Source organism: Zeus faber (assembly GCF_960531495.2).
Source record: "Zeus faber genome assembly, chromosome: 7".
Classification (NCBI taxonomy): Eukaryota; Metazoa; Chordata; class Actinopteri; order Zeiformes; family Zeidae; genus Zeus; species Zeus faber.
In genome coordinates, this window is record NC_137203.1 from 3203825 (window position 1) to 3275913 (window position 72089).

At 48.6% G+C, this 72089-nt stretch overlaps 2 protein-coding genes across 2 annotated transcripts; both read right to left on the reverse strand.

The window, feature by feature from the left end:
* Window positions 1–3041: 3041 nt before the first annotated feature.
* rasgef1ba (RasGEF domain family, member 1Ba) lies at window positions 3042–30555 on the reverse strand. Its single transcript, XM_080003861.1, has 14 exons — window positions 30273–30555; window positions 22570–22752; window positions 21983–22105; window positions 21750–21887; window positions 15664–15879; window positions 15409–15483; window positions 14153–14248; window positions 12835–12937; window positions 11102–11181; window positions 9751–9846; window positions 7951–8046; window positions 7252–7375; window positions 5682–5754; window positions 3042–4400 (listed from the first exon to the last, which is right to left on the reverse strand). Exons 1-14 carry the CDS (start codon window positions 30369–30371, stop codon window positions 4376–4378), a joined length of 1527 nt encoding a protein of 508 aa, XP_079859987.1. The 5' UTR covers window positions 30372–30555; the 3' UTR covers window positions 3042–4375.
* Window positions 30556–34376: 3821 nt separating this feature from the next.
* On the reverse strand, window positions 34377–36864 carry LOC307232661 (uncharacterized protein; the record flags this gene model as incomplete). Its single annotated transcript, XM_080003762.1, has 3 exons — window positions 36754–36864; window positions 35429–36049; window positions 34377–34930 (listed from the first exon to the last, which is right to left on the reverse strand). Exons 1-3 carry the CDS (start codon window positions 36800–36802, stop codon window positions 34377–34379), a joined length of 1224 nt encoding a protein of 407 aa, XP_079859888.1. The 5' UTR covers window positions 36803–36864.
* Window positions 36865–72089: the final 35225 nt, after the last annotated feature.

A 72089-nucleotide genomic window follows, 5' to 3' on the forward strand; every position in this document is an offset into this window, starting at 1 on the left:
CTCCCATAAAACCCTACTTTTAACCTACAAATCCCTCCACGCCCTCGCCCCGCAGTCCCTAGCTGACCTCCTCCACCCCTATGCCCCGCAGTACCAAACTGACCTCCTCCACTCCTACGCCCCGCAGTCCCTAGCTGGCCTCCTCCACTCCTACGCCCCGCAGTACCCAGCTGACCTCCTCCACTCCTACGCCCCGCAGTACCCAGCTGACCTCCTCCACTCCTACGCCCCGCAGTCCCTAGCTGACCTCCTCCACTCCTACGCCCCGCAGTACCCAGCTGACCTCCTCCACTCCTACGCCCCGCAGTACCCAGCTGACCTCCTCCACTCCTACGCCCCGCAGTCCCTAGCTGACCTCCTCCACTCCTACGCCCCGCAGTACCCAGCTGACCTCCTCCACTCCTACGCCCCGCAGTACCTAGCTGACCTCCTCCACCCCTACGGCCCGTCCCGGAAGCTGTGGTCCTCGGACGTGGGTCTGCTCTCCACCCCCCCGCATGAGGCTTTGAACCTTCAGGGATGGGGCCTTCAGTGTGGCGGCCCCCACCCTCTGGAACTCTCTCCCCACTGACATTGGGAATGCTCCGTCCCTGGCCACCTTCAAAACCTGCTCAAAACCTCCCTCTTCAACGAGGCCGACTGCCCCCGACCCTTTTTTGTTTTATTTTCTTTTTTTTATATTATTTATCTTTCTTTTTTGGATTTTCTACCCTGTCTTGTTTGATCATCTACCCTGCCTTGTTTGTTTTTTGATTTTCCATCGTAAAGTGTCCTTGGGTTCCTGAAAGGCGATATATAAATACCAGTTATTATTATTACTATTATTATTATTATTATTATTAATAAAAACATCACCTTTAAAGGAACACAGATTGGAGAGATCACTGGCGTGTGCATTTTCTCAGATCAGATCACAGATTCCCCGCGAAGCAAGGAGGACCAGACGTGGATTCTGTGGTGGACAGCAGGATCATATCATCACACGTGATCATTTTGCCCACATGTGGTTGTGAGGGGGAAGCACCTCGAATGTTTTTTCCTGCCCAGTTCCTTCCCGTGGTGGGAGTCAGGTCTTCTGTGGCATTTTTAATAACAGCCGCATCAGGGTCAGGAAGGTGAAGGACTTTGTTTTGGCTCTTTCGGGTTCTGAGTAAAACTCTTCCTGATTCTTCCACTCGGACTGATCTCTCGCCCGACGGCCGTTAAATCCGCAGCTTGCACATACTTCATTTCTTTTAAAATCCCTCCCTCGTCCTCCACCCGGGCTCGAGTAATCCCCTCTGCAGTTTCCACCTCTTGGTCTCCCCATTCCTCCTTCTCTCTCTATTTCTGCATCGACGCCATAAAGCCTCTCTCCTCACCTGGGGGACGGCGCCTGCCGCCTCCTTTCCTCTGATCCACGTTCTCAGCTCGAACCGAAGATCACACGGCATCCTCACGATTATGGAATTTCTCGGCAGCATTTTCTGCAAACACATTGTCAACAGCCGTGCCTCTGCCCGCCGGGCACTCCGTTCCTGCGTTATCGCGGCAAGTGTGGAAGCAGACCTGCCTTCTCCTGGTTCTTGTTTACGAATTGACACGTGACAGATCCCTCGCATGCGGGCCGGCCCTTCTCAAGTCCTTCAGCAGGTTTTCAAAAAAGCGGGCGACGAGGGTCAGGACCTGCCCGTGCTTCAGTGCCACTGGTGGGCGGAGTGTCGTTGTCTGCGTTTAGCTCGGGGACGAAGGCCTCCGCTTCCTCACGAGGAACGTGCGGCGCGCTGCGCGATGAAACGCAGCGAAGATCTGCGGCAGTCGGTTGCATGTATTTTGTCATTTGTTTTAAATGCACGACATACCTCGCAGGATGGCTCCGGGGGATCAGGAGCTTACCCTCAGCCGCCGCCGCCGCCGGGCCACCGCCAAGTCACGTGTCTCCTTCCATGTCTCGTTCACATCAACTTAACAACGCCAAATTACAAAGTATCACACACAATCACATTCAACAAGATTCGGCCACACCAGAGAAAGGCAAAACCATGCACTATGTGTGTCTGTGTGAGTGGAGCATGTTACCCTGGGGCTGAAGGCTGCTTCCTGTGGAGGGACCTGGGGAGTGGTGCCGGTGGGAGGCGGAGGCAGGAGGCGCAGGCGGGAGGTGTTGCACGGAAATGTGTGAACAATACAATCACACTTTAGTTCTTATCTTACATCATCTCATCCCTCCGTCCTTCCTGTCAGAAAGGAGCTCCCAGAGGCAATGATGATGGTAGAAAATAACTCACCGCTTAATAATAAGTAATGCTGTAGGAATAATAACACTTTAATATTAAAATCAACCACTTTCTGAGACCCTGTTTACACCTGGCATTAACATGCGTCTTGGATGAGACGACAGCTCTAAAGAGAGACGTAAACGCACACAAGACCCATTCAGATCCGATGGCTCAGAGCACACTGGGAGGTGGACTCATATGGCCGACTTCTTTTAACAAACGTCTTTATTGGCAAACGGTGGAGACACATCCCTACGTCAGGTGTGAACAGACGTACTTAGAGCTGTCCACTTGTGATCGGATCACCTCAGACTCGTGTTAACGCCGGGTTTAAGCAGGGCCAGAGGCAGAGGCGTCACAAACTGTTGCGATTTTAAACTGCGCTTACGTCGCTCGGCCGCTAGATGGAGCCAAGCTCTGCTTTAAGTTTCTTAAACTCAGGGCACAGACGTCACTCTGCTGAGGTCAATTAAATATTGCCTCGAAGAACAGAAACTTTCACAAACTTAATAAAAGAAAATTCTATGAGTGTTGTATGTGTGCTGTTCAAATATTTACTTTTTTTTTTTTTTTCTCCCCCTTGAATGTACTGTAAATGGTTCATTATACCACCGGTTATAAATGGTTAATTTTACAACTGGTTATTTTATACCACTGTTTAAAACCGGTTAATTTATTAATTGGAAACTTTTTTTTTCTTCTAACAGTGTGAAAGAAACGTCACACTCATTTTGACGCCAAACGAACCCACAGAGGCAGTCGATACCAGAATCATTCATTTATTTCTATTTTAAAACACAACTAATGCTCTTATAAATGGTTCCTCAATTCCATCGTAACAGTCCAAATACAAACGTTTAAACAGGAGAAATGTGGAAAAGAAACAGTGAGGACCACAGCGTCACTCTGTGGGGGTCAGGGGCCAGGGGTCAGGGGTCAGGGCCAAACATCAGTCGAAAAGCTCGACTTCATGGTGTGCGCTCAGACCCCGAAAATAAACCGTCACATACAAACGTGTATTTAAAAATATATCTGGGTCTGTTCTGTACCTAGTACACCATTAAATAACAAAATAACACAAGCATAATGGAATAACACAATTACACAGATAAAAGATTCATAAATTAAACAAAACAAGAAATAATGTGTGGATTTATAATATGAAAAAATAAAAATACAAAAACACAGGAGGAGCTCATTCGGAGAGGACACGGGGAAAGGATTTAACACAGAAGTCAAACTCAATCCAAACGCATCCAAATTCAGTTGCTTGTGCGGGTTTTCACCACCAGGTGGCAGCACAATCAAATGGTTTCTTCTCTAGTGGAGAACACAGGAGCTGGTTTTGGGATTTCAACACTGATTATCAGGGACTTTGACACCGAATCCTGCGTCCAGGCTCCAGGACGACGACTCCTTTTCCCGTGTTTTACAGAATCACAAGGCTGCACATGACACGGACCAAAAACAATACATGTGCTCTTCAAAATGCAGCCAGTGCATCAACAAAAATAACATTGATCTTTAAAAAACAACAAAAAAAAAAACAACAACACAGGATAGGCAACCACATGGGGGCAGCAGATGCACAGGTATCAAACACGTACAAAACTGAGATGTTCATGAAAGGAAAAACCAAAATATACAAAAAGGTTTTGCTCGGGCGCCCGGAGGAGTCCCCCGGGGCGGGGCTTTGCTGGTTCTGCAGAGACAGAAAGGGGCTGCGACGCCGCCGACAGGGAGGAGTCAGCCGACCGGCAGCTGACGTCGTTCCGTCTCGGCGTTCAGTAGGAAATGCGCGCACGCGCCGGCAGCTGCACGAGTTCATGGAAGCTCGCAGCGCCCGACGTCCTCAGACACCGCCGCCGTGGCCGCGGAGTGTGTTCGTAAGAAAAAACTACAAATTCGTACAAATCCGCCCGAAAAGCCAGAGCGTCTGGTCTGTCAATGTGCAGCGTAAAAGAGCAGGAAAACCACGGCAACAAACTTCAGAGCTTCCGTAGAAATGGGACGCCGGAGGCGGCGAAGAGGTCGTCTCCAGCCCGCCGGGGGGGTGTAGAGGATTGTCGGTTCCCTCGCGGAACGGGGGGTGGTGCTGGGGTGGGGCGCGGCGGGGCTCAGACCCTGCTCAGCAGAGTGGACCTGCGGAGAGAAGACGGAGGCGCGGCGGCGGTCAGAGCACGCAATTTCAGTTTTCCGAGTTGCCGTGAACGCAGCATCACTTCCTGCCTCCGAGCGCTTTCAACAGCAGAGCAGCGTCAGCGTCACGTAACAACAGAAAACCAGTTAATTGACTGGGACGTCGTTGTTCCCTTGGACGGATAAACAAAATAAAAATCAAAGAATGTAATAAAAATAAATATATATATATTATATATAAATAAAAAATATGTATTATATATAATTTAATTAATTAATTATAAATAAATACACATGTATGATATATGAACATATTATATATAAATACATATATTTTATATATAAATTAAAAAATATATTTTATATATTTAAAAAAATATTATATAAAAAAAAAATCCCGACATGACATTCAGTGTGATATTTCACGATTCATGTAAACGTCCAATTTGACATCAACGGTAAATAGTTTAGTCATAATCATTTGCTATTTGTTTGGTACAATCAAACAAGTTAAAATGAATTCCGTCTCAACGTATTGATTGATTTATCGGTGTAATCGGGTCCTGATCACCCTCTCGGGTTTTTTTTGGTCTGGCCCCGGGGATCTGACATGATAAAGAATGTTTTTTAGGAGACCAAAACCTTCCTTTATTTTGAACTTCTCTCTCTCGCTCTCCCTCTCTTTCCACCGAAAAGCGGTGACGGAGGAGACGGAGAAGCTCCATCCCAGCGGAGGAGGAAAACGCCTCGTGTCAGTTGAAGTGGGCGCTGCTCGCGTAAAAAAAAACCCACAAAAAAAACAAACACAAGACACAGGCCACGCCGGTCCACTGTCATCCATCATCTGACACACACACACACACACACACACACACACACACACACACACACACACACACACACACACACACACACACACACACACACACACACACACACACACACACACACACACACACAGAGACAGACAGAACAAAGGTGTGTGTTTGGATAGAAGCCAGTGTGTCTGGAGGATGTAATTGTGTGAACATGACGGATGGGGGGTCCTGTGTGTGTGTGTGTGTGTGTGTGTGTGTGTGTGTGTGTGTGTGTGTGTTTATTGACTTGTGGGCAGGCCGACGTGTGACCTACATCCCACTGAGACGTGCGTGGTCAACAGATCTGGAGGACGGGGACTTTGATTGAAAGACTCTGAGGGTCTGTGTCTGTGTGTGTCTGTGTCTGTGTCTGTGTGTGTGTGTGTGTGTGTGTGTGTGTGTGTGTGTGTGTGAGCGTGCCACACACCTCAGGGACTTCCATCTGTCCTTCTCCATGTTGTTCTCAGGCCCCTCGCTCTCGTACGACGCCAGATACAGAGCTGTGGTGGAGAGACGCAAATATTAATAAACACATTTTTTTTATAAAGAATATCTTTAGTAGGCACTAAATACTCATATTTATAATGGAAACCCTAGAGTATATACCCTAACAATCATTTATCCCCTGTACAGCATTGCATATATTGTTGTATATATGATTATTTCTGTTTGGTATTTTCTTTGAATTTTTGTATGTTTGACAATTTTTCTTTTATTTATATTTTTCTTAACTTTTTTTATTCTATTTTTTTTTGCTTGATTTTTTTACGAACTGATTCTGATTCTGATATGACACAAGGTGAATTAATCATAGAAGTTATTATAAAGTGAGTTCTAGTTCTACTTTCAACATGGAGGTTGAAACACATATTTTTCACTTGGGACAAAACAAAGAGGAAAGTTTTACACTGATTTGTGGGTTATTGTCCCAGCGGGGATCAGTTAAGTCTTTTATTTCCTGATCTTTTCTTTCCTTATCTTTTTATCTTTTCTCTTCTTTCTTTGTCTCTTTCCTCCCCCGCAGGGAGAGACCTTCAGCAGCAGAGAGCAGCTGAGTGGAGGGACGTCCCGCGTTCAAACCTCTGTTTGTTTGCACTTTAGGAGCTGATTCTGGTTGTTCTATTTCTGTTCTGATGGATCCATTTAGTGACTGATAAGTGATTAGTGATTGGTGATAAGTGATTGGTGATAAGTGATAGTTAAGGTCGGACTCGACGTCAGTGAAGAAAATTGACATTTTTACCAGTTTTCCGGCGGCACGTGTTGTATCAGCGGTGGGAAGATGAACAAAATCCACGTCAAATGGAGATTTTTCATGAATGGAAAAAAGTTGAAATGGGCCAAAAAGCCACATTCATCTCCCTAGTTTGCATAAATGCATTCATTAAAAAAAAAGTTTTGTATAATATTTCTCCCTCTATGGTGGCAGCTAATGGTGTCCTACAGCCAAGTGCTTTTGATTTCGATGGTGATCAACCTTAAAGGTCTTTATTAAACTGCATTATTACATTACGTGTATATAACATTATATTATGTCTTTTTGCACAGATTTAGACATTTTCGTCCAAAGCGAGTTCTTATAACTCATTTATTTCGGTATTATCAAACCACAGTCCCAGCTAAACCTCCTAGAGGGACACGCAGAACTAGAGAGAACTGAATATATTGTTGAGGCGAAAGCTTCGGCTAAATGACGTTCATAAAACAGGGCGGATAAAGGGACGTTCCGCCTTTCGGCTGCAGTGCAAACGATTCCTGGGCTGAGATCGGCGTTGGGATCGGTTGCTGGTTGGATCCCAGGCTCCTCCTGCTAGCATGCTGTGGTGTCCTTGAGCAAGACACTTAACCCCTAATTGCTCCTGATGGCTGCATCCATCGGTGTTTGAATAATTGTAAGTCGCTTTGGATAAAAGCGTCTGATAAATGACTAAATGAAAATGTATAAATGTAATCGCGTCGCTCCGTTTCCTAAATGTGAAGCCGCGGCGGCGTCGTACCGTCCTCGTTGAACACCGGCGCCGTCAGCAGGTACTGCAGGATCCTGCGGTCCTTCTCAAACGGACACTCCACCTTCTTCCACGTCATGAACTCACTGACCTGCTTCGCCAGCTCCCAGAATTTCTGAAAAGCACCAGATATCACATTGAATTAATATCATATGGAAAATACATAGAATATATTGGAATAGTGCCCTCCTCCACATGATGACCAAGAGAATTATTATTTATTCTGTATTATCATTATATATTCTTCTTCTTATATTATTATTATTATTATTATTATTATATATACTTATTACTATTATTATTATTTATTTATGTGATTTGATTCCATTATTATTCTGACTTCAAAAAGACAGTTGACTAGTTATTATTAATAACTAAGAACATCTATGATCTCCCCTAGTGGCGGACGGGGGTTGTACAGGTTATTATCGTTGTCGTTGCCTAGCAAAGGAACTACTGCAGCCAAACGTCACTGGAAACAGTTCACTTCGTTTGGTTTTTGTGTGTTTGTTTGTCCGTCGCTGCCTCGGTTCTGACGACACAAGGTTAAAATTAACTCCGGCAGAGTCCAACATCCTCATTCTCGAGGGGTTTTGGGGAAGTTGAGTTTCAAAATAGCGCCCGGCCCAGCGTGTGACGGGGCGATCCCTCCCCGAGGCCCGGCGGCAGCAGGAGGGAGCGCGGTCGTACCATGAAGTTGACGTGTCCGTTCTGCAGCCGGTTGGCGCAGCCCTCGTTCAGGAAGTAGATGTCCTTGATCAGGAGGCTGAAGAAGGGGACGACGATCTGAAAAAACAGACCCAAAGCTTCAGTTTCACCACGGCGTCACAGGGAGCTTCCAGGAGTTTCCCCAGACCCCTGGAAATTCCATCGATAGCGCTTAAAATACATTAAAAACAAATAAAATCACTTTATTTTATTTTATTTTATTTTTTAAATCGCTGTTATTTACAATCCCAACGCTTCAAAGCTTCATCTGAGACCCGCTTTTTAAAAGAGGTTTCCGTGTATTTAGAAGAGAACAGAACCCTGTGACACATAGTATTTTATCAAAACTATTATAAGACATTCCCGTTTGACCATTGACTCTTTATTATCTTAGAGGAGACGACCACAGCGTACCAGCACATCTCCAACAACAATAACAAAGAGCACTGTTGTGGAAATCTGAACCAATATCTGAGGATTGGGGGAACGTATCCCTCAAGCCTCGGGCCCCTCTGCCGTCCCCTGCGGCCCCCTGTAGGGGTCTGGCACCCCAGGTTGGGAACCGCTGCCCTAGCCGAACATGGACGTCGGGACAGAATGGGAATGCGCCCCCGTCCCCCTCCCAACCCGACCAGTCAACAGCTTCCTGCTGGGGGTCCGTCAACACACTGGAGGAGGTCAGGGAGCGGGAACATTCCACAACGCCTGGGAACATTCTGCTTCTCCACCACCACCACCACCACCACCACCACCGACCTTCTACAGCAGGAGAAGTACAAATACCCTGACTCAAAGGGTCTCTCGTACAAGTGAAGGTACCACCTTGACATTTCTACTTAAGTATAAAAGCACTTGATCCTAAATATACCCAACGTATTAATATACCTAAAGTATTAATAGTAAAAGTACTTGTCACTTCCAGCTCCCTGAATCTATAATACTTCTAAGAGTGCGACTGGACCTTTTTCCAGCCAATGATGCTGATGAGACTCTGAGGAACTATACGGTCCGACCGCTTCCTCTTCCTTCGATGTATATATAGAAATATTTTCCGTAAATACAGATCCCAATTCCTTCAGAGGCTCGAGTGACGTCGTGGAAATAGAGAGGAGTAAAAGTCCCCAGAAACTGAACGTACTTTGCAATCTAGTGCAAAAGTAGGAGCCGCGGCCTCAGCCCCGACCCCGCGCCGAACTCTGCGTTCCCTGTTACGCAACCCTGGGTTCCCGGCGTTCCCAGGCCGGCAGCACAGAAGCCCGTCCAGAAGCTCCCGGAACGCCTTTGAGGGATCTCATCGTCAACACGAGGGTGGAGCAGGATAAACATCTCCACTTCTTACATAATTAACGACCGCCCTCTTATCCCGTGCACTGAGAGGTCACTGCAAACACTTCAAGGTTCAGGACGTCCAGAGGGACTCGCGGAGGACGTGCTCCTGAGGCGCTCCCCACGTCGCTGACCTACTTCATCCCGAAACCATCAGCAGGTCCTCCGGGTCTTCCGGTGGAGGGTTTGGGGACCATCCCTCCTTCTAGACCCAAAGCCAAAAAGACCGGAGTTTCTGGAACCTCCGTCCCTCCGGCCTTCGCCGTTCGCCGGACCTGGTTCGACACCTCCCCAAAAAGCAGCTAAAGATCCTTCCGTTCCAACCGGCCTTTGCTCCACTTCAGTCTTTGCGTCTGGATGAGCGTCGCTCGCATGGAATGCGGACGCCGAAAGGGTCAAAAAGTACAAAACGCGAGCCTCCCTGTGAATGTGGGGGCACGGTGCGGGGGGCTTCACCTTCTCTCTGCTGCTGTTGGCGGTGACGGACCTCTGCGTGGCTCCCCTCAGCGCCGTCCTGTAGTTGTAGAAGTTGCTGGAAGGATCCATCTGGTGCTGAAAAAAAAGAAGAACAAACAAACAGGGCTCAGTTCTGAACGTCGCGGCGACAGGAGTCGAACAAGCTCCCGGACGGGGTGGTGACCGGACGCCTGTGGCCGCCGCCTCCGGACCAGAGCGCGTTTCCTGCACAGCTCTAAGCGTCCGAGTCAGAGTCTCGACCGCCTCGCATCCGCCGTCCGGGTTGGCGAGAAGGGTCACGCGACGGAAGCTGATGGAGTCTAGACGACGGAGGAACCAATTAGCCGCGCGGCCGCCACTGCGGAGGTACAGCTGGTGGAGGGAGCACCTGAGCGTTCCTCAGAGACCGCCCCGCTCAACCTGACTTTGAGCTGCTTAGCTAAGGCTGATTAGTGTCTGCATTCGCATTTCACAACATCTGATTTTTTTTTGATGATTCGGTGGATTCGTTTTCTCTGTGTTACCTTCCAAACTGGCAAAGCTCTGGATCCTGAACTCGCCTCAGATCCCAGCCCACAAGGCCTTCATCTGCTGCCCGGAGCCTCTGGGGAAGCCCAGCGAGATCTGAGCCCCAGCGAGAGCATCGAGATCATCTGGAGCTCAGCAGCCTGCGAACGCCCCCCCCCCCCCCCGCTGCATCACCTCTCCAACCGAGGAGGTGGCGCAGGAAGTGCCGTGTTCCTGCTCCACCGGTGCACTGGGCCCGCGTGTTTCACCCGTGGGCCGGAGGATCCGGAGGATCACTTCGAAAAGTTAGGGTCGTCTTCCTCCTGCGTGGGTTCAGTGTGCGCCACGTCTCGCCCAACACCGACCCCTGACCCCTGACTCCGCCCGCCCCCGCCCACCCGCTCCACCGGTCTCCTCCGCTGTCCCTCGTCCTCCTCCGTCATTGGCACTTCAGCCGATATTCATGGTCGGTGATTTAGGAAAACAAACCCCCTCCCTCCCACCCACAGCCCAATGAGTCACCCGCGTCCAGGAACCACAAGATCAACATGAGTTCAGCGGCGAGAAACAGCGGGAGGCCGCAGGCGCACGTCCGCGGCTTAAACGGCAAATGTCATCCTGGTCCTCGGAGGAGCCTTGATTTTAACACCTGTAAGCCGGTGGTCTCTGGAGCATCCAGCCCACGATAAACAGGTGAAGATGCCTGGCTTTTTGTTTTTCAAAACTGAAATATCAGCAAAAATCAAACATCAGCTTGGACAAGTGTCCAGCCTGTCCACGCCCGGGAGCGTGGACAGGCTGGACACGTGGACAGGCTGGACACGTAGACAGCGACTTCACTCACTTCCAGGATGTCAAACTTTGCCGTCTTGACTTTGGCCCAAGTCTTCTTTAGTCGAGACACGGGACTCATGTTCATCCCAGCTGGAGGAGAGAGAGACAGGGACAGAGAGAGAGAGAGAGAGAGAGACAGGAACAGACAGAGAGAGAGAGAGAAAGGGACAGAGAGAGAGAGAGACAGGAACAGACAGAGAGAGAGAGAGAGAGATGATTAGAATGAGAAAGCTCATATATCACACCCAAACACGCTCGTTTTAACACATGGCACCCCCCCCCCCCCCTTTGTTTCCTCTGAACAATGGGGTTTAACACTCTGCTTCCATATGGTGCTCCTCTGTGTGTGTGTGTGTGTGTGTGTGTGTGTGTGTGTGTGTGTGTGTGTGTGTGTGCTCTGAGGTTTACCCTTGCTGGTATTAGCAGAGTAATGTGTATTATCTGTTTGTGTCTTATCCTGAGTGTGTCCTGTCTGTCTGTCTGTCTGTCTGTCTGTCTGTCTGGTGTGTGTGTGTGTGTGTGTGTGTGTGTGTGTGTGTGTGTGTGTGTGTGTGTGTGTGTGTGTGTGTGTGTGTGTGTGTGTGTGTGTGTGTGTGTGTGTGTGTGTGTGTGTGTGTGTGTGTGTTTGTGTGTGTGTGCAGGTGGTTTCCCATGGTGGAAGTCACCCTCGTGGGACAGTCTCTCTTTGTGGTTTTAACTCACCCTGTGTGTGTGTGTGTGTGTGTGGGGGGGGGGTGACAGTAACAGCAGTCAGACTGGGATTTGGGGGGGGGGGGGGGGGGGGGGGGGGGGGGTTAGGAGGGAGGAAAGGAGGAGGGGGTGGGGGGCAAAACATTTGCTCGCTGTGTTCTATGAGTCTCTCTCTCTCTCTCTCTCTCTCTGAATTCAATTGAATTTCAAAGCTTTATCAACGTGGGAAACACACGTTGACGTAGAGAAAGTAAAGAACAGAAAAGATCAAATGAAAAGAGCAAAACGCTGCAGTCGTCTGGACCTTCACACGTTGCTCGATCTGAGTCTCTCTCTTGACAGATGGCATCCAATACAGTCATCAACCCCCCCCCCCTTCCCTCCTTATCCCTGCTAAACAATTCAGACCCCCCCCCCCTCACCCCCCGCCCGCCCCCCCTCGCTCTCCCTCCTCTCATCCTCTCTCTGGTCAGCGCTGACCATCTGCCCCCATCCCGGGCCCTGTAAGCCTGACCAGATGCCGTCTTCCCTGGACACTTGGACATGGACCCGGGCCCCGGACCCGGCAGCGGGGCCCCCGGGCTGCCCCGCCGCGGGGCCCAGGGGCCCCGCCGTCAATATTTGATGAACCGGCAGAGGATCTACAAAGCATGTGTCTGTTTTCCACCAAAAGCCCAAATTGGAAGCTTGGTATCGATCCAGTTCAGCAGCTGGGAGCTTCCCAGCGCAGGGGACTGGGAGGACGACGTTCTACTTTCAGACCCCCGAGGGGTTAACTGCTTGTTTACAAGTAATATATGACGTTAAGATCATATGCTGCAGATGAGACCATATATATTATTCTATATCCTCCAGCCGCGCGGACGTCTTGGAAATGGAGAAACAACGTCGAGTTGAATTATGAATCATTTTCGCGGGGACCCCCTGGAACCCCCTGAATCCCCCTGGAACCCCCTGGAACCCCTTGGAGGACCCCTGGGGATCCCCGGAGCCCAAGTTGAGGACCACAGGCGTAGAGGACGAGGTGGAGGAAAGTGGGAGACACGGACTTACAGATGATGGCCATGAGGGAGTTGAAGTTGCCGATGTTGAAGCATTCCCGCGCCACGTCGATGAAGAACTCGATGACTCTGCCGCGGTGCTTCTTCTTCACCGGCTGAAAAGAACAAGCGGACACAGCATGAGCACAGCCGCTGCCTGAAACCGCTTTACACGTCCATACCCATCATTTCTACCAACACCAGCGTCAGGTGTGGTGCCGTCGTCACTCTGCATCCCAGGTCTTAAACCCTGTGACAGTTCCACCGTTGTGTTTCAACCAAAAAAAAAGGGTATTCTGGTCTATTTTGGGAGCGGCAGCCGTTTCCCACAGCAGTTGCCTGGAGAACAGGTCAAGTTTGTCTTTATCTTTTCTGTCCCAGCTGCAGAGATTTCGACTTCCCCACAAGGGCAACTACCACCCCCTGCTAACCGCGAAAATCTCAAAAAAAAAATCCCAAACTGGAGATTGTCGAAAGTGTAACAGGAACCGCGAACTCTGGGGGGGTTAGGGGTAGTTTTCAAACATCCCAGTGAAAGGGGATGTTTGGCGACCATGGCCTCCACACTCCGAGCGCTCGTTCCCTTTTTCGATCTGGGTCAGTGCTACGGCAGACGGTGACCGCCCCCCCCCCCGGAAAATGTATTTATTTTTTAAACATTTGAGAAGATTGTTGAAGGTGGTTCAGCGACTTGCGGCCGAGTAGGATGTGTTACATAACGACTTGGAGCAGGTCACTGCTGTGGCTGGCGGAGCGGACCAGGGTGGATTACTGGGGGGGACGTGGGTGTAATGTTCCTTTAATCTGGCTGGATATTCCGCTCACACTGCACGAGCACCGTGGAGGCACCAGCAAACCCAAAGGAATGAGGCCAAAAAATATATTTAAAAAAATTGAATCTTATGGAAATTACAGGAAGTATTTGTTTTATTATCTGACTTTTGGTTTCTGGAAAACATGAATGTTTCGGTGAAATTTTCCAGGTGTCTGCAGAGTTGAATTTAATACTATTTAAGACCTTTTGAAGACAAACTGAGGAAATTGAACCCATATTTTTTGACAAGATCTGTTGAGTTCTATAAATTAGGTATTAGGTGAGAACGTGACTCAGTTGGACAAAATAAAACACATGGATAAATAAAATCAGACTAAATATTTATGTTGCAGTGGAGACAATATCAATTAAAAATTACGACTTTTTAATGACTTTTAAGGCCTGGTATTTATATAACTCAATTCAAGGCATGTTAGGACCACTGAAGGATCTTGTTTGTTAAGGGTAGTATCGATAAAGGTTAAATAAACTGAACTGTAGTAAAGTCGGGGCTCACCATGCAGATTTCAGTGGCCACCAGGTAGCTCAGCCTGTTGAACCACTCCACGTACGCCTCCAGGTTGCTCGCCTTCTTGTAGTCACTGAAGCGGCTCTGCAGCAAAAACACACACATCCAATTAGCACTTAAGCTTAATTACTTAATAACCAGGATCCAGGCCCCAGATCCCAGGCTCTTGGCCCCAGACCCCAGGATCCCGGCCCCAGACCCTCGGCCCCAGGCTCCAGACCCCAGATCCCAGGCTCCAGACCCCAGGCTCCAGACCCCAGGCTCCAGACCCCAGGCTCCAGACCCCAGGCTCAGTAGCGCTGGGTGGGTCTGGTCCTGGCTTTAGGGGTTGGTATTCTGATTGTGCAGCTCGGCCCTTTGTGTCCGTTTCCCTGGATCGAATTCCACACATTCCTCTGGCATTACTCCTATAGACCCCCCTCAAAAGAAAACACACACACACACACACACACTCCTACACCCTCCCCCCAAAAAAACCACACATACTGCTATACACTCGAAAAACATACACTCCTATACCCCCAAAAACAGACACAACTATACCATCCCACACACACACACACACACACACACACACACACACACACACACACACACACACACACACACACACACACACACACACACACACACACACACACACACACACACACACACACACACACCCTCTCTTTTCCAAGTGGATTGTTGGGGAGATGTTGGGAGGGAGGAGGGAGGCATGAGACACAAAGGGGAACCTGAACCCCTCACAGGCCTGCGTCCAAAAAAAGCTTGTTGCCTAGCAGCAGAATGCCATAGACACACACACATACACACATACGCACATAGACACATACACACATACACACACACACGCCCTTTCCAAAACAAACTCCTGGCAGCTCTGGTTGCTAGGAGATAAGGCGCAAGCATGTCCATCCGATCCAGACTGCGCCATATTTTTGGAGGAAATTGTAGATTAAGAGGTGTGTGTGTGTGTGTGTGTGTGTGTGTGTGTGCGTGTGTGCATGTGTGTACGTGCGTGTGTGCATGTGCATGTGTGCGTGTGTGCGTGCGTGCGCGTGCTTGGTGGCAGATATTTGCTATGTCTGGGATTCACCGTCCCCCTGCCCCAAAATGCTGTCCCTCCCCGCTCTGACCCGGGGGATGTGTTTGCGTCGTACCAGCTCCATCCGCCGCGTGATGCCGGTCACATCCTGGCATTCACGTCTTTATTGATAATTAGATATAAAATCAGACGTTACCTTATCGTTGTCCAGCGGGTCTTTGTGAATGAAGGCCTGAACAAATTCCTCCGGCCCGATGTAGCTGAGTCTCTCCTGGAGGGAGGGGAAGCAGAGGGTCCAGACTCGTAAGAGAACTCAAACTGGCTTCGAGGAAAACTACTTTTTCAAACCCTAAACCTCGCGTACGGTCGGACGGAACACAATCCGTGGGAGCACAGAGACTTCTTCAAGAAAACTGTCAACAAACAAATTCCCCGGGTCGGCGGCGCTCACCAGCTCTATGTGCGTGAGCTGCTGGGCCACGGTGAAGGGGTCGTTGCAGATGGACAGCAGGTCCCTCTGCATGGCCGCCTGGGGCTTGGCTTTCAGCGCCGAGAGCCTCTCCGCCGCCGTGGCGTTGATCTTCACCAGAGCCTCCTCGTACTGACTCTGAACCGTGAGCCTCCGGATCAGACCCTGACTCATCTGGCTCAGCGCCTTCCTGTAGACCTGCAGGGCGGACAACGCGGGGGGGGGACAGGGTGTTAAATGCGTGAAGTAGAGAATTAACCTTTTCCGCGTGAAACACATCCAAGTACAGAGGGCTGCAGGGGCCAAACAACACGGGGCTCGGGGGTTCGTGGGCTCTGCTCTCGGTAAAAAGATCCTTTACTCAAAACCACGAAACCTCAAGAGGGTGATGCCCGGAGGGTTTTCGTGTCCCTCAGCCTCCCAGACAGAACTTTTGTTTTCTTTTGTTGTTCGAGGATTCGTGCGGTCGTACTCGGGTGGAGTGCTCACTGGAGACGGAGCGGTGCCGACCGAGGGGTGAGACAGGTTGTTGGACCGTGAGGACGGGGAGCGCGGGCGCGGCGCTCCGGCTGCGCGGCCCTCCGGCTGCGCCGCCCGGCGGAGGGCGCCGGACTCGCTTCGCGCAGCTCGGCCGCTGATATTCTCACTTAATCCCTGACCGCGGCAATGTGGCTGAGGGTGATAACCACCTCTGTGGAATTTACAACGCACTCACTCGCCGTCAGCAGAAGTATCTGCCAACTGATGTCGACTCCCAACCCAAAACCGCAGAACGCCCTCAAAAACCTGACGCCTCTGTTCCGCTCCTCCTTGTTTGGGAACACCGTGTCCCCTGGATACGCCGCAACAGCCCAGCTGAACTCCGGGAGGGTCGGGCTGTTATGCAAGCTCCTTCCTGCGAGGCCGATTAGAAAGACATCTCCGCCATGCGGACGGAGGGGGCCCCTGCCCCGGGCCCCCTCGGAGTCCGGGGGTCGGTCTTTTTTTAAGGCAACACCAACGGGGACGCTCGGTCAACGCGGGCACTATCGGGTTACACATCGACACACTTTCAACAGTAGTTGCATAAGAGTATCAAGGAGGCCATGATGTGTTTGAATTAGTCTCTGCAGAGGGCTGTGTGTGTGTGTGTGTGTGTGTGTGTGTGTGTGTGTGTGTGTGTGTGTGTGTGTGTGTGTGTGTGTGTGTGTGTGTGTGTGTGTGTGTGTGTGTTGCCAAGTCATGTTCTCTTTCCCATACCCCTGGTATAACATGAAATAAATACATTCCAAAATCTGTTGGGGTAAGCAGGCCTTCCCTTCCACAACCACATCCCTTCCCTCCGCTGCCAGAACCGCCTCGGAACAACTGGCTTCTACAGATCTCAAGTTCAACTGGGCGGAGATGAAAACCCAGATCCATGGGAACCAGCGACTCGCCCGGCACCGGACCCGGACCCCGCCCCGGCACCGAGAAGCAGTTAAACGTCTGTTCTCCGCTCTCGGGAGGCCAAGGCGGCGCTCCGGCACTTTGGAAAATTAACGGACCCTCGTCAATCTGTCAGAACCGGCGAGTGGGCGGCCAGCGGGTCGGTTTCCTTTTAGGGCCCTTCTGAGATGAACTTGTCTGTCCGCTGTGTGGCTGCAACGGGTGCGATGACGTATAAATACACCTACAGCGGGACATACAGCTCCAGAGCAGAAGAAGGGGTCGACAGGAAGAGACGAGGAGAGTGCCTCGTCCAGGATGACTGACCGGAAAATAATTTAGAGCTGTGCGCAGCTGCACCTCCACAACCCTCTCAATGCTGTGGCCTCAGAGGTAGAGATAAGAGAAACTAATGCTGCAAAGCTGAGACCTTAAGTCTCTCAAAAAATAAGATCCGAATGCCAAAGGGACATGTGAAGGGACACTGGTCCGATTTCACTCCTCCTGACGGATTCTCCAAAAGGGAATTGGATGTCGTCATATTTATTGTCAAGAGGTTCCCTATTACTACTGCGATGGAATCTTCTGAAGGCGTCCAGCCCTCCTTCAGAGTCCACCATCTGCCACGGCTTCTGTCTGCGATCCCAGCAGAGGACGGGCCAGGGGCGGATAAAAATAGCCACAGATAACAGGACGCCTGACATTTAGGAGCAGCGGGAGCCGCCTTTGGTCATCACGACAATTGGCGTTACCAGTCGGTTTTCGGGGGGGTCGGGGAGGGCTTAGCGCTCGCTCCCTGGCAGCCAACGTGAGGCGGCAGCAGGGCTCTCGGCACGAGCCGGAGCAGCCAGGCGGGCCACGTGGCCGCTTTGCGGCCGGTGCCCTTTTCGCGTGTCCGCGTGACATCACTTCCTGCGGAGCACCTCCAACGTGGCGAGAGAAGCGCGGCGCTCCTGGTGCGGGCCAAGCCGGGCTAATTGATAGACGCTTCGACGCGGAGAGCAACGCCGCCGGCCCTGGAAAGCCATATGAAAGCAGCAGGCGACGTGTTGAGAAATGAAGCAAATGAATCTGTTTCTGCGCGTTCGATTAGCTTTAATTATCACACGCTGCAGGACGACGGGAGCCACAAAGCTCCTCATGCAGCACCGAGCCACATGTGTGACGGCCGCCCCTGTTTACTTGGGATCTGCTTCGGCGTCCCCGTATATCCCACATCCATAATGACAGCCTGGCGAGATGGATCAAGGCCCTGGAACATCAGACTGCGGTCTGGACGCAAATTAGAGCAGATGTTCAGGACGTCTATTCTGGATTTGCATCCCCTCCCACCGCTGCCCTGCGAGCTCTGCGGCCAGAGCCCTGAAAACATCTGAATGGAGGCTGGTCCAGTCCCAAACAACCCCGGTTTGAGACTTTCACACTCCAGGTGGGGCTGGGACGTCCAGCATGTTCAAATAAAATGTGCATGTGATTGTAGGGTTAGGGTTGAGTATTTGCCTATATTATCAACATTGACTGACCCATATTAATTGTCTATTTTTTTTACTATTTCAAATGGGTAAAATCTTATTTCATTGTAGAGCTGCACGCAGAGCATTGATTGGCTCAGCCCCTCCCTGCCCCGCTGTCGCTATCTCTGTCACAAACACATTGACAACGGAGCCGTCTGTGAACAGCCCCTCCTCTCCGTGCACACTCTGAATCAAAACATGATCATGTGCAGGACGTTTTATGTACAGCCTCGATCTTAAAAAAAAAAAAAAAAAAAAAAAGTTAGTTTTTTTTTTTCTTTTTTACAAAAATAAGAATAATTTAAAAATTGCCCCGGATCTTTTCATCCGTCATTCTGATCACGGATTAAAGCAAAATAATATGATATCTCTGATCAAAAACGCAAGTACGTATTGGCTCCTCTGTGTGTGCTCTGTGAGAGCAATCTGTCGCCCTCTCCATGCGCAATGGAGACAATGGAGAGGGAGTTGTTCCTCTAAGTAAAGCAAATAAAAACATTGTGTTTTTATTTTAGATGTATTTCATTTTACTAAATTTCCTTACTGAATGAAACAACCCCCCCCACCAGCCCTAACCCTTAAAAGAAGGTTGCGTGTCTTGTGTTTCTTCCTGGATCTAAAACGAGCTGCGATGGGGAACGTTGCCTCCGGCGCAGACGAACATTGACGGATGAATGGAGGACATTATTTATGACCTCCTCAACTGGTGCACGAGGTGCTTGGGGAAGCGGTGGCATTAACACAATCCGCAGCGTTGGTTTACTTGAGTCACGCTGCGGAGCTGGAGCAGCTGCTCTCACAGGTGGAACAGAGCAGTTTAAAGGTGCTAAACAGCGTAGTGGTGTGTCTTTATCAGAATAAAGACCCAACAAGTCTAATCCCAACCCAGTAAAACCAGTCTAACCACAAACCAGTATAACCAGTCTTACCCCAACCCAGTATAACCAGTCTAACCCCAACCCAGTAAAACCAGTCTACCCCCAATCCAGTAAAATCAGTCTAACCCCAACCCAGTATAACCAGTCTAACCCTTACCCAGTAAAACCAGTCTAACCCTAGCCCAAACCAAGTATTACCAGTCTAACCCCAACCCAGTACTACTAGTCTAACCCTAACCCAAACAGAGTACTGCCAGTCTAACCCTATCTCCAACCGAGTACTACCAGTCTAACCCTAACCCAGTACCACCAGTCCACTCCTAACCCCAACCCAGTAAAACCAGTCTAACCCTAACCTAGTCGAACTCCTGCTGGTTCTTGCCTCCAAGCTCGTCATAAGAATCCGGGCTCAAGGGCACCGCGGCAGCTGTTCGGAGACGCTCTTGTTTTGCATTCCCTGGTTACAACCCTGCTCCTGCGTGGAGGCGCTGTGCTGCTCGGCTGCTTGCTCCTCCTGGACTCGTCTCTTGGTTCGATTGAAAAGGGACCTGACATGCTCCACACATGTTTTTTTTTAATGATTGTTATCTCTAAGGCCATTCCCATCAATAGCATCACTAACCAAATATGCCGAGTCTGCTGCGTTGATTCAAAGGGGATTAACCCTTTACACCAACCCCCGTCTAGCACCATCTAGCACCGTCTAGCACCACCCAACTGGAACAGAGAATCCATCTCTACGATCCCCAATAAACAATCAAAACATTGTGACCAACAGAGTATTATGTCACTTGACTATGACTCAATATATCTGACCCCCGTGTGTGTGTGTGTGTGTGTGTGTGTGTGTGTGTGTGTGTGTGTGTGTGTGTGTGTGTGTGTGTGTGTGTGTGTGGCAGATGTTCCCGACACATCAGCTCTGTTTCGTCTCCAAGCAAACATCAGCTTAGTCACAGTCGTGTGAGATGTTGCACAACGGTTACAGACGGACAGCAAAGAGGGGGAGGGGTGTGTCCGTGTGCGTGTTAAAGTGAGCGAGAACAGATGTATCGACTTCTACATGACTTCATCAGGATCAATCTCCACTGGCCGTGTTGACGGGTCATGAGAAACCCGGGTTTTCTCCGGTCTGGAGGAGTCAAAGGGCGAGTCCAACGCCAGCACAGACAGATGGACTGGATCACGGTCTGGTCCCAATGACAACCCTGGTGCTCGGCATCACGCACCCACACAAGCACGCACGTCGGCCCGAGCATGGAGTCCTCGCGGTCCTCATGGGAGGACGCTGTGGACAGCCGACTCCCCAGAGACGCACAAACCGTGTGCAGAAGGCCCAGTTATCAATACCTCTACTGGTGCTTCAGCCTCCATCTTTCGTGATTTTCGCAAGTTCTGTTCCGAACTGAAACGTAAAACCAAATTGACCCACATTTCCCAGCATGCATCCCTCGCCCGATGTTTCAACCCAAGGACAAACTGTCGTAACGAACAGTCAAGGAAAACAGGATCTGCCGGAGCAAACTGTTGCTTCCATATTGCGACCCACAGTTTGGCAAAAGTCTGAAAAATTGGGGAAAGTCTGGTTTCTTTGTTCGGATACCTTACATCACCACACGGTTCAAAAAGAGGGACCCACCCCCACCCGCCCTGCGCTGCCGAACCTGACGCTTAGTCGCTGACATTCAACTCAGCACTCGTGGAACAATCCAAACGCTGTCTGAGGATCCGAGCGGCAAAGATGACAAAAACGCTGCCGAGCCGCGGAACAATGGAGCTTTTCTGTCGGCGGGCGAGGCTCAAAACCTGCTTTGTTCGCCGACACACACACACACACACACACACACACACACGCACACACGCACACACACACACACTCACACACTCACACACTCACACACTCACACACTCCCATCTCTCACATCAACTCCAGCCTGAAGAACAAGCATTACAACAACTTTTACCACTTTATCATCTGGTGGATTATGCTGGATGTCATCTGCTTGATAATACAATAATTCATATTAGTGTTTATGGGGCTGGGTGACTGGCAGGATCTCAAGGTTTAATTCGATATGAAGGCTCACGATTCCATTGTTTATCGACATACTCACATTTCATGCATAATTTGCAAAGGTTTCAGTTTTGGTTTACTGTTTCATGTGCTTTACAAAAGATATTTCACAGAACAGCTAAAAAATGCTCCTGGAGGTCGTGGCTTCAGAGGTCAGGGGTGGGTGTTTGGGGGATAGAGGGGGGTCGTGGGGCCCACCTCGTCTCCGCTGGCCAGCCGATGCGTCAGCTCCTTCAGGCTCCGCATCATCCGCTCGTCCCTGAAGTCGTAGGGGAAGGTCTCGGTCCACTCTGTCAGCAGCTGCAGGATCTTGGGAGTGATCTTCCTCATTCTCATCTGGGAAGGAGGCAGAACCAGGGACGTCAGCCCAACATCACACCCAGGGAAACGCCCAAACCAACATGGCCCCCGGATCGGTCGCCTCCACCTACCTTGTCGGCCTGCGGGTCGCTGAGCCGCTGCTGCTCCACACACAGCTGACACACCTTGGCCATCAGCTCGTAGGGGTGGAGGAAGAGGTGGGAGCTCAGGAGGAAGGTGAAGATGTATGTTCTCTGCAGGGGGCAGAGTGTTAGGGTGAGTTAACTAGAGGAGAAACGATGAACAGATGAATAGACTGACTGGATATTATTCAAATAAGATATTAGTAATGGAATGATCAAAACTTTCCTCCAGAATATAAAGTGGAAATAGGTTCAGAACTTGTCATTTTGTTTTTTACTTATTTGACTCTTTTGTGATTGACGGTAAACTCCCTTTGGAGGAGCAAATACAAAGTGTCCAGCTAGAGGCTGAGCTGGTGGACGGACGTTGGGTTTTAAACCTGGACCCTGCACCCTAAACCTGGACGGACCCCCTCATTCTGGGGTGGCACGTACAGTAAAGGTGCAGTACAGAGAGAAGCAGGGTGGAGCAGAGAGCGGTGTTGAGAGCTCAGAGCGGGTTTGGGTTTTGTGGGATCTACTATTTCTAATTAACAAGTGCATTCCAGGAGAAGCTGGGAAGAGGAGACCCTCACATCTGGGTAGTAGTCCACGGTGGGCACCAGGTGGTGGATGAGCGCCTCCAGCGACCCGGACACCAGGTTGTTGTCACGGTAATAGAGCGCCGGGTGTCCCTCCTCCTTGGTCTGGTACAGGTTCTTGTTGAAGCCGCTGGAGCCCAGCTGGCCGCTGAAAGGGGGAGTCTGCGGCATGTTGTCCTGCAGGAGGAAGGAAGGAACAAAACAGGGGATCGGTCAGGACTCGGGCAGATATTTCACCACAGACGCCGGCCCTGGGACGGGACGGGCGAACTCGGAATAAAAAAACAAGTCCGAAAATAGCGGGCGGACGTCTGGTCAGACACAAACACAGACGCTGGTGTTTGTTTGGGGAATGGTTTGGGTGGCAGCGGCGAACACCCTTCCTTTCCCCTGAATTCCTGCAAAACCATTTTAAGGTTTCTGCTCGACGTTCTGTTTAGTTTCCCGAATGTAAAAAAAATGCCCTAAACTCCAAACAGCTGAGGGAGAAGAAATATGAGCCGGTGAAAACCCCCAAGGACGAAAACAGGAGGGACAAGATGTGGAGATCGAAAGCAACATCTTATAATCTCTTCTGTTAGCATAGATGTAACGTGTGCAGGGTTTCAAAAATCAATGACTCTGATTGGCAGCATTTAAATACACTTTAATAGAACGTAAAGTCTTCTCACAAGACGAGAAACGTACTGTAAGGGAACAGAACCTCTAACCTCTGCCAGCGCTAGTGCCTTGCTCATTGAGCTAGACAGAGAATGGAACCCCTGAAGAGCGGAAGTGAAGATCATGTCATTTAGACTGTGGGAAAAATCACCGGTTTAATTTATTTCAATATTTGGGACAATTCAGCCATTCATTACGAGGCAGTGGAGGAGGAGCTGCTGCTGCTGCTGCTGATGCTGCTGCTGCAGATGCGATGCTCACGCTGCCTCCACAACGCACCACCTACAGCTCACAAAACAGCCTGAGCATGTCTTCAGTGTCCGCGAGAGCGAGGGGGAAGGAGTGGGATGAGGAGGTGGAGGCGGAGGAGTGACCGAACAGCGTTGAAGAGAGAACACGAGGTGCATGATGACACAAACAGCTGACAGCCTGGAGAACTTGAAACACGCACACGCATCAAATCTTCTTCCTTATAGACCTTGTCGTCGTCTCTGTTTGAAAAGGGTTTGACAAGACCTGACCCCTGAGACCTCCATAGACACCCCAGACCTCTATGCACCTCCTCAGACCTCCACTGAGCGCTGTAGACCACCATAGACCTCCACTAAACTCCCCAACCCTCCATAGACATTCCCAAACCTCCGTAGACCTTCCCAGGCCTCCATAGACCCCCCCGAACCTCCATAGACCCCCCCAGACCTCTATACACCTTCTCCTCACCTCCACCTCCACTGAGCTCTACAGACCTCCATAGACCTGCTCCTCACCTCCACCTCCACTGAGCTCTACAGACCTCCATAGACCTCCTCAGACTCTGGATCAGCCATTTAGAAAGGCAAAGAGAAACATGAAGGAGTCCCCAGTGGAGAACCACCAGCACCACCAGCCCATCCCTGAACACACAGATATACTGCAGTTTGATTTGAATTGCCTGTGACGTGGATATTTTGACTTTTTAAATATATTTCAGTAATTAGCTGTGGTCGTTCTTATCTCCCACACATACCACACAGATATATGAGGGATGGCAGTTTGAGGTCATTCCCATGATTTGAATATTTCTAAAGGGTGGAGTTATCGCTGGAGCTGCACGTTGAATGAGTCATCAGTTGAATAATTTAAACACGTCAAAATCATCCATTCAAATGAAACCGCCTGACGATCTCAGTAGGTTTCAGTGTGTACATGATATGGTGTGTACAGTATATATAATATTTGATGACATGTCTCCGTTCCTGACACACACTGGTCCCGCCGGCGTCTCTGGTCTTCTCCCTTTAGGGCTGCACGCGGGCCCAGAGGACACGGTTCACTTGAAGTTTTGGAGTTAAACTCTTCGATCGGATAAACAGATTAGCCCATCAACGGTGAATGAATCCAATAATGAGTTGAGTCGAGCATCATGTGAGCGTGTTCCCTTTCACCGGCGCTGAACGCGTCTCTTTGTTTCTGTTACAGCATCAAATGTTGTGTTTCATGCAGCTGGGAAAACAAATTAAGCACTTTCATGTTTTCTGTCTGGGCTCGGAGAGGAATCATCCTCATTTTGTACTTTACGATGTTGTTTTGTGGCCATTTTATGCACTAAATGGATCAATGACGATATTGAGTTGCATCCTGGTTGATATGTTGACGTCTACACGGCACAAACTGAGAGAAACACACCAAACTAAAGACATCCTCACATGACAAAAGCCACCCCCCCCACACACACACAAAACAAAAACTCTTTCAGCCATGCGACACATTCACACGTGCACACACACACACACACACACACGCGCCATCCCATAATGCAAGCACGCACACGCCGACCATCGCTTTTATTCAGCCAGACGGCCGTGCACATTTCCATGAGAATGGCTTGAGTGTGAGGAGTCACCGCAGCCCAACACACACACACACACAAACACACACACACACACACACACAACTTCTTTATATACATATATACGCATCTGTTGCACCATGTGGCACCCCCTGTGGCACCCCCCCCCTCCCCCCGTCCCCATGTAGACTGAAGGGAGTGTGTGTGTGTGTGTGTGTGTAGAGATGGTGATGGGAAATGGAATACACACACACACACACACACACACACACACACACACACACACACACACACACACACACACACACACACACACACACACACACACACACACACACACACACACACACACACACACACACACACACACAGTTTTGTTAGTTGTCCTTGTGCTGCTGGTAACTGTGTTGTTTTGTGTCAAATAAATGGGGTTTTTTTTTACTTTGTCTTTTCATTTGCTGAGTTTCCTCCTTTCAACGGACGGCGTCTCACACTCACAGACCTGTCTCTCCACCCGTGCACACGCTGCAGGATGTTCCGCGGCAGGACGAGGCGTGTCAAAACAAGCCGATGCGGAGCTTCTGACCCCGTCCCCGACCCGCGAGACGGGGGATTTCCTCGCGATTCTGCCAAGACCTGGGATGGATTTGTCCTGGACCGGGAGGAGGAGGCTCTCTGACGCAACTCGGTGGGGGGGCAGGATCCTCCTGGCACCCGCTCAGGTGGGGACGTGGTGAAGCTGGGGAAACGAGTCCCGTCCGGAGCGGCCGGCTCCTGTCCTTTCGGGAGGAGGAGCGGCGAGGGTCTGATTGAGCGGCACGACGCCTTGGACTGAGGGCGGAGGGATCGGATGTGGCTTCCCGTCGCCCCCTCTCACCTCCCCGTCCCTGACGTCCCCCCGAGAAGAAGCACGGCCAATCAGGGCTCTTCGAATGTGTGTGGGTCTGGTGCGTGCTTGTAGATGCGAGCACACACACACACACACACACACACACTAGCATCCACTGCTGATGGCCACCGAGACCCCACGCCTGCCACCGCCCCAGGGCCAGGAATGCTAATAAGTGTGTGTGGGGCTGTTAGCGGTAGGAAGCATAGCCATTACCATCACGACACACACACACACACACACACACACACACACACACACACACACACACACACACACACACACACACACACACACACACACACACACACACACACACACACACACACACACACACACACACACACACACACACTCAGCCTCACCGATGCCAGCTGTGTCCTGCACCCTGATCCTATAAAAGGTAGAAGGGAGCGTGTGGGAGGCCTACAAGCAGGGACACGGAGACTCTCTCATTTACATTTGGCTTCCAGGTGTCCGGGGGGGGGGGGGGGGGGGGCAACCCCGACAAAAGCAAACTTTTAACACCTCGCCGTTGGTTTTAGGGCGGAGGCTGGCCGGGCGGGCGGCTCGGCAGCCGGAGGTAAACAAACAACGCACCGGCTTCTCCGGGCTCGGCGGAAAAACAAGGCTTTGTTTGTCTTGGACGCGAGGCTTTAATTACAGCCGCGCTGCGTTGACCATCTGCCGCCGAGCTCCGAGCGGGCGGGGTCGCGGGGAGACGGAGGCTCCCGCCGTGCCACGCAAAACCTACAAGACCCCTCCCCCCCGTAGAAGGAGGCGGTGCAGCGGCCCCCTTCGAGGCCGCACCGTGCCAAGACCGGGCCGTCCGGTCATCCTCCGCGCCGGCGGCCGAGCCAACGACGCCCACACAGGAAGGTGTTGCCCAAGCGGCTCCCTTCCCTCCCGGGGACTTTCTGAGCGAACGGCCCCGAACTCGCCCACGTGGGGAAGTGTGGCAACGCCAAGCGCTCCAGAAACAAAACTGAAAGAGACCGGACACAAACCCGGGAGTGAAAAACCCCCCGTCGGCGTTTCCAGTTTTTCTCGCTTTTTAGAAACCAGCTCTGATGGTGCCACCCACCTGCAGGATTATTTGGGGGTTTTTTGAGCGCTGTAATGTTTTTCTCCGTGGTGACCCGTGATGCCACAGCTTCATCCCACAGTCACCGCCGCATTTTTCTGATAAAAGAAACAACAGACCCCCCGATTTTAGCACCGTGAGCTCAAGGTCTTGTATTTGGCAGGAAGCAGCCTGTGATTAGCCGAGCTGGCACGCCCGCTCGCCATGAGGGGAAGGCGCGGGAGGCAGAGTTGACCGATGGCGGCGCACGGTCCTGTGACCCAAAAAACGATCATGTGCCGCGATTTGATGACAAGAAAAAGCCAAAGAAAGAGGAAGCGGGGGGGTTATCTTTAGAGCAGAGGGAAGTTGAATAGAAAGATGAATGGAAATGTGAGTCACGGCTTCGTGTTTCCACCCCCAGACGGTGATTTCCCTGGCGGCCCAAACAGGTACGGTCGTGGAATTTAGAAATTTAGCGAAATTACCCCGAGACTGAGCGCTGTCGTGGCTGAAACTGGTGAGGAGCGTCGGTGTAAACAGATCTGTGCAGCTGGGGGGAGGACGGGAAGCCGGCGGGGCAGAAACACACTCCAGTCTCTCTCTCCCTCTCTCTCGCACGGACGGACAATCAAAGGGCTGCCAGAGCCCGGCCCCGCCCTGTCCACGGCGCTAACGACAGTCCATTATGAGGACCGTCAGCGGAGAACGGGCTGTAAAAGCAACAATAAAGCCGTTCCCACGCCGTTCCCGCGCTCCACCAGCCAGACTGGAGCGGTCAGACGTTGACCGCCGCAGCCCCCCCCCCACCCTCGGCAGCATTTAAAAAAAAACAAACAAACAAGCACCAGGACATGGGAGGGTCTGATGCAGCGTCACGAAAACAGATTCTCTGTTTCCCCCGAATAGGGAGGAGAACAAGAACAACAGCAGAGCGGAGCAGCGAGCAGAGCTATGAGACACGGCCTGACGAAACGCGTGTGAAGACGTGAGGGTTGAGCTGGATGCATTGTCATCTGACGAGGGTTTCGTCCACTTTGGGAGAATCCACAAGAAGACTCCGTCAAGTAGGAACCCACGAGGGAACCGGAGAAGAAGATCAGAAGAAGCAGAAATGGCTGCAGAGAACCTGAGAAATACTGTAGATACCACCACCAACAGCAGGGAGAGAGGAGGGATTGAGGACAATAGCAGAGACGCTGGAGCAGCCCAGTCAACGACCCCCTCCCCCACACACACACACACACACACACACACACACACACACACACACACACACACACACACACACACACACACACACACACACACACACACACACACACACACACACACACACACACACACACACACACACCTCTGCGTAAACACTCTGAAAGCCAGAAGGAATCCCACTCATCCGTGGCCCCGGGGGGAAACGAGGGTGAGAGGTTGATAAAGGGGCCCCGGCCCTGACCTCCTCCTGCAGACTGACGGCCCTCAGGCCGCGGGGACAATCTGGGTTAAATGGACTCAGTGAAAAAACATGGCAGCAGCCCAAATACCCAGCGGTTGAGACCACTGCTTTATGTAACTCGCGTGAGGCGTAGGCCCAGAATACATGGATGTGTGGGGAAGGTTATTTATGAACTGGAGACACACCGCCACACACCACACGGCAATGACATCACCACCTTACATCTTCAGTAATGACCACAGCAGTGGAGGCCAATTCTCACCAAACAGCTTTGCACAACATGCAAGAAGCCATTGTGAATTGTTTTTCAATGGCTGAAATGGGAGCATTTTGTTGATGACGGTCAGAGGGGGAGCAGGGGCTATGGCGGAGGAGCGCTGAGATGTTGGAATTCCAAGAATGTCTGAGTCTGTGTGAAAGATCCCACCTCATGAGCGTTAACCCCAAACTCCACCCTGGAACCACCCATTTGGAGCAATGAGAGCAGCGGCCACCACCTCCTCTGGCTCTGCTTGGAGGCCAGCGCCATGAAGCTGTCACTGCGGGAGGGAAGAACGTAGGTCCCCCCGAGGGGCCAAGGAGGGAACGTGGTACCGCAGGGGGTCTCGTCATCGGAGTATGAGGGGAATTCAGAGGTTCCTTAGAGGAGGAGACAACCTACAGGGAACAGGTTCTCAGGAGGATTGCCATGCAGACCCCCCCGGGACCCAGAAATCCTCCAGAGAACCTGTCCCCTGTGGGTTCCTTCTCCCATGCGCCCCCCCCCCCCCGTCCCCGACAAGCTTGACCCCACCCGGCGGTCCCCTAAAGCTGACCCACTTAAGGAAGGTCCTGGAAAGCAAGAAAACACCTCCACCCTGTCAAGCTTAACCTGGAATCCATGTTCTAAACTGGTGAGAAGGGCACCCCAAACACCCCAAAAAATGACCGAGCACGGACTCACGTGGTGCAGAGGGAAGATCTGGAGCCAGATTTAAATCCCAGAGACAGGGATCCTATGATTCAGTTGTTTGACTGAACACAAGACCAATAATCAATGAAGAACACACACACACACACACACACACACACACACCTTCTATAAGGACAGCGTGAAGGACCTGGTCAGTACACACACACACACACTGAACCATCACATGCACATGGATGCACATTAATCTGGGTCCACGCTTTGCAGCACAGGGTTTGGTGTGGAAACCAAGATGATCTGGATGTGGATTAACTGTTCTGATCCTGGGGGGGGGGGGGGGGGGGGGGAATCCTATTACAGCCTGGAAGATAAAAATAGCTGCTACTGCCACTAATTGCAGGAATCCTGTTATTGGGGTACACCCTAGGTGTACTTAGGAAAAATGAGAGGAGATTAGTCTAGTGCGTGTTTTGTAGTGGGAGAACTTGAACTTGAAATGACACGATGGGAGTGTCCAGTACCAATAGTAGTAATAATAATAATAATAATAATAATAATAATAATAATAACGATAATAATAATAATAATAATAATAATAATAATAATTGTTATTATTATTATTATTATTATTATTATTATAGTAGTAATAATAATAATAATAGTAATAACAGTAATAGTTATAATAATAGTATTAGTAATAATAATAATAATAATCATAATAGTAAAAGTAACAATAATAATAATAATAGTAAAAATAATAATAATAGTATTAGTAATAATAATCGTAATAAACACGCAGACGCAGTCAGATTTTTGCGCTACTTGCAGCCTGCGGGTCCGAGCAGCAGCCACAGAACCAGCACCGGGACATATGACGACAACAAGCCTCACCTCACGGTTCCGTGTCCGGGGAACGTTCCGAGCGTGTCCTTCACAGGGAGCTCTCTGCGGGAGGATCAACCGGGGATCCGTCACTGACACATGGTTCATCAAATGAGCAGAGGTCGCGTAGTTCCCGGCTTCAGTTTAACGGAGAGAAAGGTCCACGTGAATAGAGCCCTGGAAGAGCCTGGAGAAACCTGGAGACGTACTGGAAGAGCCTGGAGAAGCCTGGAGAAACCTGGAGACGTACTGGAAGAGCCTGGAGCGGGCGCGCCGGTCGCACTGCGTTCTGAGCGCAGCTCTGCGCGGTGTGAAGCCGGGACGCGCGGAAAGCCTCAGGTCTTCAGTGCGAGGGGAGTCAGCAGCCAATCAGAGAGCAGGACGCTGCCTCACCCCTCTCGCTTTCACACCCCCCCCCCCTCTCTCTCTCTCTCTTTCGCTTTCACCCCCCCCCCTCCTCCCTCTCCCTCCTCCCTCCTCCCTCCTCCCTCCTCCTTCTCATCAGGCGGGTAAAGTGAAACTCAATGTGTTGCAGGGAAGAGAAAATAAAACTTTAAACGCCTGCTGTACACATGGCACAACATAAAAAAAAAAAAAAAAGATCTGTATGAAAAAACATGGATCAGAGAAAAGCAAAGAGACTCGATTCCAGATAAAAACAGGAGGTGACGAAGCCTGTCTGTGAACATTGATAGTGGCAGGGCAGCTCTGCTGGAGATATTCCAATATGTTTGACCTTATAATGTCATTATCAATAATGTAAAAGCCACGCGTCTGAAGTCACTGTTGCTGATTCAGATAAAATAAGATAAGATTAGATAAACCTTCATTAATCCTCTGAGGGAAATTCAGGGGCCATGGCCGCAACAGCGATGAGGATGAAACTCTGGAGAGGAACAGGAAACAGTAGGAGTCCAGAACTGAACCAAGGTAATGAGAATAAAGATATAAACAAGAAAAAATAAATACAAATAAAATAAAACACTGGGCTGAGTGAATGGGCTGAGTGAATAAGCATACATACGTACAGTCTATCAATAATAGTCCGTCTATCAATCTTTGTCTATCATTAAATATAATATATTATATTTACATAAATAAGTATATGAGTCCATGTGTAGTTGCAGCAGAGTCCCTGCAGGATTCAGTGGTTGGAGTGACAGTAAATAACAGACGGTGCAGGTCTTAAAGTTCTCATAGGGGGGTCAAGCTTTGGTTGTGGAGCCCGACGGCTACCGGCACGGAGGACTTGCCAAGGCGCTTTGGTGTCATTTAGACCGCGGGTGGGTGGTGTTGACACCACATCAGTACACATTCCAGCCCAGTGCGTGCTGCAGACACCATGCACCACATGGGTGGACGTCATGGAGCTGTTTGAAAGGATCCAGCGCGCACACACTCAACCAGGATTTATTACAACCTGTCACGTGCGGCTTTTTCAGACGTCTGAACTAACAAAGCAGTGCGAACGTGAACTGTCTCAATCATTTAATGTGATAACTGCTGCTGAGAAGGGTTTTGCACCAAAGAAAATAAAAATAAAATAATTCAGTTTATCAAAATCTCCTTTTTGTTCATAAAATATATGTTTCAAATTACACATGTAAGATATATAATATTTAGATTTTCTTTATAAACAAGCCAACATAATTACTGTAATGCTACTGGCTGGAATATTTCATGCCTTTCATGACATAACCATGATCACTTGGACAAACTTCCAACCAATGAAATACATTTTCCACCCTGGTCTCACACACACACACACGCACACACACACACACACACACCTTCTTTAAAAACTAAAAACCCTTTTTGAAAACCTCTATAAAACACCATTGGCCGTTGCTTGGTTCTGGGGTGTTATGTAAACTGGTATTAGTGCAGATTAACAAAGACTATAGATCCTAATCCAGATCTCGTGGTGAAAAGACCTCAGACGGATAGCTTGACTGCTGGCTTTAGGATATCATCCCATGATTTACACATTACAGATAAAGGCCCCTCTCTGAAAGGGCTAACAAGATAAAACCCATACGGCCACACTGCGGGGATGCGCTGGAAAAGGGAAGTCTCCAACCTTTTTCAACCATTCAAAATATTTATTCATTTGTAAAAAAAACAAAAAAAGTGCACAAAGTAATGAGATAACAGTGGTTTTAGATAGAGTTCATATTCCTTTTTCTCGACATTGCAACACAGAGGCGGAGTTTCTCCAAAAAACACAATGGCGAGCGAAATGTTTTGTACCAAAAAAGATAGAACTGTTGTTCAAAGGCTCTCGTGTCACTAATAGCTCACTCTGTAATTCACAGATTTAGCAAATGGTTTGGTTAAATAATCCATACATTAAAATAAAAGGCGTTATGTGTGGTTTGTATATGGGTTTCTAAAATTCAACAGGTTAGGCTGCGTTTTAAGACCTTGTTCCATCTGCCGGTTTAAACTTTGACCCTGAGGAGGAGGAAGCCCCTCGCTGGAGGATACGGAGCTGTGATGTGTTTGGGAAGTGGAAACCAGAGCGTTCTCCACAGCCTAGTGAGGTTCAGGACATTCCACTGCAGCCGTAACGGCGGACGGATCCATTTCCACAGGACTGAATGCGAGGCAGAGCTCATGTAGTTTAGAAAGCCATTCACTTTGTCCCAAACCAACCCCGAGATCTCCATTATACCTTATTTTACACCCAAATGAGCGGGTTTAAAACTGGGGTAAGCTCCCTTAAAATAGAGCCCTCCCATCGGCAGGAGTCATTACGTTTTTATTTTATTTCTGGTGTGTCAAGTTGGCCGGAAAAGGGGCGTGTCATGTTTCCAGTGTGATTGGGGAAAAACAAACGACATAAAACTGAAACCCGTCAAAAGAAGAAGGTCTCGTCAACCAGCAAAACTCTGCTCCTTTCGTTCCGTCTGAACCAGAGATGCTCCTCCGGTTCAGAGAGCGGATGGAGCGGTGCTGGAGTGAGGGCGGGGCTCTCCTCTGTGGTCCCCTTGGAGCGGTCCCCACACTCAAAACCTTTCACGATCCCCCTGCCAGGAAAAAGTTTTTTGCTTCCGATTTTGGATTCTAAATGGGATGCGATGGAATGACACACGGATATTGCTGCATATTTACGCACATTGCACCGTGTCGGTAAATTGGCCAAAATGAGCGAGGCGACACGGGGGTCCTGCTCACACCAGAGCGGATCGGATGCGGAGCCGATTAAAATCGTGTCTATTGCAGGGTCATTTGGCCCGGGACTGAAACTCTGGTTTTACCTTTCCCACCGGTGACAAATGCTGGATGTTGGCGGGTGTTACCGGGTTTTTGGTGCAGTGGAAAAGGGGTATTAGAGGTGGAGAGGGAGAAGGTTGGGTGGAGGATCTGCAAACACCACCAGCTTTAGGAACCTCTCCTGTTGACACCGTACGCCATCGGCCCGATGCCGCTGTATTCGCAGCTTATTGTTTTTAATAACAACAATATTAAAATAGCTCAGTAATAAAACCGGAGGTGTCATTTTGATGGCGCTGCCTCTAGTGAGCGTGGGCTGATATGCACTCGGCCATATTAGTTTCAGACAATTAGGTTTTATCCACTGATTACACAAGCATGTCCAAATGACAAACAATTAAAAAGCTTATTGCCATATTTAATTAAATCAGCATTTCATATTTAAGTAAATCGTCACCCGGTGCCTCGAACACCCCTTGACTATCGTTGCTGACTGGCTTTCAATTGTTTTTTGTTTGTTTATTTACACTGAATTTTAAAGGAAAACTCCTCAGTTCCCCACTCGCTGGGAGTCAATCGGAGTGATAAGCATCAGAACATTTTCAGTGGATCCAGTATTGAGAGAATCGCTGTGTCAGGATTTTCTTCAACTCGACTCATTTAAAAGATTTTACAGCCAATCGCCCGGAAATAAACAGCGAGCGAGTCTCTGTTCAGAAAGTCCAGTCACCCTTGTTCACTTTGGCTCACCCAACCTGCGACCGAACCGTCACGGTGGCGGTTCTCACGGACGGTGTTTGGCACTCAGGGGGCGGTTGGGGATGCAGGCGCTCTGTCTCCCTTCAGAGAAGGAGCAACACCACCAGAATTCGCTTCCCCTACAGACTGGTCTTCTCATCAGCTCTGCCGGTGGTCAGACTGGTTTCCACCCGTGGCGGTTCGGTCGGGCCCGCTCAGCATCGCCCTCTGCTGGGTCGCGCCGCTAAGCAGCTCCAGCACCTTCAGCTCGTGCTCCATGCGAGCCCTCTCCCTGCGCTCCTCCCTGTCGGCCATCTCCCTCTGCCGGCGCTCCTCCCTGTCGGCCATCTCCCTCTCCCTCCTCTCCTCCCTGTCGGCCATCTCCCTCTGCCTGCGCTCCTCCAACTCCAGCCAGCGGCCCAGTAGGTCTTGGTGCAGACGGGCCTGTTCCTGGCGCTGGCCCTCCAACTCCACCAGGAGGCCCCGCGTCTCCGCCACCAGGCGCTGGAAGCAGCCCAGCAGGTGCCGGAGCATCGGATCCATAGAGGGGGACTGGTTGTTAGGCTGGCTGGAGGTTGGGTAGGGTCCTGGGCCCGGGCTGGGGCTTGGGGAGGAAGGGAGGCTGTGGGCAGTAGGTTGTGTAGGGGGAGGAGGAGGAGGTGGTGAAGGAGGAGGTGGTGAAGGAGGGCAGAGGGTATTTTCCACCGGAGTACCTACAGCACCAGGGAGGAGCCAGGTGAGCATGAGGACATACCAGTTAGGACATGGGAAGTGTAAAGGTTGTATCATTCATATTTTTGGATAACATGACGTATCTCAAAACATTAAAACTTAACAACTCTCTGGATACCGGACTGCTATCTGAAGTAGTGATAGGACCCAGAAAGCGAGAGCCTTGAAGTGGCAGAATGAAGAGCTCCTTTCTTCTTTCTCCCTGCTACTGCAAGACTCTCGCTTTCTGCTTTGTTTGTTGTGTAAATGACTGGCAGACAAAGAAAGGACCAAAACTGGAGGAATCCACATCGAAAGAGCTCGAATAAGATGGCGAGCTCTCAGGGACGCACAGAATTGAAGTCAGACTTGGCATTAAGTGTGGCTTCTAGTGGCTGAAACATGCACATTGTAGGTTTCATTTTGAAGACACCTCCCCACAATTAGAGTCAGAGGGTCCTGAATAATTCCCAAGATAAATAAAACATTTCATATCCTACCTGGTCCACGATGGATCTCTGGCTCCAGGAAAACGTTGTGTTGTCGGTCCGGCAGAGTTGGTGAGAATCCTGTGTCACTGTCAGCTTCATAATCAGCTGTAGAAACCTCCTGCTCCTCCACCTTCACCTCAACGTCCGGCCTCCATGACTGAAGGCCTTGGTTCCCTTCTGAAGAAATGAGATGCCGGTTCGCAGAGCCTTCCGAGAACTCAAAATGGAGGCCTGCTGCCTCGGTCCTAGAGTGGGAATTAGGCCTTACATTCCCTGTTCGTTCAAATGCGCCAACATGGCGGGCCCAAAAGCCCTCCTGTGATGTCCTCCTCCCCAACACCGCATCCATCTCCTCAAAGTACCTGAAGCTGCAGGGCTGCGAGCTGTCGACGCTCCTCTGCAGCTTGGCTCGAACATAGTTGGCCTTCAGCGTCTTCACCCGGAGCTGGCACTGGCGCGGACTCCGGCAGAAACCCAGCTCGCTCATGCGGGCCGACAGCTGCTTGAAGACGCAGCGGTTCCTGTGATTCTCCGCCAGGCTCCTCTGGATGCGCTCTGCACTCCACGTGCACAGCAGCACCCGAGTTTCCTCCTCCGTCCAGTTTACTGAGCGCTCGGCCTTGCGTTTCCCTGTGCGGGCAGGGACACCATCGAGCGCACACAGTGAGGTTTTTGATCGATAGTCATTCATTCTATATGTTGTGCTCTTTGCTTTCTGATCTCTGCTCTCCCTTTTACACCAACTTAGAATCTTAGCTTAGTTGGGGTGGTTTTCAGTTTCAATCAGGGTAAATTAAAGTAAAAGATCTGAATCAGGAACTTTAGCCAACTACATTCATTATGTATATTAGCAATGTTCCCAGGAGCTGGGTTAGATAACAGTCAAGGCCATGAACACTGGCTACCTGACCAAGGTACAACTTGGGTTGATTGCTAAACTCTGGTTTACAAATTAAACAATGGCAAACATCTTGAATGACACAAGCTTCCTCCAGTGAAGCTGTCCTGCTTGGACGTTCATTATTGCGAGTTTCCAAATCATCTTGAACGCCGCAAAAAAAGAGATTCCTCAGCAATCCAAGTGCTTACGTTGCGTTGCTGTTTAATCTGACGGACAGGTATGAACTACAGCCTTTCTGTTTTATACGGTATCAGGACGGTTCGTTTGTTTCCTTTTCAGTTTCTGAATGAAAAAGGTAAACTGCGAACACACCGGCAAGCCTGGCTCGCAGGTGTCGTTAGCATTAGCCGCTGACGCAACAAGCACAGATCATAACAATGAACGATGAACATTATTAGTGAAGCACATAAAGCCGCTGGGTGAGTTTTCTTACCCTTCGTGGTGGAAACGAAGTTAGTGCAGCCGATCACCGGTGGATTCATCGTTTTTAAATCATGTAAACACTGCCCACTGCGCCGCTCCTCGCTTCCGGGTGTCACTACGTAGGACGTGACGTCATGACGTCGCCCACCGCCCCGGGATGCACTGGATCGATATTGATCTTTTTTCGTTTGAAATATAGTTTATTGAATTGTATTTATTTGTTTACTGTCGTTCCACATCTGTCTTTAAACCTTTAAAAATGAATTGAAGTGGAATTAGAAAAATACAAAAATATACAACATATCTATACTGAAATATTATAACAGGTTAACTGTGATATTACACATTTATTTACCTACATATTGATTTATTAGTCTCTGGTTGTGTTCTTTTTGTTACGATATTCAGTGTTTTAGTGTTTATGTCATTGTTTTGTTATATATTAAACCCACACATTTAACTCTACTTAAACTCTAACTTAGATAAGGGGGATGGTATCTCAGGAGGTAGAGCTGGTGGTCTAGTCATCTAAAGGTTGCTGGTTGGATCCCAGGCTCCTCCTGCTAGCATGCTGTAGTGTCCTTGAGCAAGACACTTAACCCCTCATTGCTCCTGATGGCTGCGTCCGTCGGTGTTTGAATAATTGTAAGTCGCTTTGGATAAAAGCGTCTGATCAATGCAATGTAATGTAACTCATGTTTTGCTCAATAATGATAAAAATAGGGTTATCTTTGTTTTTTACCACATTTTAATTGTTATTTATTTAGTTGAGTTGATTAGCTATAATATAATTTCAGGCTGTTGAAATAACTGGATGCCAAACTCATTCATAAGAAACAAATTAAAACATTTTGTTTGATAAGTAGTATTTGAGGAAGTTTTCACTCTAGAAAGGCTCATTCGTTACACAGACATAAAATCAACAATTCCTACATATTTACAACAACACGCAAATTAAAGGTGCAATAGACAACCAGATCACTTTACGATCACTCAGAGCGCTCCGTGTAAATGATCAACACCACTTTGGAAATAAGAGAAGAAAGAAGCACGTTCACTGGAGGTAAATTTGTAGTAGTAGTCATAGTTAAATTTGATCTATTTTGGCTATGCAATCATAGATAAATACACCGATCAGCCACAACATTAAACCAGGTGAAGTGAATAACAATGATCATCTGGTTCCAATGGCCTGTCAAGGGCTTGGATGTATTATATATATATATATATATATATATATATATATATATAGTGTTAAATATTATTTTATATATATATAGTGTTTTATCATTATATTCTGCAGCAAGTCAAGAGTGAGTTGTTGAAGTTGATGTTGAAGCAGCGTAAGGATCTGAGCCACTTTGACAAGGAGCACATTGTGATGCTGGACGACTGAGTCAGAGCGTCTCCACAAGCACAGGTCTTGTGGGCTGTTCCCTCTGTGCAGTGGTTACTACCTACCAAAAGTGCTCCAAGGAAGTACGACCGGTGAACCGGCGACAGGATCATGGGCTCATTGATGCACGTGGGGAGCCAAGTCCAGGCCGTCTGGGTTGATCCCGCAGAAGAACAACTGTAGCACAAAGTGAAAAAGTGAATGGTGCTATGATAGAAAGGTATCAGAACACACAGTGCATGGCAGCTTGCTGCGAATGGGAGCGCTCAGGGTGTCCATGCTGACCCCTGTCCACCCCTGAATGCACCTACAATGGACACGTGAGCATCACAACTGGTCTGCAACGTGGCCCGGTCTGATGAATCACCTTTTCTTCTACATCATGTGGATGGGCGGGGTGAGGGTCCGATCCGATGGAGCATCTGTGGGATGTGCTGGAACAACAAGCCTGATCCATGGGGGGCCCCACCTCCAACTTCCAGGACTTAAAGGATCTGCTGCTAACGTCTTGGTACCAGATTCCACAGCACACCTTCAGAGTCTGGTGGAGTCCATGCCTCCACCTCACAGCTGTTCTGGTGGCACAAGGGGGAGCGACGCAATATTATCGTTATTAGTGGTAGTTTTGTGGTCGTGGCTGATTGGTGTATACGTAGACACCACATTGACACTCTTGGGCTCATCGCTGCAATAAGTCAACGTCGCCACCATGTTGGAACGGGCGGGACCGGCCTGTAAACAAATACAAGTAAACGGGGGAGCTGCTGTTGTTCCTGGATAAAAGCACAATAGGGGGTGTTTATGATCAAGGGTTTATGATCTACTTGGGGTAAAGTGCTCCACCGTCGGTCATTTCCTCTAATGGTTGCTCATTGGTTGACGCGCTTCCTGTGACGCGCTGCCGTAAATCCATCTTTTTCCCGGGAGTTGGTACACGGTGTCCATCTGAATGCAGAGTGATATGGAGGTTTACAGGGAACCAATCTAAAGCATGGTGTCATTATTCTATAGACACGACACTGTGTCATCAACATTAACTTCATCCTGAGGAGTACAAGCAAAAAAGTTGCTCTGTTGCTACTTTAACATCAACAATGGCATTGGGTTGATTTCGTTTTCAGCCTCTTTGTTGTTTCGGCCTCGGGCCAGAAGCCAATTCTATTTAATAAATATATTTTTTCTTCTGTTCACCCTTGGACCCGGCACACAACCACAGAACTGTATCTGCACAGTGCTGAAGGAGGTGGTGTGGGATAATGGGACACACAAAGAGCTCCAAGGCCATAAACTGAGGATAATAAAAGAGCAAAAGATAAAACTGTGGGGGTGGCGGCACTAAGGTAACGGCTTCAGGAGCGACAGCGAGGAACAGCAGAGTAAAAAGCACAGAAACATGCTTTGGAAAGGAGTTGCAGAAATTCTGTGAAATATAATTCCTTGAAGAACTACGGCACCGTATATTTCTATTATATACACCGTGCTGCAACCTGCTGCTGACCCAGGCAGCAAGCCCCCGGGGGAGCGATGCATCATGGGTAATACCAGCTTCTGTGCTTTATAGACAGTACAGCTCCTGAATGTGCAAGCTGGGATGTTCTGCCAGGCAGCAGTGGCTTATAGAAATGCATACACAGTGATGTGAACATAAACACACGCACACACACGTGCACACACGCACACACACATACACACAGAGCAGATGAAGAGGCCTCCGCTGCTCTGGTAATTACAGAGGAAGAGGGGCGCTGCGGCGGCTGACTGAACATCCATCTCGTTGCTCCCCACCGACCTGCTGTGGGGGCGTGCACGCTCTCACACACACACACACACACACACAAGCACGCGCGCTCAAACACACACACACAGAGTGGTGAACGAGCACACGCACGTGTAAGTGCACGCCGTCGGATGCAGATAGACAAAGAGAGAATCGGAAGAGATGCACTCACAAAAATGCCATGAGAGGATATAGGAAGACTCACAGAGAAACAGAAATAAGAGATGCAGAGACACAAACACACACACACACACACACACACACACACACACACACACACACACACTGTTGCATTGAACATAGAACATACAAATTCAGCAAGAAAGCTAATTTCCCTCAACCTAATTGATTGGAGCAGCAATTCACATTTTATTCATTGCAACATTTCTAATATTGCTTTAAAATCCCCTTTGAGTTTGAAACACATGATGTGAGAGCTAGCGATTTTATCAAATGCTCACGGTCAGCTAAAATAACCCATTACAGTGGAGGAAGGGGATATACTGTCTATACGTTTTAATGGTTATTACACCTGGGTGGGCGGGGGTCCTATTTAATGAGCGGCAGCAGACCTCCACCCCCCTCCCCCTTCCCCGCACAGCTGCTCCAGCGGATGAACAACTCACAATAACAACAAACCACATGAAATGAGAAAAGAGCGTCGATTCTCGGTGGGACACCCGAGGCGTAGCCACGAGGCCCAAGCGCCGGCGCCGGCTCCGCACGGAGACGCCGAGACGGAGGAGCCAGGTCAGCGAGCGGGGAGACGCTCCATCAGGGACCCCACTGCGGAGGGGACTCCTGCAGCTCCACCACCTGCGGCTTGTGGAGCTGCTGAACTTCTGAGTTTTGTTTTGTTTTGTTTTGTTTTGTTTATCTTCCAGACTGTCTGGAATCTCAGAAAGATCTCTCATTCTTAACCTTTCAGGCGAAACGCAAACACAAACAAACCCACAGAAAAGAGAGGAATATACCGACGTGCACACACACACACACACACACACACACACACACACACACACACACACACACACACCCGCATGCAGACAAACCCGACCGCGCGTGAACGCAACTCAACTCAGAGCTGTGAGAAAGGCAGTGATCTGTGAATCTTTTCATCCTTTTCATCTCCTGCCTCTAATTCCTTTCTGCAAAGCAAAGACGTTTAGAAAGGTAGAAACTCTGTCCTTGGACCGAAGAAGAACGACACGGGTGATTTCAGCTCGCGCCATTAGACAAACTCTGCGTGTCTTTTGGGCAGCTGAAAAGGAACGGAGGGGATCCCAATGCGACGCAGCCCCGTCCGCTCTCCTCTCGCGCCGCTGCCGCCGACATCTCCTGCTTCCTGTTTGTGTTCGGGGCCGATCCGCTCCCGACATCCGCCGTGCAGCTGCAGCACACATGGTGCTGCACCGGGTGGGAAGCCGCACGCACACACACACACACACACACACACACACACACACACACACACACACACACACACACACACACACACACACACACACACACACACACACACACACACACACGGCATAACCACCTTCATCCATTAATCAGCCAAAAGAAATGGGCTCTGGAGCATTTGTGACGTGGGGTTCCAAGGCCTTGTGTTTTCAGCGCAGCTGGGCTCATTTCAATCTCAAACCAATTACAGGACTCTTGGTCATGCGCCTGGACACCCTCTAATTCAGCGGCACTTTTATAGTAGCCACCGATTTGCAGGGGCCATTTTGACCGATGCGAGCGTATTGCAAAGTGTTTGCTTCTCACAGAGCTTCCTGCGAGGACCAGATGCCAAACTGTGAGAAAGCTTCTGTACTTTGGACCAAACGGATCCATTTGCGCCGTCTGCGGCACCCAGCGAGCGACTTTAAGAAAGTGTGCCGTGGTGTTTGGACTCCGTGTGAACGAGACACAAAGTCCCCAGCCCTCGGGTGCCTTGCTCAATTAAAGTGTAATGAGGGCGTTGAAAGGAGCGCCGTGCGCGTGGCAGTTCAGCAACACAGACAGAAAAGAAATAAATAAATAAATAAACAAAACCAAGAAGAGGAGCCGGCCCCAGCACGGGCCCCCATCTCTCCGTCTCCACCCTGGCTCCCCTCCGCCCGGCGTGGGGCCGAGGAAATGAACCAGGAGCGGAGGAGATAGAGCACTCCACTTCCTCCCAACCACCTGGAACCCGCATTCCTCAGAGCACAGCTCCTCAGTGAGCTTGTGCGTTCCTACGCCAGGGAAGCAACGAATGTTGGCGCGGGAGAGCGAACGTGCGCCCTGCCGCCGGCTGGGATGACTGACTGACTGACTGACTGACTGAATGGACTCGCCCCGCCTCCCGTGCCTGCTTCACAGGGGGGAACCGTCACGGTGGTCTGGGCACCGAGACAATGGCATCCGAGCGCACCTAGCGAGGTGCACTTCAGTGGAACCATCCGTGTCCTCACGGCAGCACGGGCCCCGTGGTGGCCCCCCCGCGGTGGCCCCCGCAGGCTCCATTCACTCCGCAACGTCCCCCGTGCACGATGTGCCCCCCGTGACGAGTGCACGAGAGAGTCACTGCTTTTAACTCGTGGAGGCGAAGTTCAATGGAAAGGAGTCCCCCCCCCAGAGCCGGGGGCCTCGGAGCTCCGCCACGGCGTACGGCATTCCGGGGCATTCCCAAAAATGAAGAGGCTTCTGGGAGTTGGTTTTCAGAGACCCTGGGAAGGTTTTTCACAACGTGGCCCCACAGGACTGGAAGGCAGCGTCTTAAAGGGGCAGGGGGGGGGGGGGGGGGGGGGGCCCGGGCTTTGTCGGCCGAAAGGGCCCAACTGAGAATACTGTAAATACTGTCGAGTGCGGCCACGAAAAAACGGAACGGAACCGGCTCCACCTGCTTCCCCAAAGCCCTGGGCGGCGGATGCCCAGAGGAAAATAATCTCCAGATCCGACCACATGAGCGATGAGGATTTGGCTTTTTGGCTCCTTCACCCGTCAACGCACCTCGTGACGAACCCACGTTTGTCAGGTTCTGTGACTCGGCCCCTAACGGCAGTGAGCGACACCCGGCAGGACCGCGGCGGAGGCAGCGACCGGAGCCGAGTCGACGCCAACGTCCTGGCGTTCGACCTTGAGAGATTGAAACCGAGTCGGGGGGGAATGGCTCCTTCCATCCTGCGCTCCCCTGTTCCAAACCTCCTACGTCACCTCCTGGACCCCCGCCGCCCCCCCCCCCCCCCCCCCACTCTCTCTGCGTTTTAGGGGATTCGGAGGAATGTGCCCCGCCCCGCCCCGCAGGTCGCCGCGGTAACGGGAGGAATGTCAGCCCTGCACTGCGCTCAGAACTGTTTTCACAGCGCTGACGACAAGCGGACCGCGTCACTTCTGGGAAAACCGTCGCGACCACACAAGAGGAACCCCCACCCACACCCCACCCACCCCTAACCCCACCCCACCCCACCCCACACACACACACACACACACACACACACACACACACACACACACACACAGACACCAGTAGACTCCCCCAAAAGAACTTCAGTCAACACCTCAGGTTCCCAAAGCACAGCTGAAGTAGAGCACCCAGAGGGACTTGAGGGAGATGCAGAGGCAGGCGTTCCCTCCACCTTCAAACCCCACCACCACCACAAGCTTTCAATAGAAGAAGCAATGGTCACACACACGCTGTTTGCTTTGTACAAAACTCCAACCTTTTGAGCTTTTTTTTCATCGTGCGATTCCATACAACACAAACAAATGAGGAAACACCTTCTGATATGATTCCATTTTAGATTTGAATTGGTGAAATCTCACAACTCCAATTCTATACACGACACACTACACATTAAATCAAAGCAGAGCACGAGGAAAGAATCTCCTTCTCCCTCCCTCTCTCCCTCCCTCTCTCTCTGCTCACACCTGAGTTCCCACTACACAGTTAGTACAGTCTGGTAAAGTTTAATTCATTTGTAAATGTATCCAACGATCTGAGTATTATTTAGGTTTCTGATAAAACAAAGCCGTGCAGGTTTGATTTTATCACTTTAATTCAGCCGTGTTTTTCAGGGGGCAGGAGTCAAGGAGTGTGGAGGAATTTAAAGGTATTTTAATTATTTGATTGGACTTAAAAATGCCTTAACAGTACCATGGTGATGACATTACATCCTGTGTACTGAGTTCAATCAAAAACATCTCACAATTTCAGAATGCAGCAGTATTGAACAAGACAATGACAACAAACACAAAATGGGATGAAAACAATGTGATCGGATATTTCGGCCATATTGAGCACCCTTCATCTCAGTTACCGGGGCCAACAAATCAAACCTGCAGCTGGAGAAACAACCTGTCGTAACCGTGAGCAGCTGTGTGTGTGTGTGGGAAACTGTGTTGTTCAGGCCGCTCCACCCTGCTCCACCACAGCAGGTGCAGGGTGGAGCGCTGGTGGACGATGATAAATCAAATCGGAAGTGAGTCTCACTGTGGCCCCCTAGAGGGCGGGTGCAGAACGTCTTCAAACTGCATCAACGGGACCAGAGACCAACTTGCAATTTGAAAATCGGTCTATCTATCTATCTATCTATCTATCTATCTATCTATCATCTGTCTATCTATCTATCTATCTATCTATCTATCTATCTATCTATCTATCTATCTATCTATCATCTGTCTATCCATCTATCCATCCATCCATCCATCCATCTCACCATGCATTGCAAAGAGATATAAATAAACCACCTCCACTTGTGTAAAATGTAATATGTTCTTTCTTTTCTATTATGCAACCTGGTTTAAACCGACACAGTTTTAGGACATAGCTCTACATAGCGTGACGGCATCGGTCACCACAAGCGGTGCTGCGCATGGACTTCTCTGGCTGTCGCAAATGTGAAACAGAACAAGAAATAGAACCGGGAGAGAGACGCAGAGCAAAATGTTCTTCTGGTCTGGAACACTGGGATGCTCTCTCGGTCACGGAGCCTGATCTCCTGAAGCACTTAACCCTTCCAGCGAGCTCCCAGCGCCGCAAGCCGACCGAGCGGAGTGGATCCACTGGACGTGGAGGTTTAAATGCTCGGATGGCGCCTGGGCCAGGAAGCAGCTCTTCGACGCTTCTCGTGGATCGTCGGACTGGCAGAGCGCAGAGCACCGGGCGGTCCCGGCAGGTAATGTGTCAGCCATTCCTCGGGGTGTAGTGAATGTTTCTCTGGGTTGGTTAATGTGTACCACACCCACAGGACGGTGGAGCAGGAAACAGTGGAGAAAACTCCCAACGACGTGACGTCACCTGTCCTGCACACTGACATACTGGGTAAACTATTAAGACGAGACATTCCCACAGTGTGTGTGTGTGTGTGTGTGTGTGTGTGTGTGTGTGTGTGTGTGTGTGTGTGTGCGTGCGTGCGTGCGTGTGTGCGTGCGAGACTGTCGACAGCAAAAGGTCGGACACAGCTGATCAACCACCAGCCAGGGAGGTCCTTGTGACACACACACACACACACACACACACACACACACACACACACTGACAAAACAAACACACACACACACACACACACACACTGACAAAACAAACACACACACACCTTAAAGAGATTGTAGCCAAAGCCTCATTAATCAACATCACATTCCTATGCCTATGAAAGCACATTAACAACAAATAATGGACATTTTTATGTTGTGTAATGTTTTTTTATGACAAATAAAATAATATAATGAAAAATAATATAATAATCTCATATGATTTTGTCAGGTAATGGATAAAAGATAAAATGGTGGATTCGCCTGGTAATCTCCATATATGAACTTTTATTTTGATAAGCATGTGACACCAGACTTTAAGGACTTTGAGGATTAAAAAGTATTTTAATGTTCAGGATTTAAATGTATAAACTTCCCAAAGAGCACCCCTAAAACCATTTATTTCACCAATTCATTGTTTTGTTTTTATTTACCATTGTTTGTGTCGTCTGGACAATGAAGTGGTGAACTGAACACCACTTCACTAAACGCCCTCGGCTGGATTTGCGAGGCGGGCAGCTTCCCATGCCCAGCTGGTGTGGAAGCAAGGCATCCTGGGAACTGAACAGAGCTGCCCACTGACCGGCCTTCCCACACACGCTCTACACCTCCTTTAATCCTCCCTTCCTTCCAGAACGGAGAGACAGAGCCGGGGGAGAGAGGGAGAGGCAGAGATGGAAGGAGACGTCCAAGACACATTACGTCATTTAGTGGATTTATGTAACGTGATGTAAGAGCAAATGAGTCAGACGAGCCTTTTTAGGAGATGTGCTCTGGAGTTTAGACCTCAGGGTGGATGGATGGATGTCTGAAAGAACGGTGGATGGATAGAAAGATAGATGGATTTGGTATTAATGGATTTATAGATAGACAGACAGACAGATTAAAAAGATAGACAGACAGACAGGCAGACAGAGACAGAGAATGACTGATAGACATAGATAGATAGACGGACAGATGGATGGACGGATATAAGAATGGAAGGAGAGATATAATAGATAGCTGAGTGGATTGATGGGTGGATGGGAGAACAGATGGATGGGAGACTAGATGTATAGATGGATGGATGAATGAATGATGTCTGGATGGATGGATGGGTGGATGATGGATGGATGGATGAATGATGTCTGGATGGATAGATGGGTGATGTCTGGATGGATGGATGAATGAATGAATTATATCTGGATGTCTGGATGGGTAGATGAAAGATGTCTGAATGGATAGATGGATGATGTCTGGATGGATGGATGAATGATGTCTGGATGGATGGATGAATGATGTCTGGATGGATGGATGAATGATGTCTGGATGGATGGATGAATGATGTCTGGTCAGCTGATGGATGGATGGATGACGGGTGAATGATATCTGGATGGATGAATGAATTATATCTGGATGGATAGATGATGGATGGATGGATGGATGAATGAATGAATTATATCTGGATGTCTGGATGGATGGATGGAAGATGTCTGGATGGATGGATGAATGATGTCTGGATGGATGGATGAATGATGTCTGGTCAGATGATGGATGGATGGATGTCTGGATGGATGGATGGATGATGTCTGGTCAGATGATGGATGGATGGATGTCTGGATGGACGGGTGAATGATATCTGGATGGATGGATGGATGGATGGATGGATGGATGATGTCTGGATGGATGGAGGAATGGATGAATGATATCTGGATGGGTGGATGAACGGATGGATGGACGGATGGACGGATGGACGTGTGAGTGGGTGGATTGATGAGTGGATGAAATAATTAATGGATGGATGGATAAATGGGTGGACGTTTGGGCTGGGGGGTGGGTGGGTGGGTGGATGGGTGGATGGATGGGAGGACGGATGACTGGACATGTGGGTGGCTGCATGGAGCCTCTGCCCTGCAGCACTGGCCCCAGAGCAGCGACCTCCTGACGGAGCAGCGCAGATGGCCGCCCAGGGCTGGACGGAGCGCAGGGAGACACATGGCAGCACGACAGGTCCAGATGGAGCCACGATCCGGGATTATTCTACACCGCGAACTGAGAGGGAGACGCACTCCGAAAGACAGACAGGCTAAGGGACAGGGAGACAGACAAGCAGATTTACAGATGGATAGATAGAGAGGCAGACAGGTGGAGAGAGAGACAGAGGGAGAGAAAGCGGAGAAGGGTGAAGCCGATAGAAAAACAGCAGAGAAAATGGGCGTAAAGCCGGGAGCAAAGAAAGCCTTGAACCCTAAAGAGAGACAGACAGAGAGAGAGACAGACAGACAGAGGGAGAGAGAGAGAGAGAGAGAGAGAGACCTGGAGGCAACTGCAGAGAGATAAACCGTGAATTTCTCAAGAAAAAACACCGTCAACTACTCCCTCAGACATCAAGTCAACCCTTTGACGACAAAGATCAATCGCAATAATCAAAAGCGTGGCCCTGGCTCAGAGTGACGGGTGGATGAGGAACCTCCACCCACTCCCATAGGAGACTCCCCCGCTAGCCAGCCGGCTACGTGTGGTCCACATCCCCGGGGCAAAGTCATCCCCTTTTTTTGTTTTCAAATGTTGATCTCCCCTGGACAGTGTTCCTGGAAAGCTTCTGTAAACATGTGGTTTGGATCCAGAGCGTCTGAAACCACCAGCACCGGCACCGGCACCGGCACCGGCACCAGCACCAGCACCAGCACATCTGGAACCCAGCTGGTGTTCCAGCCCCTGGGAGAAGAAGGTCCCATAAAAACGTAGAAATGGGCACAGAAAACCCCAAAAAAACATAATTCAAAAAAGAAAAACATGAAAGGGTTATATTACTATTACTGAAATTATAACCTTGTGCGGTAAATGTCCAAATTGGCCAAATATGACATTGTTGCTCAAACTGAAGATGAAACTCCTGGACGTCCAGGACGCCCGGTTCGATCCCCATCGGGCCGTTGACCCTACTGATCTGATCAGATCCTCATCGTTCAATCTGATCCGGAGTCTGTGCCGTGGAGGTGACGGTGCAACCAGGATCCAAAGCGTCTGGAGGACCGCCGACGTCTCGAGAAATTAAACAACGGGGAAGTTCGACGATTAATCATTTTGCTGCCCCCCTGAGGAAGGGCCCCTGGGGGGTTGGGGTCCCCAGACCCCACGTTGAGAACCACTGCTCCGCCCGACTCAATTCGGCTGAGTCGATTTCACTGGAGACAGCCGCGGCACGGACGCTGCCTTCCCCCTGACCATGACCTCTCTGTCGGGTCCATTAACGCCGGCTGTTACAGAGTCATGAGCTGCGTTGGCCTGGGCCCTCCGCTTCCAGGGCCCCCAGGCGTCTCCGGCAGTGGAAGGATATCGACCCGCGCACGAAATGAACGGAGAGAAACACCGAACAGGAACCGCCCCCAAAACGTCAACGTGTCCTTGAGAGGAAACTTAAGCCTTAAGGGAAAGATTGAGCCAAACTTGACCTCCGACCCTGGGACAAAAAGCCCGAACCCGAGGAACTCCCAACGTCAACAAAACGTTAAATATGGGATCATTTCTCCAATTCCTCAGGCGCCGTGAGGGACCCGTGGCCAGTGTGGAGCTTCTGAGGGGTTAAAGGTCATTCCACCGCCTTCCATTGCTTGTTTCTCCTACTCCCCCGAATGCTTTAGCTGAATTCTTTGTTTTAAATGGATATAGAACATAAAAGATGTGAAATTACTTTGAAACCATTTCCTTTTTTCTGTTCTTTGTCTCAATTAGTCTCCAGGTGTTCTGATGCTCCAGCCCCATCGCTTTCAAAACCACCAGGGCACGGTGTCAGAGGTGGAGGAGCTGCACCACACTGTTGTACGTACACTCTACATGGTGTACACACTGTACTGTACCGGACGCCCCCTCTCCTGCTTCCTGTTTCCTCCTCCCAACACATCCAGTTCCTACACCTCATCAACTAACTCTCTGCTGGCACCACCCAAGGGCGTAGGAGGATGGTGTGTGTGTGTGTGTGTGTGTGTGTGTGTGTGTGTGTGTGTGTGTGTGTGTGTGTGTGTGTGTGTGTGTGTGTGTGTGTGTGTGTGTGTGGGGGGCATGGCGATGTTATGTTTTGGCCTTCCTTTTGTGGATTGAGGAGGAAAGTCTGGCACACAGACTCAAAACTGTACACACACACACATACACACACACACACACACACACACACACACACACACACACACACACACACACACACAAACACACACAAGCACACGCACACACACACACAAAAGCATACACGCACACACACACACACACACACACAAACACACACAAGGACACGCACACACACGCACACACACGCACACACATACATGCACACACACACACGCATACACGCACACACACACACACACACACACACACACACACACACACACAAACACACACGTGCAGACACACACACACCCACACACACACACCTCTCGCCAGCCCGAGGAGGTTGTAGAAACCACCAGGTCTCAGTCCCACTCCATTAAAAATCCAAACGTCCATGTTGCCGCTGAGGTGCTCAACCCCGGAACATGAATAATTTGGATTTCTCGGCACATGGAATATTCATGATATTCATCCAAATCCACAGAAACATGAACAGTATTTGACTTTTTTCAGCATCATGAAACACGGTTTAACATTTGGTCTTCAATAATGGAAAAATAAACTTCTGGCAACTGAAGTTTAAATCTTCCTGTTTCTCATCATCATCATTATCATGATCGACTGAACCACGGAGGGATGGATTCCCTGGTTTCCACTCCGCACTTCTTTCTTTTTCTTTCACCGTTCCTCTTCTCAGATTAAATATTTAGGAATTTGTGCTGTTGTTATTTAGCAGTTTGAGCTTGTTCGACTTTTGCAATAATATAATTTTAATCTTAATACTGATCATCCACGATATGAAACGCGGTTCCCAGAGGATCCTTAAAGTGAAGTGAAAGTGCTTGAATTTGACTTTTTCCCATTTAAAATCAACCTCTCGTGCGGGTGGAGTATTTAAAAAGACCAGAACAGGAGGGTGGAGCCTCAGCCTGTTGTCCAGAGGCTTTCAGAGACAGAGCAACGTGAATGGAATGTGCTACGTCCGTCAAAGTCCAACAGTGCAGGTTTGACAACGTAAAACGTGACACGGCCAAGATGGCTTTTTGTTTTTAAGAAACGGTCGGAGTCATCATGATTATTTAAAAAAACCCAAAACCAAACTTCACCCAAACCAAACCTCCACCCTTAAACCCAGATCCGGCCCATTTTCCACACATCGCTGCGTGCTTCCACAGCAGATTATAACTCCCAAGACCTCTCTGGTGGGAAGTAAAAACCACCCTGGCGCGCCGTGCACCCGTGGTAAATACATTATAAATACATATCTGTTATTTCACAATGGAAGGGCTCTGCCACGCCCTTCTTAAGTGCCCTCTCCGCGCCCGAGGCCTGACCCGACCAAAAACAAATCCTTGCGCCGAGGGAGGAGGCGCCGTCTGGCGACGTCCGGGTCATCTGCCGCCCGCGGCGGGGCGGAGCCTCTGTGATGACACGGCACGGTTACGTTTCCCCTTCTGTCGTCTCATGGCTGCTCTGTGCCTCCGTCGCTCCCTCTGTTATTTCTGGTTCTTATTACGCAGTGTGTATTCCTCCATTTCCCAGGCAGCGGCGTGGCAGCGGCGTGGCAGCGGCGTGGCAGCGGCGTGGCAGCGGCGTGGCAGCGCCGTGGCAGCGCCGTGGCAGCGCCGTGGCAGCGTCACGCTCTGTGCTGAGCCACAGGAAGCATCTCCTTCTCAGTGGGAGAATAATGAGCCTCCATCTCCCGTCTTCTCTCTCTTCCTGCCTCCTCGCCTCTGGCAAAGTGTGGTGGATAGCACGCTCATTCACATCCCCTGTGTGTGTGTGTGTGTGTGTGTGTGCGCGTGCGTGCGTGTGTGTGCTCTGCTTAACGGGGTCACCTGTCGTCACATGACCCACTTCCCTCATCTTCCTCAAAGTCGCCCTCAAAGACGACCGCTCGCGGCCGCCCCGCGCTCAAACTTCTCATGGAGGATCCTTAGTTTGATCCTCATTAGGCCACGGACCCTTCCATTTGATCAGATTTAGTCTCTGGGGAAACCAATCAGAGATCAATATTTTGATCGGGGCGATAACGGTGAAACCAGGACCCCAAACGGTCCAGCTGGACATTCTCTAACGGAGCTGACGTCCCAGAAGGGAAACAGTAACGAGAAATCGTTTAGCAGGGGACTCTCTGGGACCTCTGGGACCTCTGGGAGGGACCCTGGACCATACGTTGAGAACCACTGCTCTAGAGGATAGAGATGGAGGCTGAGGAGCGGGGCCATGGCTGCGGGCTCCACTCGCAGTAAACATGGAGAAGAAGACCTTTGACCTGACCCTGGACCTGGCCCCGAGGTTCACCTGAGCTCCAGGGAGGCTCCCACTTTAAACTGGTTCGATACCTGTGTGTTGCTGCGACTGGTCCTCTGTAGACTGGAGAAAGTACCCTGTCAACAAAATATTCTACTCTTTATACTATATATATATATATATATATACTACCTCAGGGTAGGGGTCTACTGGGGAGATCCCACTTAAGAATTGGAAATATAATATGGAAATATAACTCCATCACGACACCAACATGAGAGGCGAAGAGTGAGTACTTCAAGTAAAAAGTACTTTTACTCAAGTATTTTGGTAGTACCTGGTGAAAAGATGTATTGAAGCTTCACAAACCCAAACCAAGCCCCCTCCAAAATAAATGTGATTTGTGTCGGTGCAATATAGCTTGGAATACCAGTGGAGGTCATATAAAAGTTATGAAATATGAATTATTTGTTGCACAAACAGTTTTTTGTTTGTACTTGGCTGGTGAAACACTAACTTCATTTCGGCTCCCACGGGTCCGTTTGGACGTCTGTGAGTGGAATGATCGGAGTTCCACCGTGTTCCTGCGTTTACTGCTGATCTGGAACCAGTCAGAATGGACAGAATGGGGTTATGTTCAATTATGGGATGGCAGCGCAGACAGCCAGACTCTGGAATCTCCATCTGGGGCTTTTCTTCGAGTATGGTATATGTGTGTGTGTGTGTGTGTGTGTGTGTGTGTGTGTGTGTGTGTGTGTGTGTGTGTGTGTGTGTGTGTGTGTGTGTGTGTGTGTGTGTGTGTGTGTGTGTGTGTGTGTGTGTGGCGGGGGGGCTGTCGGCCTCTAATTTGTTCTTCTCACTCCCAAAATAAGTTTGTCTAATTTGTTGCTCACCACCCTCCATCGGCGTGACGCTCTGTTTGTGTCTTTCAACAGGCGGTAAAACCACAACGCCATAATTAAACATTAAGTCAGAACGAGCCGCTCACAATCTGTAAACTGAAGCCACATCCAAGGAGGCTCCGTTTATATTCTAGCCAGAGTCTGGCACCAGATGCAATAACCTACAAGAGGCAGTGGTGCAAAGTAATGGAGTACAAGTACTTTACTTTATGACTGTACTTCAGCACATTTTCTCCAGGTACATTCAGACCTTTACTCCACTACATTTCAAATGAAATATCTGTGCTTTGCACTCTACTGACACTAAAAACTGGATCTATATTTATATATTTCAGAATGAGAGGCTGGATTTGTTTTACCGCTTCATTAATTATGAATTCAGCTCCATATCCTTGTCAATTACTGTGACACCACCTGTATTTTTTATTTTTTTGTAAAATTCAAATCAGAAGCCGCAGAAAACAAATCCCCGGTATGAAGTATTACAGGTTCTGTTACATCAGGGCACAGGTCACTGAAGAGCAAGTACTTCAACACTGTTTACTTAAACGTCAAGGCGGTACTTTTACTTTTACTCGAGTCATTCTGCCTCTGGGTATTTGTACGTTCTACTGACATTAAAGCTTCCAGTTCTCCTTCTGGGAATCAGTTCTTTTTCTTGGCCAGTAACTTGCTTTACACCCATTTCGCTGCAGCTTCAAACGCTCTCCTCCGTCCTTATCAGCACACACAGTCTGAAAGTTGGGAAAATGTTTATACGGTGGTAAAAAAAAAGAACCCAGGAAACAAGTCAACTCATTTTCTTTGAAGGGATCTGTTCTTCATTCCACTCCCGGTTGGTCCCGGGGTGTGAACTGTGTGGGGAGCTCAGCGGGGTGAGTCGTACTGTGAACTAGACGTAAACCTGTTGATCTGTACAATAAAACCACAACGCGACAGGAGTCATCTCCGTTTCAAGGTGTCCACTGAAGTGCCTAAATCTTAGAAAAACAGGATTTTTCTACGCAACCTTATTTTTCGGTATTACACCAAGTTTAGCTGGATTGGCTGGATCATCTGCAATGCCAATTCACTCCGTCCTAAAGTTACCTGATAGTATAAGCCTAAAATATTGCACAGCACCGTACATTGTATTTTTAGGTCTTTTTTAATTTTTATTTATTGGTTTAAATATTTATTTATATATTTTTCTTTAGGTTGTATTTGTTGTTTATCATCAGGGTGAGGTGCTGTGCAATAAGACAATAGAAAAATGACTATCGTATACTGTATATATTTCTTTATACTCTTTCTATCCCCACCTCACAAATGAGCGGCAGAACTGCTTCATGGGAACATTTTCCGTCATTTGGCGTCATGGTGCCTTACACGGTGCTTTACACTGTGTTTTACACGGTGCTTTACCTGGTGCTTTACATTGTGTTTTACATGGTGCTTTACACTGTGCTTTGCATGGTGCTTTACATGGTGCTTTACACGGCGCTTTACACGGCGCTTTACACGGCGCTTTACACGGCGCTTTACACGGCGCTTTACACGGCGCTTTACACGGCGCTTTACACGGCGCTTTACACGGCGCTTTACACGGCGCTTTACACGGTGCTTTACATGTAAACAAACACGGCCACGGACGCATTACGGCGCACAGAGCTTCACACGGAAAAGAAAAAAAAAAAATCCTTTGTTTACAACCTTTTCAAGTGCGTGGACGATAAGGACGATAAGGATGATAAGGACGATAAGGATGATAAGGACGATAAGGACGATAAGGATATACATGGTTATTAAGATTTGAAAAGACCTATATCGGGATAGAAGATTTTGGCCAGCCGCACAGCCCTAATTAGGTTTAGTATATTGCCATTTTTTTATTGTGTACAGTAAAAACTGTGATTAATGGTATATTTTCCATTTTTCCAGAAGTTGCCATTTTCTTTTTTATATTTGTATTGTATTGCTTCACTTTTCATTTTGCATCCTGTTTTGATGTGAGCGGCTGAGACACTGTGGTCTCGCTTTCCCTAGAATTGACAAGAATTCAGCCACACCCCACATTAATTCCTGTCAAATCGTCAAATCGAAAGAATGACTTCCAACCTGTCAAGCCCTTCCCCGCGTTTGTCCCGGCTATCGACGTTACCATAGCGACATGACCAACACAGCGTAGCGGGTTTCTGTTGCCGAGGCCGTTCTCTCAGGGTTCAGGCCCAACGAGCCCCAGGTGTTAAGGCTGCAAAATGCACTGTAATTACACAATTACCATAATACAGTAGTGACCTGCCCACACACACACACACACACACACACACACACACACACACACACACACACACACACACACACACACACACACACACACACACACACACACACACACACACACACACACACACACACAGATTAACCCCGCCCAACCTAGGGGAGATATGAGGACCTGAAGGAGACCTGCAGATCAGCTGCTTCTTGTGCTCCCCTCCCACCGGCACCGATGCACACAGACTTATTGAGCTCAGTCCAAATTTTCTATTCAGGTTATGAAGAAAGAACAAAAAATATAAAGTAAAAAGGGAATAAATAAATAAATATATATACATATATATATATATTTATTTATTTATTAAAAGGACTCAGATTGGTGGTGCCATGGTGATGCTCATTACATCCCGTTTTAGAACAATTTGTTTTCATGAATCTAAATAAAGTGTAAACCAAACAGACCAACGGCGCGAGCCAGTTCTGTTCCCGTGCCAGTAAATCAGAAATGGCACCTGGGGGGGTTCAGAGGTTCATCGTCAGTGTCTCCCTGCCTCCCCCCCTCCCCCCCTCCCCCCCTCCCTCCCCCCCGGGCGTCGCTGGCTCCTCTATCCGCCGAATAATCTGACATCTTTAATTTGGGAGGAGCTTCCCCAGACCTCGTTGCGAGACCCGGAGCCTGAGCCCGGCTCAAAGGCGCGAGGTCCCCGCCCCTGCCACCGTCTCCGCCTCCGCCTCCGCCTCCGCCTCCGTCTCCGCCCTTGCCTCCGCCCCTGCGCTACCTCAACAAAGGACGAAGTTCAGCTGGAGTTCATATGAATATTGATCATTTCAGAAGTGGGGAAAAACAAACCATCACAGTTTGCAGAGCCTCAAACAACCCCTCCGGGTAATTCCACTTCCTGATTTCTCCCTGAATTGTGTCTCTAACTGGGAAATGTGGGCGGGGTTAGTGCATCACCATGGCAACGAGTGATAAAAGAAGCAAATTCCTACGAATGAAGGTTTGAGGTGGAGGGTTTTAAACTGAGTCGCTCTACAGTGTGTAGCTTCGTAGTCAAGGTGCGTCCAGTTGGTTTCTCTCACTGTCGTGGATATTGTCACATTTCTCATTTATTTTTTAGGTTTATTTTATTGGGGTTTTTTTGCTTCATTTTTAATGGCAGTCTCTTGGGTTTATTGTATATTTGCCAAATTTGTATTTTGTATATTATAATTATTATTATTATTTATTGTTTATCATTAGGTTTATTGTATGTTGCCAAACATATATTTTAATTCATATCTTTTGGTAAATTTTTACTGGTTATTAATATTTTAGTTTATTGTATATGAACATTGTTTGGGGGGAAAATTCTTATTAAATTCTTATATTATAATACCTTAATTCTTATATATATATATATATATATATATATATACACACACACACAGGCACGGGACCCTCAGCTGCCTTCTCCCCTGCCCCCAGCCACCCAGAGGCCACACCCTCCCTGACCCCCACAGCTGCTTCCCTCTCACACCTCCCGGGCGATCAAGACCACGGACTCACACTGTGGCCCCCCCCCCGACCCCAACCACACCATGGACTTCAATAAAGCCCCATCAACACCTCCCCCCGTGTCAAGAAACAAAGAGCCCCCCTCTGCCACCCACCTGTCTGTTTTTCTGTAGTCAGGTGAAGGGGCGGCTCGAGAGACTGTGCCAGATCAAGGCTGCGGGTCTGGATGGTATCAGCCCCGGGGACCTGAAGGTCTGGATGGTATCAGCCCCGGGGACCTGTAGGTCTGCGCGGACCAGCCATGTGGGATTCTACAGCAGCTCTTAAACCTCAGCCTGAGCCAGGGGAAGGTTCCAGTGCTGTGGAAAACATCCTGCCTTGTTCCCGTACCTAAGAAGCCTAAGAAGTCCTCTCCATCTGCCTTCAATGAAGACAGACCAGTTGCCTTAACATCACACATCATGAAAGTGCTGGAGAGAGTGATATGGGGCCATCTCACACCTCAGGTGAGCACCTCTCTGGACCCACTGCAGTTTTCCTCCCGCCTCAAAGTGGGAGTTGAAGACACGATCATCTATCTTCTCCAGTGCTTTCAACACGATCCAGCCTGCACTGCTGCGAGAGAAGCTCCAAGAGATGAAGGTGGAGGCCTCCACCACCTCCTGGATGATTGACGACCTGACGGACAGACCACAGTTTGTGCGGCTGAGGGAATGCGTGTCTGAGCGGGTGGTTAGCAACACGGGAGCACCGCAGGGGACTGTACCCTCACCTTTCCTCTTCACCCTGTATACCCCAGACTTCCAGTACAACTCAGAGTCCTGTCATCTGCAGAAAGTTTGGGATGACTCTGCAGTTGTGGGGTGTATCACTGGTGGACAGGAGACAGGAGAGTACAGGAAACTGGTGGAGCGCTTTGTGGCATGGTGTGGAAACAACCACCTCCTCTTGAATGCGACCAAGACGAAGGAGATGGTTGTGGATTTCAGGAGGATCAGGACTAAGCGGACCACTTTTAAAGAGGTGGAGATGGTGGAGGGTTACAGGTACCTGGGCATTCACATGGACAACAGAATGGACAGGATATGCAACACAGATGCTGTCTACAGGAAGGGACAGAGCAGACTCTACCTCTTGAGGAAGCTCAGGTCCTTCAATGTCTGCAGAAACATGTTGCATATCTTCTAACAGTCTGTTGTGGCTTGTGCAATTTCCTTTGGAGTCATCTGTTGGTGCAGCAGCATCAGAGCAAGCGACTGCAAGAAACTGAACAAAGTGATAAAGAAGGAGGCTCTGTGCTGGGGGCCGCTCTGGAGCCCTTAGAGCTGTTTGTGGAGGGAAGGATGTTGCACAAGCTGCTCAGCATCATGACAACACTGCAGAGCCCCTACACGACCTGCTGCTCAGCATCATGACAACACTGCAGAGCCCCTACACGACCTGCTGCTCAGCATCATGACAACACTGCAGAGCCCCTACACGACCTGCTGCTCAGCATCATGACAACACTGCAGAGCCCCTACACGACCTGCTGCTCAGCATCATGACAACACTGCAGAGCCCCTACACGACCTGCTGCTCAGCATCATGACAACACTGCAGAGCCCCTACACGACCTGCTGCTCAGCATCATGACAACACTGCAGAGCCCCTACACGACCTGCTGCTCAGCATCATGACAACACTGCAGAGCCCCTACACGACCTGCTGCTCACACAACACAGTGTCTTCAGCCAGAGGCTCCTTCAGTAAGGACGTTACAGGAGCTCATTCCTGCACCGCCGCAGCAGCTACGATGACTCCGCCCTCTTCCAGGAGAGGAAACTCCTCCGCTGAATACCAATGCACAAGGCACATTTTAACTTCTACTTTAAGCTTTACCTTTCACTAAGTTAAATTCTATTTTATTCTATGTTTAATTTATTTAGTTATTTTATTAGTATATGTATATACATATACAGTATGTGTATGTGTGTGTATCTGTATATATGTATATACTGTATGTGTGTATGTGTATGTGTATATATGCATGTATATATATGTGTGCATATATATATAAAGTAATTGATTCAAAAACAACGCATTTTTGCGCAACCACGTTTTTGTAAATGATGTGTTTTTTGCGATGTCATTCCTGCTGCAACACTGGAATTTCCCTTTGCGGATTAATAAAGTACCTTTATCTTATATATATTGAATTTTACCAGACAGTGTTCACATCCAGTTTTCAAACACACACACACACACACACACACACACACACACACACACACACACAATGGATGCTCGCCTGGAGAGGCAATATGGACGACACAGACAATAAACCTCTAATTGCAACCTCTAACGGCGGTGATTTGGTGTGACGCTGCCTCACAATCGACCTTTCTGCTTGGAATCAGGTCTGAGAGAGCGACTCCACCGAGGGTTCGGTTGATTTAGCCAGGAAACATCAAGATTGGATCAGTGTTTACCTCTGATCCGTCTCAATAAACAGAGCTGTTCAGAACTAAAACGTTCACTCCTCACGTAGAAAACCGAAATAGGAGGAAAATACATTTCAAAAAAGAAAAGAAGAATAAAATAGAAACAGAAGTGAAATCGGATAAAAGGTTAAAGTGCAGTTTAAAACAGGCGTACACACATAAACACGGTAGTTTATGAAGGAAAGCTGAGGTTGTAAATCCACCAGAGCTTGGCGACAAAAGCTGCTTTCACACATGAACGCAGGACAATGTCCAGATCATCAGGTCTGGACATTGTCCTGCGTGGTCCTTTCACACATGCAGCTTCAACCAGAGATTGTCCGTGTCCGACACCTTTACACCTACTGAAAATACTCTGTTTGGTTAAGGCGACGGGCGGAGCCTGGGTAGAGGTGCAGGAGGCGGGACGTGACGCAATGACGCTGAAGGGTTTGACAGCATGCCCAAGATGGCGGACGAGGCTACCGACTTACACTTACACAACTAATTGTCACTCTTTTTGCATTGATACGCCATGTTTTTGGACATATGCGCAACATAAATGTATATTATCTTCCTATTCTTCTTCTTTGTCCTTGTTTGTTATGGTGGTAAATGACCCTTCTTTGCAGCAGGCGTGTGGGCGTGTGGATGAAGTCACCAGTCGCATTAAGGGACGTCGTCAACACGCAACACGCCTCCTCGCTCGCTGTGAAGGCTCTGGACGATTACCTGCTCTGTTCACACATACCGCACCCGGACTTTGTACTATGGTGCTGGGTAAAGTCTGGGTCAAATGTTTTCGAACACGTGTTCCCACATAGAGTTGCTCTGGAGCTCCTCCTCCTCCTCTACTCTACCTTTACTCTGTAGGGAACTGATAATTGGATTACATGATTCACGCAAATATCTCAGATAATATAATTGTATTGTTTTGTATATATATATATATATAGAGATATATATATATAGATATGAAAACAAAATAACATTGTGTCTGTATTTGGATCGTCCTCTTTGTCTCATATCCGTCCACACACACCAACAATCATGAGACTCTTGTTCCATGAAGTTCTTCCACACACCAGACCATGCATCATCCCCAAAGATGTCTTCCCAGATAATTTCTCCCCGAGATCTGAGCAGACATTTCAGCGGCCGTGGGCGGGGCGTGCAAATGTCCACAGCCCTGCACCCAGCTACAATTCAACAAATGACTTAACACATGTAATCTCAATTAACTGATAAACGCCTGTGTTTGCCACGGGGCCGCGCTGCCCGATGAATAAAACATCAGCAGAACCCAAAGCACCCTCCTCCGGGGGCAGGGCCGCGTGATTCGCATCTTCTGTACATCACCAAGAACAAACAAAGAGAAACGTCCAATTACTCGCTCCCGGATCCCATTTGTCTAATAACCTCCGTGCGCGGCCCTGGAGCATCTTCACGGCAAGAATTGTAAAAAATACACAAATGATGCACGAGGCTTTGGGCTTCCATGCTGAGCAGAGGGGACACAAGGAAACGCTGCTGGTTTATATGAATTATGGCTTGTGGAATTATGATGATAGAATATGGAGGGATTTGCACAGACTATAGACTAGACGTCTATTCTACGCGTGCACTGTATCACACTGTGAGAACCCAACTACAGTATATGGCCGCTATGAATTTGTATTATTTTAAATAACCAAATAATATTCACCTTGATGGTGATCAAAATGGCAACCATTACAGTGAACACTGACATATTTAAGGTCGCATCCACATTAGTCAGTTTCATACCAAAACCATGTTTTCACTTAATAGATTTTAATTGTGCGATTTCTATTTTGGCTTTTTACAATGTTTTTTATACCATTTCCTATGAAAATCATTCCTGGCCAGTTTTCATCAATGATTTTGTCTAACCCTATTTTATTTGATTTGATTTGATTTGATTTGATTTGATATTTTTATATATTTTTTACAGCTTTTCTTGATCCCCTATCAATTACCACAACAAAATAAAATAGTTTTTCAGTGATTTTCCTTCAGGGTTTTGTGTGTAATGTACCTTTAGTTCTCCCTACTGGCGCTCACCAGGTGCAGTAGGACCCTCATTACTCAGGATATGGCCTTAGCATTGCATCTTTCAGTGACAGATAGGACAATAAATCCATAATAATGTAATAATACATTTTATTTATGACCCGCTTTTCATTCGGGATGTTATGAAAGTACTAAATCATCAGACAGGGAAGATGATGAGACCTCAAACAAACAAGCACTTTTCGACAGCACCACAAAGCCCCCGAGCAGCGACGCTCGGAGCGACCAGATCGCTTCTGGATCAATACCTAAAGTCATTAAGCCGCGACCCCGGAACCGCCACACTGCGCTGCGGACTCCTGATCCAATCCCGAATAAAGGTTCCACAGTGAAGGGGAGGTGTCAGCATAGTAACAGCATAGCAGTTTAAGAGCCTTTGGCAAGGCGAGGGACCCCCGCGGCCCCCATGGGAGTGATTTTTGGCTTTGAACGCCTGCACTTAACAAATAAAGAGCTGTGGGTTCCCAGCGTGTGGAAGGGTGCTCCAACTACTTACATAATAGAAAATAAAGAACAGATGACGGGTTTCATCTGAAAAAGAGGAGTTAACGAGGCCCACGGCGGGGTTTGTCACAAGCACTGAGGGCTACAAGGAACTGATGTATTAGAAAAAGCAAAGCACAATCCATTGACTGACAATATTTCAAGGCGGGGTTGGAGGCATTGACCAGGTCAGACCACCCCCACCCCCACTCCTTCCAGATGTTCCCAGATTAATCCTCTGTCCAGAGGTCAAGATGGTGGTTATGTGAGACACGTCTGGGTCCACGTTGGGTTAAGGCCTCGGTACAGCGGCTGCACGGACGGCCGTCGCGTCACTACGGCCGCGCCGCGCCGCCTCTGAAGCCGGCCTTTGGTGAGATAATCTCCCTCTCTCGGGGTTAATCTGCTTAAACTGTTCACAGCAGTTCTCTGCGCTGCTGCGTCCCAAAGACAGGTCTGAAAGTCACCGAGCCAATTTAATTTCCTCTCGGATTACCGGCTTTAGAAGGAGAGAATGGGGGCAGAGAATGCAAATTGGAATATTAGCCGAGGAAGTGATTTCGGCCCTGTGTCAGGAAGAAGTCAGTGTGACTGGAATTACTGTTTGAGGAGTGGGACGGCCAAGGGATTTAGCCAATATTCGGGTTTGTTCCGCGGGAGCAAAGGCCAGAGCAGGTGGCTTCCACACAAACCACGGCTCTGTCAATATATCGGGGGGAGTGGTTTGCGAGAAAACCCCCCTGGGGGCTGGACGTGTCTGAGCCGAGGTGGGATGGGTCTGAACCCAGAGTTGGGCCGGTACAGCAGGGACAACTCTTCAGCAGGGAAGATGAAAACTACAGATGAAAACTAGCCTCATGGCTGATTCTGGATTATTTATAGGAGCCTTATATGCACTGTTCTCGAGCCATAAACAGCCATCAATAAATAAAGGAGAAATCAGCTCAACCAGTCACTGTGGCAGGAGATTTCATTCCTCCATCCAATCAGAGAAGGGGAAGTGATCAGGGATAATATTATTATGAGATGTGGAGCTAACCTGGATGTGGCCTCTGGCCCTGTGGTTTGAGACCCTTGCTTTCAACAAATTCATGCTCCTGTCGCCCAGTGTCAGTGCCATCGTGTACAACTTGTGGCTTTTTATGATCTTCTGTATGTTTTTACTTGACAAAAGGCTCAGTTGAGCGGATTAAGAAACTGTCCTGCCCACAACAAGTTGTTACTGACCGAGCCATGAAGCCACTGGAAGTCCCTCCATGTGTGAACCCATGTGTTCGCCCCCACGTGGGTGTCCATGTTTTATTGCGTGTGTGTGTGTGTGTGTGTGTGTGTGTGTGTGTGTGGGTGTGTGTAGATAATCACACACTTCAGACAGAGAACATCCCATGCTCCGAGGCAAACAATCACAAGACCGGCAAGTCCCCGGACGCAGCAGAACGCCAACTGTTGAACGTAAACACTTCCAAAGACGTCCGGAAGGTCGTCCCAGAGCGAAGGGCCGCGCTGATTCCCCACCATGCCTCAGGCCTCAGCTATGTGCAGCGTTACATAACCACGTGAGCAGGACTGTGCTTTGTGGCGCTGTCCAGAAGGGCAGATCTGACGCCGGGACCGGGAGTTCGGCAGAGGTCAGAGGCCGTCAACACAACAGCTCGTGGGGGGTTTTCACGCTCCGTCACTACCACTTCTCTCCATCCGAGGCAGCACGTCCACAGACAAAGTGGAAAAAAACAAAAACCCAACAAACTAAACAGTGTGACTCCGCTGAAAGTCCAAGTCTGGATCCCCAAGAGGAGCCGGGGTTCGAGCCGGGATATTACACAACGTCTGAAGACCCTGAAGTATGATCCACGCCGGCGCCTGGCTCCCGGCGGCTACGGCAGGGCAGCCTGGTGAGGTTCTGGGAGTTTGTTCTGAAAAAGACGGCGAGAAAAGCCGCCTGGTGTCTGGTGTAGTCGTGTAGTACAGGTTTGGATTCAGCACCGCCCCCCTCTGCAGGATTCCTCTCGGATCCGTGGAGGAAGTTTGGGTTCTGCAGAAACCCTTCTCTTACATAAGAACCGTCGTCCTCAGATCTGTTTACGCAATCAGCGCCGGAACGCGGCGCTTAACGTGCGTCCCGGCGCCAAGCGTTTGGCCCCTTCCACTGCGCGACGGGTTCTTATGTAAGCAGCCAACGCTGCATCACCTCACCAGCATCCAGACAACGTACCGCTGTACAGCAGGGGTGGTCCTGGCATGGCTACCAGGGGGGAAATACCCAACCAAATGCTCAGACTGCCCTCAGTGGATTAGAAGCCGCTCAAAGTACTGCATGCATCAGGTGGAGAGTCCCCAGGTTAACGTAACTTCAAATCTACAGAGTAGTTCAAAACACGTAATACGTGGTGAAATAGAGAATCATCTATACAACGTTGTTCACCGTTGACGGTGCGTCAACCGATCAAATCAGCCATCATTTCTTACTGCCCCCCCCCCAATCAAATCAGTCTGTAACAGGGCCTACTATACAAACTTTTATATAAACGTTTATATTTGTAATTATAATATATACCCTATATGACCACACTTCCCTGTGCATAGAATTGCTGTATATTTTTTGTATAATTTTTTATTTTAGTATTTGTGTTTGGTATTTTTCACCTATTTGTCTATATATTTGTGGCCTTTACTTTGTATTCAATTTTTTTTAAATCACATTTTATTCAATTTTTCAGACTGTTGATTTTAAACGCTACTCGTCTGTAGAAACGCAACCATCCACACCGTGACACGATGGAATAAATTCATTCTGATTTTGATTCTGATTCTGAAGAGGGAGAGAGAAATGGCAACTGAACATAAAGACATATAAAACAGCAACAAAAGCAAAGCAAACAAACAAATAGTCCTGCGGTGTGGGGATGGTGTGGTTTGAGCAGCCACACCTGATGTGGATCTAGGTGATTGGGATCAGAGCGGCTGCACACCCGTTGCTCAATGGTTGGTCTAACGAGAAACAGGTAAAAGCCCCATTCCCACACACACTCAGGAGAGGAGCCTTGGTCATGACACACCTCCAGCTGCTCCTGGGCTACCTCCATCTAGCCTTCTCTCTACAATAAACCGTGTCTACAACCCACGTTGTCTGTCTCTGTGCCGGAGGTCCCTGAAAACGCCGCTTGGGAGGCGCATGGCGGGCGAAACCGCCACAAGTACATTTGTGTTTTTCTAAAGTTTTTTGCCGTGTGCCTGTGTGTTTGGAATGATGATGATGATGACGATCCAGACTACCGGGCGCTGACTGGAAACGCTGCTTTTAAATCATGATAATAGAGACACTCCCTGTCCACGTCATTAAAAATCACTGCATTTCGCCCTCGCGCCAGCGTCTGTCTGCCGTTGCTACGGGAAACACAGCCTCGCTGAGGCCTCTCGATCCACAAGTTGATGGTGCCCAAACAATTTTTCCGACTCAATATCGGAGACACAGTCCCTGGCACGAGGCCGACTCCTTAAAAAGATCAGAGCCATACACACTGTAGTGTGAGTACTCTCTTCTGAGGAGCTCTACCGGCCATTCTTTAAACTTCAAAATAAAAGTCTGTTTCCCTACTGTTTAGTCGACCCCACTTTTTGATTTCAATGGTTTAACCCATTTAAGGGCGGGCCGCAGAGAGTGTCAGGGGAGCTCATTGGTGTGGGGTTAACAGCTTGTCGTGATGCTGGGGAATTTCACCAAAATTTGACGAAGCATCAGAATTATCTTTTTGTTGATCTAGTTTTATTTTTTGTAACCTTCAGCCTTTCAAAATAAAATCAGCAATATTTCGTTTAATCTGACCTTCCTACACCTCCACCACCACCACTCCAGAGCTTTGAAGCCACGTCGTAGCGTTACCCATCAGTATCACTACAGCGTGCTTGGGTCATTCCTATGCTTCGTGGATGCGGCACCATGCACAGAACACACGTCCAGCACATTTTGTCCGTGCGCTCATCAGCACAAGTACAAGTTGGGACGACGTCCACCGGAGTTGAATCCACGCATCCATGCTCTGCATGGGATGGAATGATCCGCTCTACAAAGGGACGCGCAGCATCCGCGCGAATGAAAAGGAGAATCCCTGCAGGGTTTCGGGGGCGGGTGCCTCCTGGCTTTGTCGCCGGATAATTCCTGCAAAGCCGCCGAGGACGCAAGACTTAAGCCCCGAAGCGGTGACGCCGAGACGGGCTGCCGGTGTTTTCCTCCGACAGCCCGTCCTGATCCTACAAGACCAGGGCCAGGGAGACGTTGTTCTGTTTTGTATGCAAATGCTTTGGCCTAATCCCCCCCCTCTACCTGTGCCTTGGCATGTGAGGTCACGCTAACAGCCAGGGAGGATTAGAGCCACAGGAGGAGGAGATACGGCTCCGTACTGACAACTTGGGGGGAGACTGAAATGGAAACGTTTCACCTTGACAAGCAGGAGCGAGGGCGTAATCCGTCACGCTGGAGCTCGACATGACCTGACCCCTGACCTGTCGACAATCCCGCGTTGGGATAAACGCCTCTGTTCAAATCCACCAAATACCATCCTACTTCATTCATTTGCTCAGGGAGTAGATTCACCCTTTTTTTTTTTTTTTCAGACAGATCCCAGGGACTGAGAATCTACGATATAATCTAGAAAAATATAGATGGTCGGACAACCGAAATAATTCACTTTAACCTTTGGTCTCAAGTGCCAAATGAAAGACACGATTGGACACATTTCACCACCAGCACCAAACCCACCGGACACCAACAACCACCAACAACCACCAATAACCACCAACAACCACCAACACCACCCTGGTTCTGCTTCTGGACCAGATCCGGGTTCTGACCTCATCTCAAAGGTTCAACGAGTCATTTATCCCCAAAGAAAATCCAACAGATCCCTACGGACGGAGCCAATGGAGGAATGGGGGCGATGGAGACCCCTGGGAGCCGTGGAGACCCCTGGGTGCCGTGAAGACCCCTGGAAGCTATGAGACCCGTGAGTGCCATGGAGACCCCTGGGAGCCATGGAGCCTCTTGTATTGTTTTGTGATAAACAGGGGATGGACTACATCAATAAATCTGCTCCATTCAGCATCTCTGGTTAAGTGATTAAATGGGTCTCGTGCCAGTTGGCGAACGCCTCCACCGCCTCCACCGCCTTCACTGTCTGCACCGCCTTCGTCCTCCATCCTTCACCTCCGTACTCACGACTGCCGGCTTAATTGTTTTCTTTGTCGCTGGGTAATTGGCGATCTGCGGCATCTGCCAGCGTGATTTGCATTTCACCACCGAGAACTGAAGGAACAAGTCTTTGTGCTCCAGAAAAACAATGAATAATACAGATTTTTCAGCTGACCCATCACACGCCATGAAAGAGCTCCAATTAACAAATCTCACATGAATAATAGTCGGAAACATTTTCAGGAGAGAGGCCGGTGCGATAAAGACAACACACACACACACACACACACACACACACACACACACACTTAAGACAAACATCTGTTGCTTCTTTGGGGGTATTAATATCCTGGAGGAGGTTGTATTTATTAAATTCCCTCGGAAGCAATGGCTTAGAGCATGAATACTAATGAAAAGATTTTCCACCGTTGTTTCTTTGCACTGATTTACAGCGCGGTGAGGTGGAGGAAGGTGAAGGAAGGTGGAGACGGCGAAGACTTACCCGCCTGTGGTCGAACAGCGCTCGGTCATTGGTCAGAGTCCCAAAAATGGATGCCTGCGAGGGAGGGGAGAGAGGAGGAAGAGGAGCTTCAGGATTTGAGGAGTCACTAAACATGGCACGGCAGGTTTATCCACGTCGGACATTTCCTTCTCAATTCAGGGAAACAAGAAACCAAACAAATAATCTTGTATATTTTGACTCATTAGGACGGATTTTTTAAAGATCACCGAACACGTTTCCTGTCTCATTTCACAAGAAGAACGATAAAAATGTGCCTGGTGACCCTTGGTCCACACAGGTCTAAGAGGTTCCACTGGGATATTGAGAAATCCAAAGCAGTATTTATAATATTTACCATCAGTACTGATGTGTTGTTGATGCATCCACAGTATCAGTATCACCAACATGGGAAAATTTGACCTTTGATGATAAAATTGAATATTCCTATTCAATTCTGACATATGTTCCTAATGCGTGTCATGCCAGGTCATGGGGTGAAAATGCAGACACTTGATTTGGACTTGAGGGTTAAAGAGCAGCTATTAGGAGGCTAACTGTTAATATGAAGAGATTTGATGATGAAAGGAGCTTTAACGAGTTTCTTTTTTAAGTCCTAAACGTTTGCGCCATTGGACTGCATTGAAGCCCAGCGAGAAGCTGCAGCAGAGTGGGACATTTCTCAGCAGTAAAGTGTTGAGCGAGGCACAAAATAACAATTCTAATCCTTCACAGTCTAGAAAACATATTGTAGGAGGTTCAACAAGCTGACATTTTTGCAAATATGCCATTTTAGTTTTAGTAGCATTTTACTGGTAGCTCCGCAAGCTGCACTGTCTTTATATTTTACTGCAGGTTGCAAAATGGCCTTTCCAACCCTATAATCCCATAATTCCCCTCTGTAACTTCCTGCGGAGCGGCTCTGACCTCGGTCAAACACCGTAGAAGGTAAAAACAAATACAAAATGGAACAGAGAAAAAACTGTAAATAAAGAACAAAGCTCATTCGCGACGCTGCGACAGGAGCGTGCTGGCCGCCCTGCGCCTTCAGTGCCAGCGCTACGCAGGATAACTAACCATAAGAAAAGATGACGCAGCAGAATAAGGTACTCATGAAATAATTTCATAATTTCATAAAACATTCAATTAAATGAAATGGTGAGACGACTCGAGCAGCAAACAGGTGATTTGGAAAAAATGACTGGATTTAGAGTGTGTGTGTGTGCGTGTGTGTGTGTTATCGAACCAAACATATCATTAAGTGTTTCTCAATGCTGCGTGGAATGACAATGAGACAGAAACAAACAAACCAACATTTCTTTCAGTTCTTTGAGTGATTTTCCAATGTTGATTCAGGATTTTGGGTTCAGCCGATACACTTGGTGGTGGATTGGCTATAATAATTTTACTTATGATCATAAAAATCATAATAAAACCGATCAGGTCTGCGCTTTCCCATTTCTCATCCAGCAGTGATTGGCTCTGACCCTGCTGCAGACGGCTCCATCGGGCGGGCGTGGTCCTTTCAGCTTTAATTGCCTCCAGCCGACGCCTGCAGGGAATTATGGGTAACGGGGTGCGGCAGCATGCTGATGCATAACGCGGTTCTATTAGTGAGCGCTGACGGAGATACAGGAAATCGATGTGAACGGCTGTAAAACCCCCTGACCCCCATTTTGGAGGCAGGACAGGCGTGTGTGCATGTGTGTTGGAAGAAGTACTCAGACCTTTTACATCAGTAAAAGTACAAATACCCTGACACAAAATTACTTTAGTAAGAGTGAAAATACCATATTGAGATTTATACTTAAATCAACATTTCTAAGTCCTCGCTCTTAAATGTATTTAACATAATAAAAGTAAAAGTACAGATAAGTCCTGATTAAAATTCACAGAAATATATTATTATGATTATTATGGTTAATATTAGTGCCAACAACAATGCAACCTTAATAAAACAATCTTTTTTTGATAGGCGTCCAGGAACCCAAAATAAAAAAAATAATAATAATTTTGTACTTTTGTGTAAATATATTATATAAAAATATAAATACAGATTTTGTTGAAACTAAAGTAATGCAACTGTGAGTAAAACGTACAGATATTTCCTATGAAATATAGTGGAGTAAAAGACAAAAGTCTATAAAGAATATATTTAATTGAGTACAGATACTTGATACTAGCGTCTGGTATAGAACAATAAAACAATAAAAAAAAAACAAATCATAATAAAAACCCAATAATCCTCAGTGAGAAAGGACCCAAATCTATGAATTTTGATGAGCGGAGCAGGAAATCCTCTTCAGGCGAATGAAAAAGGAAGGATTTTGGCTTTTGATCCATTTGTATTATTATTATCCTGCAGATCAGCTCCTTTTCCACAGATTCCTGCTTTACAGTCTCCGCTACGTCCGTTTGGTGTGGGGGTGGTGCCATTTAAGCGGCCACACCTGTCTTGGGTCCAGTTAACTGGGCCCAGGATCAGGGGTGGCCGTGCACCTGTTGCTCCTCAGAGCAGTCGATGCGCACGGGTTCAAATCACCCGTCCCCACACACACGGAAGGGGAGCTCTTGTCATGACCTCGTTCCCTCTGCGCCGGGCGTGGCACGCCTTGTCAATAAACCTGTTCGTCCTTCACATCCTTGCCTGTGTCTCTGTGTCGGGGAGCCGAGGAAAACACTGGAGCCCGAACAGGAACGTAAAATGGTTGTCAAGAGTTTATTAGCCCTTGGAAGAAATTCCTCACTGTGACATCAATAGTTCTAAAGGGCGGAGGACGTGGTGACCGCTCAAAGGGCAGCTCTCCCTCCAGAGGATGTGAACGTACTCATCTTCCTAAAGAAGAATTTGAAAATTAGGGTCAGGGTTAGTTGTCAGGGCGTAAAAACCAATGTGTAAATTGCCAACAGCGCGATAAATATTCAACTGTTTATTACTCTAGAATGTAGTTTTGAAAAGGCTCTTCACTGTTGAGGTGTGCTGTTTAAATATTCTCATAATTTTGATATTGAGGGGCGGGAGCCCTGTTGCTTTTGTTTACGAAAAACTTACGCCAGTCGTTTATAGTCATGGATCCGCCACACTCACAGACCAGCTGACCCCCTGCACCCCCTGCACCCCCTGCACCTCCTGCACCCCCTGCACCCCCTGCACCCCCTGCACCTCCTGCACCCCCTGCACCCCCTGCACCGCCTGCACCTCCTACACCCCCTGCACCCCCTACACCCCCTGCACCCCCTGCACCTCCGTGCTCTGTACCTGCGGCCGGACGGCAGGAGGGACGACGCCCTCATTCGTGTTCCACAACAGGCTAACATGCCGGACCACGTCATTTATATATTTTGGCCTTTCGCTGCTTTGTCAAACTGTTTTCCCCAGCGGCCCCATAAAACACTGTATTTATGTGAACATGCCGCATAACAGATAACCGATACTGATGATACGCAAGATCAGATTTGGAGGTTACGTATAACCGTCAGCACGTCTTGCGTTTGGAAAAAATATGGATGTACGGTATCTCCACAACACTGGTACAATCCCCTGCCACCGCCAAAAATAAAAATCCAGATGAGTGTTCTACGATTCCAGGCAGGGATTTTCTTCTCCCACACATTCAGGTATTACGGTAATAGAATGTTGGCAGCAGGGGGGTCGTTAGTGGTGGGCGTCCACGACTTCAGCCCTGAACATTTTCTGAATAACCCCTGATGTAAACCTGGAGCCAAATAGGACAAATATGATGCAAGAGGGGTCTTAAAAACCCAAACTCCACCAGTCATGTGACAAAGAGGAAATAAAATAACCCACCGCAAAACTGAATTTATTATTATATTACTTTGTAGAGATTAAGATTAAATTCAATCAGACATGAGTCATAAGAGTATCTACAAATGATTATCTTTAAGTCTTCAAAAATATATTATTAAGATTCAGCTCCTATGTGAGGAGAGATTCAATTTTTATTTTGGACATCCTTATTATTATTAATATTATTATTATTATTATTGTTATTAAGAATTTACAAATGTATTTTAACCTGCCTTTTTTATGCCTCATGTAAAGGCACTTTGAATTGTCCTTGTGTATGAAATGTGTTGTAAAAATCAACCCACTTTGCATATAATAATAATAATAATAATAATAAAAAAATCTTATTATTTTGATCATTATTTTTATTTTATCATCATCCATATGGCTGAAAACTACTAATCCCCATGACCAATAAATACAATGAACTGTGAGTTCCAACTTGGTTCAACTCCGTCTTATTTCCTCTTTTACTTCAATGTTATTTGCTGATTATTGCCTAAAAACATGATGAATGAGCGATGAATGAGTGATGAAACTTTCAGGCCACACAGAGAGAACAAACAGCTCCGTGCAAATTAAACAAAGTAAAACTCACCACAGTGGTTTTTATACTGGAATAAAATTGAACATTATAGTATTTTACGGTGTTATTACACAAAGCCATAAAGGAGCCCGACATGCCGCAGCAGTGGAACGCTCTTTTTATTTTTATGTTTTTAATTCAAGTTTTTGGAAGTAGAAAAACATTGACAATCATTTATGCTCGGCCTTAATAGCAGGGAGTTGTTGGGAAAGCAGGTCGTAGTGAACGTCCTTTTAAATAGGATAATAAAGAACATGCATGTTTTCATCAGCTCCATGTCAGACTGTTAAAGTAAAACTCACTTCTTTCTACTATTCATCTAAAATGTGTAACTCTAGTTCTGTGTTTATTTTTGTTAAAAGAAAAAAACGTTACTCTTTCTACTCTGTTTTTAATTGTATTACGCCTTTACACTGTAGTTCCCGTAAGCTTTGTGTGGATGTAAATACATATACTGAAAGTATATGATAAATAAACGATCAAATAAATCCAATATATGATTTAGATAAAAAATGTATGGTAGTAAGTTAAATGATAAAGTATTTGCCATTTCAGTGTTATT

Excerpts from the sequence above, each read along its gene's own strand:
- rasgef1ba (XM_080003861.1), bottom strand. The coding sequence starts at position 30,371 with ATGAACCATGTGTCAGTGACGGATCCCCGGTTGATCCTCCCGCAGAGA. Across the intron at positions 22,753-30,272 it reads CCCGGACACGGAACCGTGAG|GACAACATGCCGCAGACTCC; the intron begins GTGAGGCTTGTT and ends TTCCTCCTGCAG. Across the intron at positions 9,847-11,101 it reads CAAAGTTTGACATCCTGGAA|CACCAGATGGATCCTTCCAG; the intron begins GTGAGTGAAGTC and ends CTTTTTTTTCAG.